General features: G+C 31.1%; 5 protein-coding genes, 1 long non-coding RNA gene and 1 other non-coding gene across 7 annotated transcripts; 6 read left to right on the top strand and 1 right to left on the bottom strand.

The window, feature by feature from the left end:
• The first annotated feature begins 12,324 nt into the window (after window positions 1–12,324).
• On the top strand, window positions 12,325–25,655 carry LOC108470382 (uncharacterized). Its single transcript, XM_017771664.2, has 10 exons — window positions 12,325–12,654; window positions 19,906–20,097; window positions 20,801–21,307; window positions 21,977–22,195; window positions 22,364–22,594; window positions 22,897–23,121; window positions 23,447–23,680; window positions 23,852–24,115; window positions 24,452–24,745; window positions 24,897–25,655. The coding sequence occupies exons 1-10, from the start codon at window positions 12,586–12,588 to the stop codon at window positions 25,449–25,451; spliced, it is 2,790 nt and encodes a 929-aa protein (XP_017627153.2). The 5' UTR covers window positions 12,325–12,585; the 3' UTR covers window positions 25,452–25,655.
• A 1,289-nt stretch (window positions 25,656–26,944) lies between these two features.
• On the top strand, window positions 26,945–30,867 carry LOC108470607 (ATP-dependent Clp protease proteolytic subunit-related protein 3, chloroplastic). The gene is made up of 10 exons (XM_017771966.2): window positions 26,945–27,346; window positions 27,942–28,043; window positions 28,513–28,635; window positions 29,009–29,068; window positions 29,221–29,317; window positions 29,424–29,497; window positions 29,666–29,719; window positions 29,821–29,904; window positions 30,118–30,239; window positions 30,470–30,867. Exons 1-9 carry the CDS (start codon window positions 27,056–27,058, stop codon window positions 30,211–30,213), a joined length of 981 nt encoding a protein of 326 aa, XP_017627455.1. The 5' UTR covers window positions 26,945–27,055; the 3' UTR covers window positions 30,214–30,239; window positions 30,470–30,867.
• Window positions 30,868–33,595: 2,728 nt separating this feature from the next.
• On the top strand, window positions 33,596–38,127 carry LOC108470828 (F-actin-capping protein subunit alpha-like). The gene is made up of 10 exons (XM_017772312.2): window positions 33,596–33,866; window positions 34,085–34,200; window positions 34,891–34,980; window positions 35,182–35,246; window positions 35,943–36,104; window positions 36,269–36,347; window positions 36,475–36,552; window positions 36,924–36,998; window positions 37,078–37,113; window positions 37,756–38,127. The coding sequence occupies exons 1-10, from the start codon at window positions 33,761–33,763 to the stop codon at window positions 37,861–37,863; spliced, it is 915 nt and encodes a 304-aa protein (XP_017627801.1). The 5' UTR covers window positions 33,596–33,760; the 3' UTR covers window positions 37,864–38,127.
• Window positions 38,128–38,980: 853 nt separating this feature from the next.
• On the bottom strand, window positions 38,981–39,052 carry TRNAE-UUC (transfer RNA glutamic acid (anticodon UUC)). Its single transcript has one exon. It is a non-coding gene; the product is annotated as a tRNA-Glu (tRNA).
• A 10,843-nt stretch (window positions 39,053–49,895) lies between these two features.
• On the top strand, window positions 49,896–53,463 carry LOC108474231 (26S proteasome regulatory subunit 6A homolog). Its single transcript, XM_017776166.2, has 10 exons — window positions 49,896–50,155; window positions 50,718–50,834; window positions 51,402–51,509; window positions 51,660–51,851; window positions 51,957–52,148; window positions 52,269–52,387; window positions 52,476–52,563; window positions 52,674–52,793; window positions 52,874–53,014; window positions 53,121–53,463. The coding sequence occupies exons 1-10, from the start codon at window positions 50,039–50,041 to the stop codon at window positions 53,196–53,198; spliced, it is 1,272 nt and encodes a 423-aa protein (XP_017631655.1). The 5' UTR covers window positions 49,896–50,038; the 3' UTR covers window positions 53,199–53,463.
• A 5,420-nt stretch (window positions 53,464–58,883) lies between these two features.
• On the top strand, window positions 58,884–60,110 carry LOC128283555 (uncharacterized). Its single transcript, XR_008273923.1, has 2 exons — window positions 58,884–59,139; window positions 59,932–60,110. It is a non-coding gene; the product is annotated as an uncharacterized LOC128283555 (long non-coding RNA).
• A 6,868-nt stretch (window positions 60,111–66,978) lies between these two features.
• On the top strand, window positions 66,979–69,135 carry LOC108472990 (dormancy-associated protein homolog 3-like). The gene is made up of 3 exons (XM_017774561.2): window positions 66,979–67,178; window positions 67,433–67,594; window positions 68,794–69,135. Exons 1-3 carry the CDS (start codon window positions 67,064–67,066, stop codon window positions 68,886–68,888), a joined length of 372 nt encoding a protein of 123 aa, XP_017630050.1. The 5' UTR covers window positions 66,979–67,063; the 3' UTR covers window positions 68,889–69,135.
• The last annotated feature ends 2,954 nt before the right edge of the window (window positions 69,136–72,089 follow it).

Genomic DNA, 72,089 nt, shown 5'->3' with positions numbered 1-72,089 from the left:
GTTGGTTGAACAGGATAGGGTCGATAGTCCTCTTAGAAATATGTACTTGGCATGTTGCAAGCTTTGATTGCTATCTTTTATACCAAAATTATTCGAATGTTCAAATTTAAGTCTAATTTTAAATAAATTTATTTTTTTGTTAAATTTTTTTTTTGGACTTAATGATTTTATCTAAATCCAATCAAATTTCAGACAGATTATTGAGTTTAGACAAATAACTCAATCCATAATTTGTCTAATATTAACCTTATATCAAGTATATCCACTAAAAGCTTATCTAATACCAACTCAAGTCGAACTAGGCAAGCTATTTAGCCCATTAACAACTTTAGTGGTATGATATTTGAGATGGTTTGAAAAAATATCAAAATATAAATTTAAGCTGAAATTTATATATATTTTTGTTTTTTATTATATGTTATGTATATTTATCATCAATCTAAACTTGTTTATAGAATTTTAAATTTCATTGACACTGTATCAAATATTTTCCTTAAAATATTAGTCGAAATTTGATTTCAATATTTAAGACTTGAGCTGAGATCATTTTTAATTTTATAAAATTTTATATAATTAACTCTCTATATAAAATCTTATATAATCAACGCCATTGATATTCAAATGATATTTAAATTTTTTAAATTTCAAATTAAAATATTAAAATATATTAATAGTTTTAATTAATAATATTTATATTATTTATTTAATCAAATGTAATTTGATTTATTAAGGAATATCTTCATTTAATAAAATATTATTAACATTTTTCCATGAAATTTAAATATTTTATTAAAACAATATATTATCTAAAAATATTATTTTATTTAATTTAAAATAAAACTCATTTTATTAAAATTGAGACAATAAATTATTATAAAGAATTAATTCAATAAAATGTGTACTTAAAAATGAGAAAACGATTAAAAACTAATAAAATTATATTTTCTATTTTAGACTTTTTTTTACTATGTTTTGTTGATTTTCAATTTTTTTATAAATATAAATTTTCCTACTTTATTTTGTACAAAATTTATTTGATTTAATGCTTTTATGTGTTATTAATTTAGTTTTTTAACACAATCGAGCCCTTTGATTTAGTTATTAAATAAAAATTAAATTTTCAATCAGATCAGCCTAAAATTTGATAAAAATTTTACATACAGAAGATAAATAAAAAGCTCCTGGGCTGATGGGTAGATTGGGCATTTAGGGTCCATGAAAGTGTTAAATAAAGTAGCTGCTTTTTGTCTCTCTGGTATGTTTATTTCCAGCAAGTTTCCTTTGTTTGAAAGTAAAAGTTTTTATGAAAAATATTTTTTATTTTTATTTTTTTATGTAAAATAAGATAGTTAACTTACAAAATTTTTCAGTTAACATAAAATTATTTTCTTATTCTCATAAAATGTTTTATTAATTTTTTTCGTATGACATTTTCTAAATTGATAAGGCTCTATTCATCTGTATCATCCTCATATCTAACTCGAACATCGAGTCAAAGCATCAAGATATTACATTCTCTAATACATTCTTTACTTATCAAATATTTTCTTATAAGATTTTATAACTTTTCAGTTTAATTAATCTCTTTTGTCATAAAAGTTCAATATTCACTAATTAATCATATTAAATCAATTTTATATCTTGTTACACTCAAATCACATAATTTTTCTCAATATCTTGTTTCACGTATCAAATTTCTATAAATTTCACTTATATTATTTCACCCACATATTTTTTAAGCTTAACAATTCAATCCTTATGATCATAAAAATTTCATATTTTTCCACAATTTCATTTTACAATACTTTTTACATATTTCGTCATCTCATAATATATTCATTAGTCCTTCATCATAATTTCCTTATTCACATATTACATTGTTTCACACTTAAACTTTTGTATATTTTTCAATTTAGTCCCTATTGCCATGTAATTTATTTTTTACCATATAAGCACTTTAATCAAAACAATTCATTATAATATATTTTTCACATAACAAATTTTTATGCTTATCACTTCTCTTGTTTCAATTATAAATTTTACAAAGTTTACAATTTAATCCTTAACATCATGAAGATTCATTTTTACTATAATTTCATATTAACATCACTTTGTAATCAATTCACTATTTCACCTAAACTCTTTATCATAAATCTCAAATATATATTTGTTTCATTAAAATATATAAAAAATTCCAAAAAATATATAAAAATGATAAATAGATAGAGGCCTACTTATCACTTAATAGAGAATAAGTTCAATTATTTTTTTATTTTGTTTTATTTAAAATTACATTATTATTTATCAAAATTAATCTAATTATAATCAATATTTAATTTTAAGTAATACACAAATAAATTTTATAACTTAAATTCAATATTTATTTTTCGATACTCTTGTTTTTTAACGAAAAGCTCGTATAAGTATTGAATTTAAGTTATAAAGTATGTTTAATATTTTATTTAAATTTAAGTATTGGATATAATTAGATTGTTTGATAAAATATATAATCTTAAATGAAATAAAATAAAATTATTGAATTTATTCTATACTAAGAGATAAGTAGGTCCTTATCTAATTATTATTTTTATATTTGGTTGTAGAAAAATTCTATCTGGATGATTATTTATATAAATAAATAATTTTTCAAAATTAAATATAGTGTATTTTATGGAAGCATTATAGTTCTAACATGTCATGTGATCATGCGTATCACAAACTGACGTGGTTTGTGAATAATAAGGGTCATGGCAATAAAAAATTAATATTAAAAACTCAATGATTAACGTTTTACAATTTTCCAATATTTTATTAAATCCATTTTAATTAAGGAGTGTTCTTTTTTTGTTTGTTCATTAATTAATGAGGATTCTTTGGGATTTTGATCTTATTTTATAATCTTTGGAAATCTAAAGATGGGGTCCAGCAGTTTGTGCATGTCTTTGACCAGATTTCTGGGTTCACTTATTCATGCTATATATAAATTCACTTTGAACGATGTAGTTTATTGATTTTTATTTAGTATTTTTAAATTTATAATTAATTTTATTTGATATTTTTAAATGTTAAATACATATAATATACATTATTTATTCGATGAAACAATTAAAAATTATATATTTATATTAATTAATAAAATTAATCCGTACTTACAATGATGGAGCGAAAAATTCTTTTTGAGGAGAATCGAATTAAATCGTATGTTTTTACGATAGTAAAAATATAATTTCATTATTTTAATAGCCTATATCATTATAATTTTTAAATAGTTAAATCAAATTTTTACCATTTTTGAGGAGGGTCCAAAATATAATTTTACTATTACTAATTTAAAATTTTATAAATTATAAATAACCTAAATTAAATTTTTACTATTTTAGGAGGCTATAATAAATATACAACGGAGGAAATTGTAAAAATCTTAAACCTTGGGGGGTCATGATCCCCCTAGGTCTCTACTAGGCTCCGTTGTTGCATACTTAGTAAGTGTATTAAACTATTTAATAAAATATTATTTTAATAAATTATGAGATATGGTATGTTGGTTGTTCACCTCATCTTTTAATCACGTGATTGAGAATTCGATCTCTCTTTATGGTAATGGATCACATTTCATTGCTAATTGTTTACCTCTTCAAAGAGCATTCATGACGAGGGAATTTGTAATTTCTTGTAATGATCAAAATGTAATTTTAATAATAATTTAGTGGTATTGGATGTGATGGAATTTCTAATTTTTAAAATACAAGGGTTAAACATCAAAATTTGTCAAAGTATGAGGAGTAACAACAATTTTTAACATTTTTTAATCACAACTTGTTCTGTTCCCACGTGCGAATTTATTAGATATTTTTTAAAGTAGTTGCTTTTAATAATTGTCTAACGAATCGGGATTATAACACTTGTAAAATTGTCTATTGAAATATGTATCTTTTCACGAACTTTTGTAATTTTATAGTTTGATACTTTTTATGCATATTTTAGTAATTTAACTATTGAAACTTAAAAATAAAAAATTAGTAGCATAGTAGTACTCGTCATCTAAATAAAATTTCAAATAAATTTAACATATTTATCATACAGACCAAAAATAAAGTCGTAATGGTTGAAATCTTTTACATGGGAGGTGTTATTTTTTGGAAAAGTTTTTCAAATATCGTCTATAGAGTAGTAGATTGAATATTCAAATAGTAGAGGTATTGTGCTCGGGGTGCTTATGCTTAGTTTTAGCCTTAGATTTTGTTTCTTGACTTCGAGGAGAGCCCAACGGCAGGGGCGAAGCCAGAAAATTTTTTTAGGAGGGCCGGATGAAATTTTAATTTTCTATAGTTTATATTTTTATAATTTATAAAGGATTAAATCGAATTTGTATAATTTTAGGGGGCCAAAGTGTAAATTTACCTTTACTAATTTAAAATTTTAAAAGAATTTAAAGGCCTAAAAAATAATTTTACATTTTAAGGGGGCCAAGGCTCATGCAAGCCCCTTTGGCTTCACCCTTGCCCAACGGTTTACAGAGTTTAGGGAGCACATTGTCACCAATGAAATGTTTAGCATTTGAGCTTGGTGAGGTTCGAACCATGCCCTTAAATGACATTAGTGGGTAAGAATACAACCACTCGGCTTCAAAGACTTATCCCAAAATAAAACCAACCCCCTCTTAACAAAAAGGCATCTTTCTGTTTAGGGGAGGGAGCACCTCGATTAGTAAAAATACGATTTACAAGCTTATGAGGGAGGTGTCAATATTGTGTCATAATCTAATATATTTTAAAGTTCTTTTATACGTTTAAACTACTTTTATACACACACATATATATTTATATATATATATATATATATATATATATATATGTCTTTGAAGTATTGTCTACCGAGTAGTCGATCGAATCCTCAAACAGTGGAGGTCTTGTGTTTAAGGTGTTTATGCTCGATTTTAGCCTCAGATTTTGTCTCTCGACTTTGAGGAAAGCCCAATGAGTTTACGAAATTTAGGGAGCGTCATGCCACCAAAGAAATGTTTAGCATTTGGCATTGTGGGATTCGAACCCATTCCCTTAAATGGCACTAGTGGGTAAGAATAGAATAGAACCACTCAGCTTTAAAGACTTATCTTGAAATAGAGACAACCCCCTCTTAACAAAAAGACATCTTTTTGTTTAGGGAAGGTTAGTTTCGGACCCTCAACGGAAGGTATAGTCTTTGTGTCAAGATTTTATCTCCCATAATTCAAAGAGGTTATAAAGAAGTTCAAGAAATTTAAAAAATCCTCGATTAGTGAAAATACGATCCACAAACTCACGAGAGAGGCATCAATATTATATCATAATCTAATATATTTTAGAGTTCTTTTATGCATTTTAAACTACTTATATTTATGAATATGTAAGAACAACGAAAACAAGGGCAAAATCCTAGCCGCAAGGAATGGCCATGACCTGAAAATGGTAAAATTGTTTCTAAAAATTTATAATAAAAAATTAGTATAATAGTAAAATTATTTTTAGCCTGAATATTTTGAAAAAAATTAAAGGAATAAAAGCAATATTTATTCTTTAAATTTAACAACTTTTTCAAATGATATCCTAGTACCTGATATTATTTCATGTTATTGCTTGAAAATTTTAAAATATACAAAAAATCTAAAAGAAAACAAAATTTATTAAAACTATAAAGAAATTATAATATTCATTTATTTATTTCAAATAATAATGTGACATAAATTCAAAGTGTCATGCCATTATACACTAATAAAATTTAAGTTCAAAGGCCAAATTGAGAAAATTGTCTAAGTCTAAAATTAACATTGACAAAAGTTAAGGACCAATATAATAAAAATTATCAAATTTAGAGACTAAACGTTAATTCTCCCCCAATAAAAAGCAGTAAAAAGTGATGAACTGCTTTTGCGGTGAGTCGATTAGAGATGAAATTAAACCGACTTCACACAACCTTAGCATGTTGTCAATGATGAAACGTCTAAAACATAAAATCAAACTATCTTCTTTTTCATAATTTTAGCATTTTTTATGTGCACATAATATATATAGTTATCACAATTTCAGCATGTTTATCACAAATCTAGCTCAATAATTATTGTTTTCAGATTACATATTTTTAGTTATTTTACTATCATTTTAGTAGTTTTGATTTGAGTTAATTGCATGAAATATTTTTAGATTATGATTTTTATTTTAAATTAATTTTATATATTTAAAATTTTAAATACATTTTAAAATTATCGATATTATATTAATAAAGTTTTTTTGTTATTAAAATCGTTAATTAATTAATTAAATGAAATATGATATTTTATGTGAAATGATTTAAAACGAAAATTTTAAATTGAATATTGTAAGAATGAAAGTTATAAAAGTATTGGCTTTAAGGTTTTCAAGTTTTTATAAAGACTATCGTTTACTTTCTCTTTTTTGGTTTTACTTTATTTTTAATTTTTAATTTTAAAAGTTACGTGAAAACATTTTACTTTTCTTTAAAAATTTTGTTTTAAATTATGTCATATAAGATTTCACATATCATTTAACAGTTAAATTAACAACTTTGATAATGGAAGGGCCTGGTTGATTTAACATCGATAGTTTAAGGATGTCATTAGAACATTTTGAAGTTTATAGACTAATTTGAAATGAGGGTAATAATATGGGGATGTCTAATGCAATTAATTTTGATTTTTTTCTTAACTTTTCTTTTATAAATTTCTCATTACCCAACTTTATTTTAGCTAATTTATATTTAAAATATTAAATTGATAAATTGATTAATTTAATATCACAAGGACCACGGGGGAAGCGAGAATAATTTTTGGGGCGGAATTAAATTGTATATTTTTACGATAGTAAAAATGAAACCTTATCATTGTAATAACCTATACCTTTATAATTTTTAGAGAACTAAACTATTTTTTTATCATTTTGGGATCAAAGTACAGTTTTACTATTATTAATTTAAAATTTTATAAATTATAAAGAAAGCTAAACGAAAATTTTTCATTTTAAAGAGTTGAGCCCTGCAAGCAGCCCTTTGATTCGCCACCGACAAGGAGTGAAATTTTGAATTGATTTAATATATGCATTTGTGCTTTTAAATTCCTTCAAAGTCCAAAATTTGACGATCAATTTATCAAAATATAATGATTATTATTTTTTAATTTAAAAATCTATGTTATTGTTTTTTGTAAAAAACAACGAAATATGTTGAATTTGGAGAGCAAAATGAAAATACATCCAATAAGACACGTTTTTACTACAGCATCAGTGAATAGTTACTGTTAACTTAAAAACACGATGTGTTTTCACTTTCTTACTCCAAAAACAGTATATATCAATAAATTAAAAATATATGTATTCTTAAACTTTTTAAAAAAATCAGCTAAATCACCCAAAGTTTGCCCTTTATGATTGATTGATTGATTTTGCACATTTATAAACTAATTAAAAATTAAAACATATATTATTTATAATAATGATTAAAAATTTGATGGTATAATACTCAATTCACATGTATCACGTGGGTTAAAGATAATGCATCATGCATGATAGGATTGGGATGGAAGAAATGGAAATGGAAAGGTAGCAATTTTAATTAATAAAATTAATATCTCAAAGATAAGACATGTATAAGAGTTTTTGTCTCTTATATTTTCACAAGGATACACCTCAAAGTGTTGTGAATTAATTAATTAGATGGTGATGGGATTGGATTACCACTTTTTGACTTTATTTTTTTATTTAGAAAAATATAATTTTTATATTATTATTAATGTAAGAAAACGTAGATTAAGTATGCTAAAACATATTATTTTTTATTTATGAATTAGAGGCATAAAGATTTTCAAGTATGATATAAAAAATATTATAATAATTTATAATTAGATTATTTAAAATAAATAAAAAATAAAAGAGCGGTTAAATTTTTGGCGTTTTAAATGATTTGAATTTTAAAAGGCACTTTTATTTATATTTAATTAGTTTTATTGTTTAATTACATTTAATACTTTAATTAGTGATCTCTTTTAAAAAATTCACATCATTAAGTTTACACATCATTTATCACTCAAGAAAAGCGAATGATTTAGTTATTATTAACGTCACATAGTTAACATTTAATAAAATTAACACTTAACGATAAATTCCGTTTATCAAATAGCTTAATTGATGTAATTTTTAAATTCAAGTGCTTAATTAGAATTGTTTTTGCTGAAAGGTTTAATTGATTTTATGAAAAAGTTTTTGGCCTTTAAAATTACCAACTAAGTTCATTTTAATACTTGTGTTTTTTTTCCACTTTGATCATTGAACTAGGTAAATAAATCTATTTTAGTCTTTAAACTTAAATTCTGTTAATATTTGACTATGTGACCATTATTAGTAGAACAAGATCATATCGAATGGACCTATAATTGTTAATATAATAGTTTAAATAAAAAAATTAAATTAAATTAATTGAATCAAAATCTACTTGAAATTAATAAAAAAAATAAAAATAGACAAACAAGTTTATTAGATCCACCACTGAGCGTGGGCAGACTTTAAATTACCAATAATGATATATGCCAATCACAGTATCACACACCTATCTGGTCAAGGGACCCTTTTACAAATTTTGCTTTCATTTGGATTGATATAAGTTGTCATATCTCTAAGAATAAAATACTACTAAAGTTATTTATAGATAAGATTAAGTCATAATAGACAATTTTTTTTATTTTTTTTAGCATTGGAAATGATTCAACTAACAAGTATCACAAGTTGCAACTTTATGAATTAAACTGAATCAAAAGTTTTTTTTTTTGGTTACCAATGTGATAATCATGTATAATTTTGAGGTTTAAACCAACATTTAATCTTTTATTGAAATTATAAAATAATATTCTATATTAATATTTAAAAATACACAAAATAATAAATTTAACCTTTAATGTTTATATTATTTTAATAAAATGTCAACTAAAACATTAATTTTTAATGATAATCGTTGGTGTGATAATCCCATGACAATCAGTATGTATTTTATGTTGACATAGCATATTATTTATCATATGACACGTCAATAAGTAAATTAAAAATTATAAAATATTAAAAAATCAAAGAAAACAGAAAAAAGTAAATAAAAATTAAAAAAAAAACAATTCGACTCTTTTGAAAGGTTAATAAATTTAACATTTTAGTCAACATTTCTATTAAAAACAACAATTCGATTCTTTCTAAAAAAATTTGATCAATTTTAAATCTTTTAAAAATTTAAATTTAACTTAAAAACAATAATAACCAAATTTAAAAAAACCTTTAAAACTTAAATTTATTATTATGCTAAAATTTATTTATTTAGACCTATTTAAATTACAAAAGGCATTCTCCAAAGCTTTACATTACTTGGCATGTAGTTTCACTCTTAAACATATTTAATTGCAATTTTGATAATATTTTTATATACAATATCTAAACAATTAAAAATGATAATAAAAACTAAATAAAAAGCATGATGTAAGAAAATAATATAAATATAACACAAATATATAAATATGTCACATTTACATAATTATTGACGTATCAATAAATAAATTATCATAATTGATGAAGTTTTAGTTTGTTGGTTAAGGTAGAGGCTTTGAGTCTTAAAATTTAGGTTATAATTTAGGTTCTAGTCTTATCATGTGTAAATTTTGATGTGTGAGTCTCCACCTTAACTTGTGTCTATTTTTCCGATTATTCGTTTGCTCTTTGTATTGGGTTGATTTTATTTGTCATTGTAAATTTTAAAGGATTTTATTTTATTATAATATAACATATTTATTTGATGTTAATATAAATATAAACATAAAATTTAAATTTATTATTATATTTTTGAAAATATTTATATATTTTATTTATTTCTTTGATTTTTAAAGAATTAGGATAATTTTTAAAATTGACTAAATTAATATAATATATAAAAGATGATGGTTAAATTTGTTATTATATTGAATTTTTAATTGTCATGTTAGCTTAACATTTGTAATTTTAACGGAATGATCAAAATAACTGAACAATGTAACGTAGGTGCTTAAATTACAGATTTTTTATTTTAAGTGCCTAAAATGAAAAATATTTATAGTTGGATGACTATATGTGTAGTGTACATTTATATTTAAATTATTTATAGTTGGATGACTATGGGTGGTTATAAATATTAAAATCTCAAGTAAAAATTTAAAACTGACTGAATAAATGAATTTACAATTTTAAGTTATATCAAATTAAAAAATTGTACAAAAATAAAAATAAAAATAAAATGAACTCCGTCAATTGAACTGTTTTAATAGGGACAAAGTAAAAATAATGAATTGAAGACAAGCTGTAAAACATCTAATAATAATAATAATAATTGCCAGTGTGGGAAGTGGGCCGACAAACGCCAAAGTTTTTTCATTGCTTATTTATTTAAAAGAGAAAATATATTATCCTACATATTATTTAAATATGTAGGAAAATATAAATGATAAGCAACTATGTTTATCAATGGGTTAATATAACTGTTAGTCCTTCAACTTGGTAATAAGGTTCATTTTAATACTTAATTTTTTTTTCGATCACTTTGGTATTTGAAGCTGACAATTAAGTCTATTTTGGTTTCTGAATTTTAATACTTAATCTTTTTTTCGATCACTTTGATATAATATATTGTCAAATTTTGATGAAATATAAGTTCAAGTACCAAATTGAACCAAGAAAATATAAAAACTAAAGTGAACATAATTATCAAATTTAGGGATTAAAAATTATATTAACCCTTTCTGAATTGATCCGATTCTTACATGCTCACCGGATTCGGCCTGTTTTTATTGACTTATTTGATTATGATATTTAATTTTAGGGTAAATTATACGAGTAGTGATCCAACTATTAATATTTTCTAGTCACCTATATATAAGAAGTTACAAAATAATTAACTAACTATTTGATTTTTAATTTTTTGTTCACCCGTCGTTAATGGCTAATGGAAAGATGATATGTGTCAACTTATAAAATTATATAATAATAATTTTAACCCTCAAACATTTATATATGATGTCAATTTAATTTGTTTACTTATTATCTAATTTATCCTATTTTTACATGAAAATATAATTCAATAAATGTGTAAATTAAAATAAAAACAAATAAAATTTTATAATTTTTCTTATTATTAAATTAAATAATCTCCAAATACATTGTTTTTTTAATTATACGTCGAGAACTTAATATCTCTTAATGACACAATGTATAAATATTTGAGGGTTAAAGTTGTTATTATATCTTTTTTAATTTAAATTGTTAAATAACTATCATTGTAATTTACTCTTAATTTTATATGAATATTATATATATATTATAATAAGGTTTAAATAAAAATTTTATTTTTAAACTTTTGTAAAAGACTGGTGGTTTATTTTGTTCATACAAATTGTATTATATTCTTATTTTGTAAGGGTAGTGGTGTGCTTAATATTACTCAATCAAGAGGAAGTGAATTTGCATCACTAATGTAATTTTATGTTCATTTTATAATATTTTAGGTTTGTGTAAATATCAAGCTCAATTATTTTAGGTTTAATTAATTTTGAATTTGTGTGATTTTTGAGTTAGATTGTTTTGGATTTAGATTATTCAAATTTAAATTTTGAGATTTTTGCATTTAATTGTTTTATGTTCAAATCGTTTCTAAATTTGGATGGTTTTAAATTAATTTTTGATTCAAAATAATTAATTTTCGAGTCAAATCGAATTCAGTATGAAGAATTTGAGTTATTAACTCTTCTTTATTTACGATGGAATCAAATAGGGTTGAATTTGGTTTAAACAAGAATTTTTCTTTTTATTTGGGTTAGAATTATTTTTACATTTAATAATAATTAAAATTAATATATTATATTTAAAAGGATAAACTACACTAGTAGTCATCTAATTATTAGTAAATTTCGTTTCTAGTCACTTAATTATGAAAATTACAAAATAGTCGTTTAATTATTAATAAATTTCTTTTTAAGTCACCCAACTATGAAATTTTATCTTTTTTGGTCTAACGAAGGCAACTTTTAAAATTAGCATAATAACAACTTTAACTCTCAACATTTATATATTGCGTCAATTTAGTTTTGATTCTAAAAAAAATAACCCTCAATATTTACACATTGTGTAATTTGGGTGATCAAAAAAGATAAAATTAAAAAGTTGAGTGACTATTTTATAATTTTTCATAATTAATGATCAAAATAAATTTACTAATAGTTAGATGACTATAAGTGTAATTTAACTTATTTAATAATTATTGTTCTCATGCTGGACTGACAGGGAGATTCATATTAAAAATGCAGTGAGTCCAGTGTAGATTTTCCCCCCACTTTCTCTCATTTCTCTCATTCCAAACAAAGCTTATATCGCGGTCCCCACCGATCTCTTCTATAAAACGCACTATTTTTCCAGTTTCTTTTTCGCCTTTCTCTCTCGTAATTCAACGCCGGAAACGGAAAGCAAATAAATCTTCCTTTCGTTTTCATCATTATTTCTTCGATCTCCAATTCATTTCCGAAGCTCAGAGGTTGCTTTAATGTCTCGATTCTTTTCGAATCTTCCACATCCAGGGAACTCTGGAGACTCCAACTTCCTACATGATAAGGTATTTTCAATTTCCTTTTACTTGTTTTTTGATGGAAACTTCATTGTGATCTACGTTGCTTTCTGTTTTTCAAAAAAAAAAATACAGTTTTTTAAGTTCATATGTTTCATTAACAGAAATGTAGTTCAGCATTGATTTCGCTTAGAAAAGAATCTACGACGCAAAATATTTGTTTAAACAATGTGGTAAATATATAAATTGAAATAATTTTAAGATTAGATCGCAATAAAAGTTACAAAAAAAAAAAATCGACAGGAGAAATATTTATATCTATATCTTTGTCTAATCTACATTAAAATCATGTCACAAGTTAATTCATACTATACCAAAATTTATTAATGAATTACATCAAGTTATTAAATAAATAAAAAATAAGCTAAATTAAAATGACATTAAAATTAAAAATAATTCAATTTAAAAGAAAAATAAAAAAATTACTTTTCCATTTTTTTAATTATTTAACGTACTTTTAGTTCATTATTTACAATTTTACTTTATTAATTATTTATACATTTTATAAATTTCTTTTTTAAGGTGATTTATAAAATTCCTCATACATTCTTTTATTAAAATAATTTATATTTTATTAGTCTATACTATATACATAGTAAATTGTATTAGTTTTATAAATTAAACACTTAATTATTGGTGTCATAAGTCAAGGATAACACCTCAAATGGATATTGACAAAAAACATTTCCTATACATAATAAATTGTACTATTTTAAAGATAATTTTATTATTTTATATTTTTATATAAAATAAAAAATATATCCACCATAAAATTTGAATCCAAACTTTTATAATTTTTAACATTTGTATTTTGTCATTTATCCAAGACTTTATTTATTATTTATATTAATTTATTACATAATTCTTTGCATGTGTCGTAAGTAATCATTCATAATTAAATATTTTACATTATTTTTATTCATCACCATTTATGAGCATGAAATTAGTGTGAATAAAACGTTTGGTAAAAATATTATTAAAAATTTATAATGTAACAGACAAGCTCTTACCAAATATTTTTTTATTTTATTAAAAATTTAAACTTTCGAGATATAATATTTTAATTATGTTTGATAATTATATTAATTTTTATAATGTTTTAAAAAAATATTGAATATGATAAATAAGTAGATAGTTTTTGATAAAGTGTTAGAAAAATTCAATAAAATAAAAAATAATATTGTTAATAATTTAATTTTGTAGGCAGATTTGATAGCTGAAAATTACTAGATAAAATAAAACATACTTAACATTTAATAGGAAATAAATTTAATTGTTTTTTTATTTCATTTCATTTAAGATTATATTATATTCATCAAACAATATAATTTATAGTTAGCATTTAATTTTAATTAATATACTAAATAAATTTTATAACTTAAATATAATCCTTAATTCTTCAATATATATATTTTTAACACAGATTTTTCAACACTTAATTTTTTAGTTTATCAAACATAACCTTACTTATCACTAAATGTTGAAAACATTTAAAATTTGATAAAAATTTAAAATATTTAAACTATTGTCTTTTAACTTTTATATTGAATAAAATAAATAACACCGTACTAATAAAATTAAAATGATAAAATAATGAATTTTTAAAAATAAAATTATTATTATCAAACAAAATAATTAAATTCATTATTTAGTTTTACTAATATATCAAACGGGTTTAAAATATAAATCCAATGCTTATAATATTCATAACTAAAATTTAATACTTAATTTTTTTATCATATACACCTTTAATTGGTATTAACTTATTAAGAATTAATTGAATATAATAAAAAGATAAAAATTAAAGATAATAAAATTATTTTATGAATTAATTGCATTATATATTATCAAATTATGACTCTCATTTTAGTTTGGTCTCTAAATTTTATAATGTCCTAATTACATTTCAAAACTATAGATATTATATCGATTAAGTCTTTCCATTATTAAAACCATTAAATGACACGTAATATTTTGTACGACATAATTTAAAATGAAAATTGTAAGAAAAGTAAAATGTTACCATATAATTTTAAAATTAAAATTAAAAATAATGTAGAAACGTAAAAGAGAGAGTGAACAATAGTTTTATAAAAATTTGAAAATTTCAAAAACTAAAATTTTTATAAAATTTATTTTTACAAAATTCATTTTTTAAATTTTTTAAATTTTAATTATATTATATAAGATATGACTTTTCATTTAATAGTTAAATTGATAATTTTATAATGAAAGGAGTTTATTGATATAATATACATAATTTAAAATGTAATTAAAATTTTTAAAGTTTTAAGCATGAATATAGAACGAGTGTCATACTGTGAGTACTTTTGGTTGACTTAACTTCTTTATTTCTAAAACTAATTTTAAACTGCCATAAGTGTTTTCTTTTCTTTTATAAGATGTGAAAAATAAAATAGAATAAAATAAATAAAATAAATAACACATAAATTTTACGTGAAACCCTTTCGGAAAAAAACCACAGGAGAGGAGAAGAAAATTCACTATGTCGAAAAATTTTTACTCAAATACAAGAGGAATAGACTATGTCTATTTATAGGCTTGCAAAGCCATATTCTAGTAGGATTGAAACACCTTATCCTAATCAATATAAAATAGATGGAGTTTAATAAGGTTTAAAACCTTATTCTAAAATAAAATAAAAGAAGTCTAGTTCTATATGGATTTTACTTTTATTTTATTTTCCATCGTATTTTATTTAAATAAGAATTTGGGTCACTTAATTCTAACAATCTCCACCTTGACACAAATTCTCAATGAACAAGTTCTTCATCGCGAACTTTCAATAAACAAGTTCTTCACCTCTTCCAAAAACCCTTAAGGGTTTAACTTCAACAATGAACACCAACCAAGTCTAAGCAATGCTCAAACTTGGTTATAGGAAGTGACCTAGTCATCATATCTGCAGGATTTTCATGAGTGCTAATTTTGCTCACAACAATATCACCACGAGCAATAATATCACGAACAAAATGATACCGAATATCAATGTGTTTTGTTCTCTCATGAAACATTTGATCTTTTGTAAGAAAGATGGCACTGATTGTCACAAAATATCTGTCTGATTTGAAGGTCTTCATTGAGTTCACTAAATAGTCCCTTCAACCAAATAGCTTCTTTACAAGCCTCATGAATCGCCATGTACTCAACTTTGGTAGACAAAGCGATCGTAGTTTGCAAAGTGGCTTTCCAACTAATTGCACAACCTCCGATTGTAAAGACGTAACTCGTGAGAGATCTTCTTCTATCAAGGTCTCCAAGAAAATCAGCATCAACATACCCTATAACTCCATCTTTAGTTCTTCCAAACGTAAGCAAACATTAGTAGTGCCTCGTAAGTATCTTAAAATCATCGAATCGCTTTCCGGTGTTCTTTACCAGATTCGCCATGTATCGCTAATCTGACCGATCGCATATGATAAATCGGACGTGAACAAACCATAGCATACATGAGAGATCCCATCGCACTAGAGTATGGAACATGTGACATGTACTCAATCTCATTATCGATTGAGGAGATAAGGCCGATGAAAGTCCGAAATGGTCGCTAAAGGAGTACTAATGAGCTTAGCACTCTGCATATTGAACCCGCAAAGAACTTTCTCAATGTACCCTTCCGACTTAGGTACAATTTACTTGCTTTTCTATCTCTCGAGAATCTCCATACCAAGTATCTTCTTTCTTTGGTCCTAAATCTTTCATCTCAAATTCTTCACTTAGTTGGGCTTTAACCTTTCTTATCTCTCTTTTATCTTTTCTCGCTATCAACATGTCATCAACATAAAGAAGTAGATACACAAAAGAACCATCATCATTTTTCTTAAAGTAGACACAATGTCAAAACTACTTCTTTTGAAATCATGAGAAGTCATAAAGGAATCAAACCTCTTGTACCCTTGTCTTGGTGATCTGTTTCAAACCGTAAAGGGACTTTTTCAACAAGCAAACATAGTCCTCTTTTTCGAGACTATAAAACCCTCCGGTTGTTGCATGTAAATATCTTCCTCAAGTTCTCAATGCAAAATGCGTTTTTACATCTAACCGCTCAAGCTCCAAATCATGCATGGCCACAATACCAAGCAAAGCTCGAATCGAACTATGCTTAACAACCGGAGAGAACACATCATGAAGTCCACTCGGAATTTGATCAGTAACCCTTTGCAACAAGCCTTGCTTTATATCTGGGTTCTTCAACTCCTGAGTCCTTCTTTCTTTTAAACACCCATTTACAACGAATGACCTTTTTACCTTTAGGAAGTTTTACAAGATCCCATGTTCTGCTTTTTGTGGAGTGATTCCATCTCCTCTTGCATAGCAAACATCCACTTTTCGAGTCTTCACACTAATCGCCTCGAATAATTAAATGGCTCTTGATTCGCATCTATATCTTCACCACATTTAAAGCATAAGCAACTAGATCAACCTCGGCATACTTCTTTGGAGGTTTAATTTCTCTTCTTGTCCTGTTTTTGGCGATAGAGTATTGCGGTGAAGAAGCAACTCTATTCTCAATTTTTGTCTTGGCTTGAGGAGTTGATTCGTATTAATCGATGCTCCACCGCTTTTGGTTTTCTTTATTGGAAGAGTCTTTAAGAGATAAGTTAGGTAGCATAGCAGTTTCATCAAAAACAACATCTCGCTAATCACAACTTTTCTATTTTCAGGACACCATAACTTATAGCCTTTTACACCACTTTATAACCAAGAAAACGCATTTAATGGATCTCGGTTCCAATTTTCCATTATCAACATGAGCATACGCAGACACCCAAAAATCTTTAAATCGAATAATTAGCGGGATTACGGACCATACCTCTTGTGGAGTCTTTTTCTCAATGGCAACGGATGGAGATCGGTTGATCAAAAACATGCAAGAGAGGTCGTACGCCAAAATGACTTGTAAGTTGGCATTTGACAACATACATCGAACCTTCTCCATGATCGTTCGTTCATTCGCTCGCAACGCCGCGTTTTGTTGTGGAGTATGACGAATCGTCAAGTGTCTCATGATCCTTCGACTTGCACAATCTATTAAACTCATCGAGCGTAACTCTAAGCCATTGTCTGCATGCGAGGTATTTTATCTGCTTTTCCGTCTGCTTTTCAATCATAATTTTCCAAGACTTAAATGTGGAAAACACATCGCTTTTCGCTTGGGAAGAACGCCCAAACTTTTCGGAAAAATCATCAATAAAGGTTAGCATATAATTAGCTCCACCTCTCGAAGGCACTCTGACGGCCCCACAGATCGTAATGGATATACTCCAACGCTTCCTTCGTGTTATGGATTCCTCTAGTGAATCGAACTCTCTTTGCTTCCCAAAACACAAGTGCTCACGAAATTCGGTTTGCAAATTCCTTACCCATTAAGAAGTCCTCTTTGCTTAATTCGCCATGCCATTCTCACTCATATGCCCTAGGCGATATGCCAAAGTTTAGTAATATCATCATCCGACAAGGAAGAGGAAGCGGCAATGCATCACCGATATGAGAGAACCTCAGAAACATATAACTTGGCAATCTTTCTTTGCCCTTTCATCACAACAAGGACCCTTTGAAATCTTTAAAACCCCACTTTCATTTGTGTATCTGCCCTTTTGAATCAAGAGTACTCAACGAAATTAAATTTCTTTTCAATTCGAACATGCCGCACGTCACTAAGTGTTCGACAACTCCATCAAACATCTTAACTTTAATTGTTCCAACACCGCGATTTTACATGAAGCATTATTTCCCATCAAAACAACACCTTCAGACATCGTTTCATAAGTTGTAAACCAATCCCGATTGGGACTCATGTGGAAGGTGCAACTGAATCAAGTATCCACTCTCGCCACTTTAGAATCATTGATGAAGCAACTAGAAGTTCACCATCATTGTAGTCTTCTACAACATCGCCTTCACGGAATTTTTCTTTTGTTTTCCCTTTGATTCGCACCTCCTTTTAATCTTATTTTGTAGCTTATAGCACTCAGATTTAATGTGCCCTTTCTTCTTGCGAAGTTGCAAGTTTTACCTCTGTTTGAAGATTTCGATCTACCCTTAGATTTGCCACGAGGATTCCGTTCGTGTTCTACCACGATCATCATCAACATTCCGGTCTTGTCTCCCACGAACAATGAGACCCTTTCCCGAGAGTTGGGTTTAACCACAAGATGCTTCATCTTATCATACGAGGTTAAAGAATCATAAACCTCATCAACCGTGAGAGACTCGCGGCTATATAAAATCGTGTCTCTAAAGGTTGAATAAGACAGGCAACGAACAAAGTAGAATCAACCCTAGATCTTCCTTATCATCTTGAACCTCCATGGCCTCCAAGTTTGAGAGAATTTCTTTAAACATTGTTAAGTGTTCGTGTCTGACGCACCTTCCTCCAAACGATGAGCATAAAGACGCCGCTTCATATGCAACTTGCTTGTTAGAGTTTTCGACATACATATTTGTTCTAGCCTCTTCCATAATGCAATGGCGATTTTCTCTTTCATCACATCCCGCAAAATTTCGTTGGATAAATGCGAGATGTAATTGTGTTAATGCCTTTCGATCCTTACGCTTCTTCTCTTCATCGTTAATGTCGAAGGCATCTTATCTATCCTAGCAGGCATCCTCTAGATCCATCTGCAAGAAGCGCTTGCATCTTAATTTGTCACAACGCAAATCGGTGTTGCGATCCAACAATGAATTTCATACTTCAAAGACGCCATTACCGTGATCGAGATGAATAACCCTAAGCTCGATACCAATTTGTGAAAAAATAAAATAGAATAAAATAAATAAAATAAAGAACACATAAATTTTACGTGAAACCCTTTCGGAAAAAAACCACAGGCGGAGGAGAAGAAAATTCACTATGTCGAAAAATTTTTACTCAAATACAAGAGGAATAGACTATGTCTATTTATAGGCTTGCAAAGCCATATTCTAGTAGGATTGAAACACCTTATCCTAATCAATATAAAATAGATGGAGTTTAATAAGGTTTAAAAACCTTATTCCAAAATAAAATAAAAGAAGTCTAATTTTATATGAATTTTACTTTTATTTTATTTTCCATCGTATTTTATTTAAATAAAAATTTGGATCACTTAATTCTAACATAAGAAGTGTATCCTCTTTAACATTGCGGCGAAAAATGCTGTTTTGGATTTCTGACAACGATGATACCGATCAAATGCGAGGAATACAATAGTTAATACTTTTGTTTATTATTCGTAGGTGGGTGATCGTCTTGTTCCTCCGGTGTTAAAGGGTGCCACTGAAGCTATCTCGGCCGTTCACCAAACGGTTCATGGAGTGGTCGGTGATGTGGCTGCCGAGATCCATAGTCACGGAATTATCAAGCCTATATTATCGGACGCCATTTCCGCCGCCCATGGTCTGGCTACTGAGCTCCAGCATGCTGGAACGGTGAGCACTGTTACCTCCATAATTCTTTTTTCTTTTTATTCATTTGCGTTTTCCTTTTTTTTCCCTGTGATTAAACTATGAGTTCAAGACAAAATGAGAAACCAATTTCAGTGTTTTGAGCATCCCAAAGGCTTTATTAAGTGATTGGGTGATGTTTATATCGTGTGGTTAGCCGACCCTTTTTTGTTCTTAGCTTCTTAGTCGCCGCCGTGAATTCAATACTTTGAAGAGACGTCTTTTGTTATCTTTTCTCTTCTGCAATTCAATGCTGCAACGAAAGCAATGTATGCTTTCTTTGATATATTAACTTTTTCCGACTGTCTCAAACCCAATGGCTTGTTTTATGGTTTTAGGAGATTTCAACTTCTTAGAAGGGATGGTATTTCCATTATTTATATGCGCGTATATTTGTATTGTTGGTACTATGATATTAATATACCATTGAAAATTTGTGATTTCAAAGCCTTTTGGAACAGTTAAATCTTCGGGGAAGTTTGTGGTTGAGTTGGAAAACTGTGGATTTAAACTGAAATTACAAAACCTTTTAGTTCGAAGGTTTGATTAATAAAGAGTATCCAAAAATTTGATGATGTCTAGCAAATGAAAGGAGATACAACAATTCTTCTTCCTCATCTTCTTCTTATAATTGCCGGTTAGTGAATCTGTAACTGACATTGATCATTTTGTCCTTCCAATTGTCTAGGATGTCTCATCTGAAGCTATCTCGGCTGCACAAATGTCTCCAGGAGCAGCTGGGGGAGGGCCTCCTCAGGTTCAGCATTCTGGACTGTTGGGCACTGCCTCTGGACTCATCAAGCAAATCTCTTCCGATGCCATCTCGGCTGCCCAAACCCCAGGAGTGTTTGAGGGAGGGTCTCCTCAGGCTCAGCCTTCTGAACTGTTGGGTGCTGCCTCTGGATTCATCAAGGAGGTCTCATCTGATGCCATCTCGGTTGCCCAAATGTCTCCAGGAGGTTCTGGGGAAGGGTCTCCTCAGGCTCAGTATTCTGGACTGTTGGGCACTGCCTCTGGGTTCATCAAGCAGGTCTCATCCGATGCCATCTCAACTGCCCAAAGCTCTCCAGGAGTGGCTACTGAGGTCCAGCATTCTGGACTGTTCGGTGCTGCCTCTGGATTGATCAAGCAGGTCTCATCTGATGCCGTCTCAGCTGCCCATAATGTGGCTACTGATGTCCAGCATGCTGGACTGGTGAGCACTAACTCCAGAATTCTTTTCTTTGTATTTTCTCTCTTTTCATGTGGCTGAAAATCTATTATAAACTATGAATTCAAGACAAATGAGAAGCAAATTTTATTTTTTGAGCATTACAAAGGCTTTATAAAGTGATTGGGTGATTTTACATCAAATTACACTTTTCTTTGGTGTTTCTTAAAGGGCTGCTAATCTACTCCATCGTTCACTGTCTATATGAAACATCCTCTTTTTCCTCTTCTGTCTCACATTTCAACACCACAATGAAAGCAATATATCCTTGTTCACTTCATTTTCTTAAAGAAAAGCAAAATTTCCTCAAATTTCAAAAAGCATTTTCTGTCTGGGTCAAAGGAGACTCCCAAGTTTTTACATGGATTGGTATTTTCATTAACATTTCTCTTTTACTTATTTATTTATTTTTCTATTGTTGTGTAATCAAAATTTGAATTGTGATATTTAAAAAGCCATTTAAATGTTTGGATTTGAAGTCATTAATTGTTGGGAAAGTTTGTGCTTGAGTAGCAAAACTGTGGTTTTAACATAACATTTTAGCTCAAATGTATGATTCACACAGAGTACCATAAGATTGATGATGTTTATCAAATGAAAGGAGATTCAATAAATCTTCTTTGTTTCAATAAATCTTCTTTGTTCTTATTTCAGATTGGTGAATCGCTATCTAATATTGATCGACTTGCCCCTCCAGTCATCAAGAATGTCTCATCCAAAGCCATCTCGGCTGTCCAAAATGTTCCAGGAGTGGTGACTGAGGTTGGGAATGGTGGATTGCTGAACACTGCTACAGGATTCCTCAATCAGGTCTCGTCTGATGCTATCTCGGCTGCCCAAGGTGTGGCTACTGAGGTCCATCATGTTGGAGCGGTGAGTGCTACCTCAAGAGTTCATTTCATTTCATTTTATTTTATTTCTGTGGCTACAAATTGTATAAAACTATGAATCTAAGGCAATATGAGAAATGAATTTAATTTTTGAGCGTACCAAAAGTAAAAAATGACTAGGAGATTCAAGGATTCTTTCTGCATTTTGCAGATTGGTGAGTCTCTGGCTAAGATCGATAATCTTGTCCCCTCAGTCATCAAGCAGGTCTCATCTGATGCTATCTCAGCCAATCAAAAGGTTGAAGAAGTGGCTAGTGGATTAGGTTCTCTCGTTCAGCATGGTGGAATTTTGAGCACTGCCTCTGGACTCATCAAGGATGTCTCATCCCAAGCCATCTCGGCTGCCCAAGGTGTTGTTAGTGAGTTGAAGCATGGTGGAGCGGTGAGCACTGTCTCAGGATTTCTTTACTTTGCATTTTCTTTCATGTACCTTGGTTAAAAATAGTGTAAAACTATCATTCTTGACAGAGCGCAAATTTAATTTTCTGAGCATCTTCTGAGGCTTCAAACCCAGTGGTTTCCGTCATGGCTAAAGGAGACTACAACATCTTACACGACTTCGTTTTTTACTATATAATTAAACATTTTTCCTTTTTTATTTATTTTTCCTATAGCTGGGGCTTCTTCTTTGAACTGCTTAGTTGATATACGTTTAATTTCTTTTTTGTTGATTGGAATTTGAAGGTTAAAGAAGAAACTGAGAAGCTGAAATACTTGGCATTTCTGCAACTAGCCATCATCCATGTGATTTTGTGGTTCGGCAACCTCTATACGAAGCTGAAGCAAATGTCAGGACCATTGAAGCCTGTTATTGAGATAGTTGAGAGAATGGTTAAAACCATGTTTGGACCTATTTTCGAGACATTCTTTGATTCCCTTTACGACCTGTTCAAATTTGCTGATGACTGGGTAAAGTCTTTTTTCATTAAATTTGGCTTCTTATTTGGTATAAATTTGACAAGCAAGGGAAATAAGTAAGAGCAATAACAAGATTTGAGATTCTGGGTTGGCGGGGTGCTGTGGGATAGTTGTGATATTCGAAATGAAATAAAAAATTTATGATTTCAAAACCCTTTAGAAAAGTTACTTTCTTTAACAAATTATTGCTTCTTTTGAATGGTCGGGAACCTTTGTGCTCGAGTTGCAAAACTGTGGTTTAATGGAAACTAAAGTATTTTTAGCTCAAATGTCCAATTGGTGTATAACATCCTACGATTGATGATGTTTATTGTAGATTGGTGAATTTGTGACTAAGATTGATGGTATTCTCCCTCCAGTCATCAAGCAGGCAATATCCAAAGTCGCCTCGGCTGCCAATAATGCTTTAGGACTGAGTGTTGATGTGCCTACTATGGAGGTCCAGAGTACTGGAGTGAAAGGCACCTCCTCTAGATTCCTCCAGCAGATCTCATCCGGAGCCATCTTGGTTGTTGAAGGTGTGGCTAGTCAGGCCAAGAATTCCGGATTGGTGAGTATTGCCCCAAGAATTCTTCTCTTTGCATTTTCTTATGGCATTTTTCATTAAGTGTGTCTTTATTTATTTTTCTACTGTAGGGTAATCCATCGAAGTGTCAGTAAATTTTTTTTCTTTACTGATTATTTAACGTATGTTTTTCTTTTTGTTGATGGCGTTTTGAAGATTCCTGAAGAGCTACAAGTGCTGAAGTACTTAAAATACTTAAAATACTTTGTAACCGTGCAAGCTGCAGTTCTCCGTGCAGTCAAATTCTACTTTGAAGTTAAGAAAATGTTGAGACCATTGAGGCCTGTCATTGACTTTATTGAGCAAGTGGTTGTTAGCGTGTATCAGAAGTTTTTTGCGAAAATGGTTAAGAGCCTATTTAGATGGGTCCTTATAAACTTATTTGGTGTCCCTGCTGGAGTTTTCGATATAATTGACAAGGTAATGCTTGTTCCATTCTTTTATTTGGTATAATATTTGACAAGCAAAGGCAATAACTAAAGCAACAGTAATAACTTGAATTGTTATCTGTGTCGGTGGAGGCAGCGAGATAATTGTGATTTAAAAAATGTTAATTAAAATTTGGATTTCTAAGTTCTTAACCGTTTGGATTGCTAATTTCTTTAACTAAAATTGCGTTTTTAAATCATTTGTGGAAGTTCATGGTTGAGTTGCAAAACTGTGATTTTGACAGAAATTACGGATCCTTTTAGCTCGAATGATTATGTCTATCAAACAAACAGAGATTTGAGAAATCTTATTTTGTTCTTATCGCAGGTTGGAGGTGATTTGAGTAAGCTTGGCGATTTGAGTAAGCTCGGAGATTTGTGCATGCTTGGCGATTTCAGTACGCTTGGAGGTTTGAGTAAGCTCGGCGATTTGAGTAAGATTGATGATCTTGTTCCATCTGGAGCCCTCTCGGCTGTCCAAAGTCTTCCAGGAGTGGGAGGTTTGGCTACTGAGTTGCCAGGCACTGGATTGCTGAGCTCTGCCTCAGGACTCCTCAAGCAGGTCTCGTCCAACGCCATCCCAGGCGCTCAAATGGTGGCTGATGTCCAGCATGCTGGAGCGGTAAGCATTACCTCGAGAATCCTTCCCTTTGCATTTCGTCGGCTACCAACGTAGCTAAAAACTATGAATTCAAGACAAAATGCGAGTATACCAAGACTGATAATGTCTAGCAAATGGAATGAGGTTGAAGAGTTATTTATTTTTATTGTAGGTTGAAGCCACGACCAAGACCGATAGTCTTATCTCTCCTCTCTTCAAGCGTTCATCCGAAGTTACCTCAGTTGCCCAAAAGACTTTAGGAATGGCCAGTGGTTCCGCCACAGGATTCATCAAGCAGATCTCATCCAGAGCCATCTCAGCTGCCCAAAAGGCTCCCAGGGTAGCTCAAGGTCTGTCTAATGCTGGAGTACAGAACACCGGATCCCTCACACAACTTGCATCCAAACCGATTGCAGCCACCCAAAAGCCTGCTGAGGTCCAACATTCCGGAGTGGTGAAGGGCGCCTCGACATTGGCAAAATCAGTCTTCACTGCGGTCGAGCCAACAGTTGAAAAATGTGCTGTTTCGATTTGGCAGACACTGAACAAAATCCCTCTCTTTCCACAAGTAGCTTCAGTAGTTGTTCCGACAGCCGCCTTTTTCACCGACAAGTATAACCAGACGGTGGCAACCGGTGCCGAGAAGGGTTACAAGGTTGCCTCGATTTTGCCAGTGGTTCCTACCCAGAAGATCGCCAAGGTGTTCAGTGAAGGGAAATCTGATTAGTTTACATGATGATTATATTGTAATATATATATATCGTGTGGCAGATATATATACATCTATGGTATGAATTCGGATTTTCACGTATCAATAACTTATTTTCTCCATTTTGTTTGTGCTTTTTCATTGAAATTATTAGGTTTGTTTTTAAGGTAAGCTGATCCAGGCATCAGAATGGACTAAAGAAAAAACTATTCTATTCTTCTATTTCTTTCGTCGTACCCTCAAAATTAGTTTGGTATTAGTCACATAATTAATATGTAATGATTTTTTCCAGGGGTTTCCTAGAGGTTTGGGGTATGGGTAGTTTTAACAATATATATATATATATAAACATTTTGATAGTAACCAATGATTTTGATATTGCTATAGTGTTTGTGTATTTTCACCTGTTATAATCTTATTTTAATGTATTAATAATTAATATTATTTCTATTATAATAAAATTTTTATTTGAGTTTATATCACTTATCAATCGGTCTTAACTCGGTCAAGAAATTATAAAAAAATTATTATTTTTACAGAGTAAATTATATTATTATAAAGATGTTTTATTTTTATATTTTTATAAATCAATAAAATATACCCATTTGACCCAAAAAATACTATCAAACCTTTAATTTATCAATTTAACTAAGGAGTTATTTTATTTTTATATAAATTTTAATAAATATATTTATTAGATAAATCTTCTTCACCCACAATGCGGGTGTGCAATAATCTAATATAAATTATACAAATTTATATTTTTGCATTTATATTGTATTAATTAATCATATAATCATTTTGTTTCATTGTTTTTCTTGTCAAAAATTCATCATTTTATCCCCAAAAGTATACATCCTCAAATAAGAGCATATCAAATCAAAATTTATGTTTTCATTTATTGATATTTTAAAGCCTATTTAAAGGTAAGCTGATTGGATGTAAAGAAATTATTTTAGTGTGAATTTTTTAAATTAACTGTTTAAATAAAAAAGAAAAAAAGGAATAATAATCAAACGTTGACCATGCCACGTAGATTTGTACTAAGAAACATGATTTTACTTTTTTAACCAATTCAATTGGTTGCAACATTAAAAGAGAGAATGATTTTGAGAGAAAAGCAACATATTTGATAATTGATTTAATATGGTCCAAGTCACCAATACAATTTTTTACTCTCTTATCGATCAAATGACTATAATCTTCTCATTTTTGTCTTTTAGCCACGACTACTAATTTAAAAAGAATTCAACGAGATCCCACTATAATAAAATTTCATATTAGATGTTATGGATAAATTGATACAAAAGTGATATTTTAAGTACTAATAAATACTAAATTGAGAATTGAGATATAATTTAAAAGCCCAGCCCTAAATAAGCCTTTTACGTATTAGACAAATCCTCCAACCCAACCCAACCCAAATCCAAATCCAAATCCAAATCCAAGTAACGGATATTTTCGGGCTATTATAGACCCGAACCGACCCGACCCGCTCGACAACTAAACTACTTCAGTTTCCAGATATTGAACTCAAAAGACAGAAGCTCTTTCCTCTGCCTCTAAAACTCCACACAATAGTTCTAAGGAAAAAAAACCCAAAATTCAAATCTACAGAAACCATGTCGTGTTTTTTACAGGCGCCAGTGGCTCACACAATCCTATCTTCAGCTTCTTCATGTCGAACTGTTCGAAGAACAAAGGCTTTGAAGCTTAGGTGCGGAGCTTTGGGTGCCAAAAACGCCGCCAAAATCCCCATGCCTCCGATAAACCCTAAGGACCCTTTTCTTTCAAAGCTTGCCTCCGTTGCCTCTTCTTCCCCCGAAGCGCTACATAATGGCTCGGCTAATCCCGATACGCCGCCGTTTTTGGACTTGTTTGAGTCCCCCAAGCTTATGGCTACTCCTGCTCAAGTAAGTTCTATTTTTTATTTCAAAATTTCATTAATCGTCTGAACTTTGAATTGTTTTGAATGGAATTATAGAAAAATATAATGAATTAATTTAGGTTTTATTTGGGAACTTGGATTTCAAAATATGTAAATTGTATAATAGAACATGTATAATAAATGTAATATTAATGATTATTGATGGTTAATTTTCTATTTTATTTGAAATTCATGTTCTTATACCTTTCCTAGCATAATCATATTGAATGTAATTTATAGAACTTTGAAAAGTTCTGAATGGAATAATAGAAGATTTTAATTAATTAATTTTGGTTGTTTTTGGGGACTTGGATTTCAAAAGATGTAAATTGTATAATAGATCATGTATAAATATGATATTAATGATTATTCATTATTATTTTTCCAAATTATTTGAAATTCCTATAATTTTTTGTGATTTTGAAGTGATAATATTGAATCTTAACTAATTTATACATAAACAAATGAAATTCAAATTTCGAAGTATTGTTTCCAGACAGAATATTAGGCTTTTTGATTTTAGTGATTGAATTTGTATTGACTGCACTCATGTGATTAGTCATTCATCAAAACTGAATTAGGTGGAAAGATCAGTGTCATACAATGAGCACAGGCCGAGAAGCCCTCCACCGGACTTACCTTCATTGCTTCTTAATGGTAGAATAGTTTACATTGGCATGCCGGTAAGTGTTCCTCAATTCCGATTTGAGGGGGGGATGGGATTAATTTTATAATTTATAAATGTTTTCTTCTGCGTTTGCTTAATTAATTAGAAATTAATTGTATAAATTTGCAAAACAAGGTGGATAGCTTCAATGGTTGTTTTTGGGCAATTATTTAGCACTCATACAGTCCTAGTTTTTATGTTCTTGCAAATTTCTTCGTGTTTTGAGATGACCATTTCCCAGAAATTCTTGCTCCCATGGGACCTTTGTACGTATATGCATTAAGATCCTGATTCATGGATCTCTTGGTCCAAGAAATAAAAATGAAGGATCCAACATTTCTTCTGACTCTTTTTCAAATTCGAGAAGTGTTGATTGATCCTATATTTCATTATAGTTCCATGATTTGGAGTATCATTTCCTAATTCCTACTGTTGCTTTATTACTGTAACCTGTTCAGATGGTTTAACTGTTTTTTATCTTTCAGCTCGTGCCTGCAGTTACAGAGCTTGTAGTTGCAGAATTAATGTATCTTCAGTGGATGGACCCCAAGCAACCGATTTATCTTTACATAAATTCTACTGGAACAACTCGTGATGATGGTGAAACGGTGAGCGTTTGCATATGGTACCTTTGAATTTACTCATGAAGAGGTCAAGATGGAATTCATTCTGTATTTCATAACTTCCGGAGATGTTAGAATCATACGTCAGTTCTATCAAATAAGACAAAAAGCGTGTCACCTTGTGTTAAAATCCAGGTTTTCACAGTCTTTTGCGTAGATTATGTGTATGATAAACCTGCAAACACGAAACTGTATATGACCCTGAATGGCCTCTGAACCGTAAACAATAGCATCTTCATTCTCCATTGTGGTGTTTCTTCTGCTTCCTATTTGCAATCCTATTATGTTTGTGTATGTGTGCGGGTGTCGGTTTTCTTTATGGTCCACATTTACATGATTTAAAGCTGTTATACCACAGGTTGGAATGGAGACAGAGGGTTTTGCCATCTATGATGCACTTATGCAATTACAAAATGAGGTGAATTTTTGTTCCTTCCATTTTCTCTGTCTTGATAAGAAATGTTTTCTTTGGATGTCTCGAATTTTATTATCTTTGTTCAATAACGAGAGTTTACTTTTTCTTTGTTCGTGGTATTCCTTAATAACTTGGTAATATTGATGACCATACAGATACATACGGTCGCTGTTGGGGCTGCAATAGGTCAGGCTTGTCTTCTACTTTCAGCGGGAACCAAGGGTAAACGGTTCATGATGCCTCATGCCAAAGGTGCGAATAGTATCTTGTCTGTGATTCTAAACTTTTATCGACTCTCTCCTATGAGGCAATCTTTTCAAATACAACCTCTCGAGTGTTTCCTTGTATTCTATTTCAGCTATGATCCAACAGCCTCGTGTCCCATCATCAGGGTTGATGCCTGCTAGTGATGTTCTTATACGTGCCAAAGAGGTATCATGAAGCTGCTTATCCTTTACGTTGATTAACAATAATATTTGAATGTAGATTTAAGTTCTCCTTCAAATGTTCATCTTGGGCTTCGGAGGCTTTGATAGCCTCTTTTGAGGTTGCAATTTAAAAACCGAAGCTGCAATACCCAACTGAAACTTTTTTTTGCAGGTGATAATAAACAGGGACACACTTGTGGAACTTCTGGCCAAGCACACTGGAAATGTGAGTGTGCTGAATCTATGTTGGTCTTGTTTGTTAAAACAGAATTTAAAAAAAAAAAAAAAAAACATAAGAACTCACTGTATGACTTTGTATTTCATTAGTCGATAGAGGCGGTAGCCGAGGTGATGAGAAGACCGTTTTATATGGATGCTAACCGAGCTAAAGAGTTTGGGGTCATTGACAAGGTAAGTGCACTTATATATTTAGCAGTTCATCTTTTTTTTTTTTTGAAGTATTCATATCTGCAGTCCGTGTCTGATGCATACTCGAATATGTTATAGGGATATGATTCTCCAAGACTCCTCTAAATATAGGAAAAACTCTTATAAAAAATAAAGGTTTCCGATTTTCATACCCTTGTTTGAGTAACATAGCTGAGATGTGTGCTTTGGATACAGATCTTGTGGCGTGGTCAGGAAAAGGTAATGGCGGAAGTTGCTTCTCCCGAGGAATGGGACAAGAATGCCGGCATCAAAGTCATGGATGGCTTTTAGTGTCCAGGTGGTGGACACTAGTCATTGTAAGTGAATTCTCCATTTTCCTTTAGGAACGTTTCTTCTACTGCAAAGTGAGCTGGTTTCTCTCATAGCGGAGAGATACTAGCATAAACATTCCGGATGCTTTGTCATATAAGCTTTGGTGGTTTTAACCATATATTCCCTGGCTGCAGTCTACCGATTCGGGCTGCTTCGACTGTTGATGTTTGTCCATTCCAAAGTTTTAACACTGTTGTTTCCTATCGTGCTGCAGGAAGTTTCGTTAGCTAGATCAGGTGTGCCACCTACATAACGTCCATAACAGAGGTCAACTTGTGACTTTTTCGAGGAGTGTTGAATATGCAGGAACACCATTACTAAATCATTGAACTGAATTACAATTGATACATTTAAGCCTGGAATAGGTTGCAGGTTGATGGCATGCTTAATGAAAATAGGAAGATGGTTTCTTTTTTTTTTTTTTTTTTAGGTTTTGGGTCGAATTCTGTATAATCTTACAGATTGTTGATAATTTTAGCAGCGTCTTCCATTCCATTGGTGACTGTTGAGCATTGTAAAAACCAGGTTCGCGACTGAAAACACTGTCCACGATCATTAATGCTACATTTGAATGATTGCATCAAAGGTAAACCCTCTTGAGATGTGGAAAAATTTGCATTGCTTTGGATTATTTAGGTAAAAGTATTATGGAGGCCTTTGTATTAGGAGTAAAATTGTATTTTGTTTTTTTTATTAAAAAATGAGCAATTTAATCTCAGTATGTTAAATCATAGAGCAAAATAATCTTTTTAATTAAAATTTTCATCTATTTTTACGGTTAAGCAGCATGGTCAATGGAATTTCGAGATAGATATATATGATGTAATATATGTTGTTGTCCATGGATTAGTTTTAACAGAAAGATTAATTTGCTTTTTGAATTAATGGATAAGAATTAATTTGTTCATTTTTTTAATTTGCTCATTTGGTACAATGGCCTGAAAAGAGTTATGCATGAGGGCCTGAAAAGAAAAATTGAAACTTGGAATAACAAATGAACGGTTCGATTCAGTTCTGGAAAGGAAAAGTTGTGATTAATATATGTTGGGTTTTATAAGAAATCAAGTTGTTTATACATAATTAATGTGTTATGTTAATTATATGTGTACTTTCGAACATTTAATAAGCCAATTTAATCATTTATGTAAGTACCTCTGACTATCACAAAAAACCTATGCTTTGCTCCCACCACTGTTGCTACCTCTTGGGTCATCGCTTTTTTTCGCCCTCGGGCTTCGACGTAGTTGACGTCAGATATAGTGTTCTTCAGATCTGAGTCCTAACTCCCAAGGTTAGGACTCTCCCTTTCACTGCCTGTCGAGTGACTTTCGATTGTTGATCTTGCTTAATCAGAGGTGCTTGATGGCTGAGATCTCTGGTTGAAGATCTTGAGTGATTGTGTTTAGGTTTTCAATCTAATGGTTTTGATTGTTTTAATGGTGGTTGGATCAAAGGTGAAGCTAAATTTTTTTAAAAAATGTAATTTCATTAATTTAACAGTATATATACTTATAATTTTTAAATGATTAAATTAAAATTTTATCATTTTGAGAGGTTAGAGTGTAATTTTATTATTATTAATTTAAAATTTTATAAATTATAGAAAAACCTAAAGACGTAGAATGACCGTTCACTATCCTTGTCCATAGTTGTCCTAATGTTGGATTTTGATCAACTTTTTTTTATACAAAGAGGACAAGCAATCAGAATAATAGTTTTTTGTTGGCCCAAGGTTTGAGTTATGATTTGGTGTCATGTGGTGATTGTCATGATGGTCGAGTATTAAGGTGACTTACTTTCTCTTAAGTCTTTAGAGACTTATAGTTTATTGAGTATAAACTTTCAATGGAATTTGATTTTGTTTGAAGTTCTATTGTGTGTTTTGTTTTAAGTTAGAGATGTTCCCATTGTCACGACAGTGAAAAAAAACTATATATTAGCTCATTGCATCAAGATTTTTTTTTGATGAATAAGAGCGTCGTACGATTGAGAGGGCCATGATAAAGAGTTTATGATCTCTCTTTGTTCTGTTTTTTAGTAAGGGAGCCTGATTTAAACAACGAACATTTGTTTTCTTCATCATAAAGTTTAGGTTATCTTGCTTTTCGAAAATGTGTTTGGTTCAAAATTGAGATCCTCAATTGTTTTCTCCATTATTTGTAATAGAGTTTGTTATCTTATTGACCTTTGTTTATAAGAGATATTTATCCTTATTTACTTATAATATATATTTTATGAAATTGAAATGAATATTAGATGAATTTAAAAAAATTATAGATTTTGTCACACTCATTTATGTGAAACAAAAACATGATATTAAAGTTATATTCATTAAAAAAATCAAGAATTAGGTTAGAGATAAAATGAAAAATATTTATGGTTAAACATGTTTGGGTTATATAAAATAGTAAAAAATATTAAATTCTCTTTTAAGAGAGGGTTTTATGTGAATTTTTTTGTGTTTTTAAATAATGTTATTATAAGTTTTGATCATAATTTTTTTATATAATTATTAGAATTAGACATAATTCTTCCCAACTCATAAATAAGAGGATCATGCACTTCAGCGCACTTGAATCTACGTCCTTCTATATTGACAACAGTGCTCATGCCAATTGCGCTAAGACTCAATCAATTTATGTGACTTCTCAAATGAGTTGATGTTGAAGTGATTTGTGACATAAACTCAATAAAATAATTTATAATGAAATATAACGTTTTCGTCTATGGATTAATAATGAAAAAGGTTTAAGGTACAATAATGTTATGTTTGAATCTCATCTATTTAAACCATGCGAATATATTTGATCATCAGTCTAATGCTTGATTTTAGTTTTAAATATTTATTTGTGAATTATTACTTATACTTAAAAAGTTAAAATATGCTATAAGTCCTTATACTCTTTGTAAAATTTGAATTTAGTTACTCTACCTTTTAGTTTTTAAAATTTAGGTCTAACTGCTAACATTGTTAAAATTATTTTGTTAAATTCATGTTCATTAAACCTTCATTTTTTAACTACATTGTTACCAAGTGATTTTTTTTTTTAAATTTCAAAATGTCACCAACAAATTTAACAAAAAAAGTTAATAGGGTTACCAATTGGACTTGTACTTTGAAATCTGAAAAGTAGAGAGATTATTCCTTAAAAAGTAAAAGTAGAGGGACTAAATTCCTGAAAATAAAAGTAAATAGACTAAATTTCAAAAATTTTAGGGACTTGTGGCAGATTTTCACCTAAAAAAAATTTGTAACTCAGCAAAACGACATAGTTTTTGTCCTTGGCCGAAACGACGGCGTGTAATGTTGACAACAACTTAGTGGCGGAAACTAGAAAACCAGAAAACCAGAAAGAAAAAGCCTCCTACTCATTATCCTCTCTCTCTCTTGTGCGCTCTTTCATTTTTCCATAGCTTTCCTTCCAATCAAATACTAATCCCTTTGTTTTTTTGTTCTCCCTCTCTTTAAAATTTGATTTTTACATAGCACGAAAATTAAAAAGTTATGGCGGAAGAAGAAGAAACAGAGCTGAGCGATGATCAAAAGAAAGGAATCGCCAAATGGTTCCTCGTAAACGCTCCCGCTGGAGAAATCCAATATGTCTCCAGAGGTTCTTAATTCCATGTTGATTTAGCCTCGCCATTTCCATTCCTTTCTCTCTTTTTTTTATTTATTTATTCTCTTTTCTGATAGATGAGTTTGATGATTGATGAATTAGTTATACTCTTTATTTTGTTTTGTTTTTTAAATTCATGTTTGATTTTGGATCGAACAATTTGAATTTCGGTATATCTTCTTGATTATTTCATTTATTTTTATGTTTTGCAGATTTAAAATTGGTTTTGAATAATGATGATGTGTATAATGAGGCAGCATCGGAGGCGTTTCCCGTTTACAACAAATGTCACCTCATTTCCCTCAAAATGCCTGGTGGATTCGGTGATGTAAGTCTTGGAAATCCTTAATTTTTTCTTATTCTTTATAATAATTTGAAAATCAAGCTTTTTTTTTTTTAATGATTAGCTCAAATTTCTAGCAATATTTAGACATTTCCGCTGGTTAGATTTTCAGAAATGTGAGCGGATTGCCTGGAATTTAGTTCATGCATTATTGTTTTGAAGAGTGACATTTGTTGTCGAATTGTGCATGCTTTATCTATGTTACTTGGATCTGATACACTTATGTTCATATTTTATCAAGATTTTCATATGCTTTAAGGATATGAATACGATATGGATATTTCAAGAAAAAAGTGAAGAGTCGGAGTAATATAGTCCCTCGTAGTGTAGTTTTAGTTGGATTATTTGTGAGCTTGTCTTGGTAAGTGTCATAAGGCTAACTTTTAAGATTTATATGCCATTTAAAAGTGTATTTGCTGTCTGCTTTAGCGGCAATGTGTATCAATCATTGTATTTTAAGATGCTTCGTTTCTATCATTTTCCGGTTAGGATATTGGGCTCTTTTTTCACTCAGTTATGGTACAATACTCATCTGGTTTTCTCAATTTCTCATTTTGGCTTGTTACTCTTACCAAATTTCAGTATCTGGTCTGTTTGTTGATATGCTAGTTTCATTGAATTTGGTTATAAAACAATTTTAATTATTGTGATATTTTTTCTTTTATTGGACTTCAGGTGTTGGTTACATCATATGGGGAGCTTCAGGATAACGAGTACCTAGACCCCAAGACTGCCCAAGTTGCCATAGTCGATCATGTCAAACAGGTACCTTTTAGCCTTATGAATGCATCTTGTGATTTTAAATTTTTATTGCCATACAAAGCTGATATCCTTTCCTGAAATAGAAATTTTTAGCAGCAAGTAGATTATAGGTTAGTTTTCTTCCTGTTGATGTGTTGTTTCTTAGCGTATTAATTTGTATCAGTTGCTTTAAATGTTTATGTCGTGATGTCCTAAATGGTTCAGGCTTGTACAAAGGTGAGACCTGCTACTGATGAGGAGCTTCCTTCTGCATATGTTGAGGAATACCGGTATGTTTTATGACTCTGAGGTACTGATATTATTCTTAATTGGTTCCTTATACGCTATTACGATAATTTTTCTCTGTAAAATTTAATATAGTTGACATCATTAATTGGGGTCATTAGATTTCAAGTGCCCATTTCCTCCATTGGCTGGTTTCTCTTTAGAATCTCCTTTGATCTAATTTATTCCATGTTTGCTGTCACCAGCTAGTCCAAATTGGCAAAATCCTATGTCTCAAGTTCCTACTGACTTGTACCTCTTTGTTACTATTAATCCTTACCTACTTGATAGAGATGGAATAAATTTCTATATTCACTCTGTTCTAATGTTTATGGCTTAGCATGTGGTCTTTGTCTCTTGCGCAATTGTATTTAATTGTGGCTGTCCTACAATCCTCTCCTGGGTTCTGACTGGCTCCATACCTCAGGACTGTCCCGGGAACCATAAACTTGCTTGTTTTGTTGCCAACAAGTAAAACGTTCAATAAGTTTTCACATTAAGGATATAGTTTCCATTCTATCATGGTTTTCATTGTCATTGCTCAAACAGCTGAACAAGCATGCATCATGAAGAGAGAAGAATCTGTAATTTCTCTTTTGAAAAACTCAGCAAAAATCAGTGATTGTTTATAGCTAGGATTAGGGCACATTTCTTTGTGCAGTACTTCAATTACATGTAATTAAGTTCACTTTTTTTTCCAGCTGTGCTCTAGAAGCAGAAATACTGAAGTATGTTGCCGAAGCTTATCCAAAAGGTTCTTGTTCAGTCTACTGTACTAATGGAAAAGATGTGGAGGAACCTGGATCTGATTTTGACCTTGTTGTAGTGATTGCTGCCGCTCGACTTAGCCCCCAAAATTTTTGGTGTGTGAGATTTGTTAGACCACAATGTAGCAGTAACTTTTCTAGTGATTGCTTGATTGTATAATCAATTAGCTATCTGGTTACCACCTATTAGTAGGTCGATGTTGGTCACATTGACATGTGGCTATTTATCTTCTAATAATGATTCTTTTCGTATTGTTTAGCAATGGAAGTTGGCGGACAATATGGAATATAGAGTTCAAAGATGATATTCAAAAGCTGGAATTAAATGGCAAATTGAAGGTATTTCAATATTTCTTATGATGCCATGCATGGTGGCATATTGGTTACCCTTTTCATCTTGAGTTTTGGATCTGAATACATATTAAGTTACATAAAGCTACAATAGGTCGGTTCTTTCTCTTCTCAGGTTGGTGCGCACTATTTTGAGGAGGGGAATGTGCAATTAGATACAAAACATGAATGTAGAGATTCAACAATGTTTCAGGTTATTACAATGACCACAATCTCTTTTAATATTGTAGGATCATAGAAGTTTTAGACTTATTAGCATCAAAGTTTTCAATTTTGTTGGCTTATTATATGCTGCTTATGGCTCCTGGTCAGTGTGTTAACAACAAATGTTCTGATCTCATGCTACCCATGTTACTTGAACTCATGTGTGAGTATCGGATAAGGGTATGTTCAATGTTTTCCAAGATTTCCATATATTTGGAGGATCCTTGGATCATGTTGCCACTCATTTCTGCATATGCATCAGACACATGTACTTCATAAAGTGTGAAGAGCCGAACAACATGCTGCCATGTCATGTTATAATTGTTTTCATATGGTTATTACTTACTGTGTTTGTTTCAGTCTCCCGATGATACTGCAATTTCTGTAGCCAATCTTATTCGCCGCCATGAGACAGCATACATGGCATCTCTTGAGGTTGTTTTTGATATATCTGGTTAATTTTAAATGTCTGAGTTTTCTGGAATTCTCTACTGATCTTTAAGGCATAATGCAGGAATCTTATTTTAAGTTGTCAGATAACACTTTCAAGGTATGTTTTATTTTCTAAAGTCTTTGGGCTGAAAAGTGTGAGAAAACCTTTTGAATTCAGCTATGTTATCTTTTTATTTTCATGTTGCTATTAGATCCAACTTTCGTTTAATTTAAGGTAGTACTGTATACGGCATGTATCTCAATCATGCTAGTTTATATCATGTTTCATGTAACTATGCATCTAATCATGTCAAGTTGAGTTTAAGTTGTTAGAACCTGGGGCTTGAACCTGTCTCAATGTTAGACTTGAGCAAGTTTCGCTTTTAAAGCTTGAGCTCCATTCAAGATAAAGATCGAACTGCTCAAGCTCACTTGATTAGGCTTGCTTTGTAGTAAAATAATGAGCTAGGTTCTTATGTTTACTTCAAGCTCGATTTTTTGTGTTGGAGCTCGAGTTTGAGATGCAAAAAAGGTTAAGCTCACAAGCTACTTGAGTCAAGCATTATGATCTCAAATTCGGCTTGCTAGATAGCTTGATGTGCTCGACTCAACAATGACTGAGCCAAATTCAATTTTTCGAACCCAATCCGAGTAGCTTACGAGCTATTGATGTTTATCCCTTGATGTTCATTTAGAATTTATGTCTAAAGCAATCCCTAGAAAAGCAACTAATGATCTTAAAAACTTGTGTGTAATGCAGGATCTTCGGAGGAAACTTCCGATTACTCGGACCTTATTTCCGTGGCGTAGCACTAGGCAATTCAGCCTGAAAAGAGAGATATCAGAAGAACTCGGAATTGGGAAGTGACTATACAATATCAAGACGCATCGAAAGCCAATTCCCTTAATGCATCAAATCAAGTTCAACAGGATCCTGGTCACCTGTCTGTACTTTTTAGAGCAGTTCTAAGAGTTTACAATTGTTTGTTAGGCTCCCAACAACCATGAATTTTAGAGTTTATCAGTTATTTAATGTGCAGGTTGAGTTCTCATGTGAGAATCTCAATTGCATCATTGTTTACAAGCCATCATCATGTATTATTATGTATAGCAAGCTTTACTTTGAACACAATTCCTCCTTTATTAAATCTATGTAAGACACAACAATTATATGTATATATATACATATAGGTATAGCAAGTCTAGCAAGCTTTAATTAAAAATAAAAAAATATAGGTATAGCAATTTTAATTAAAAGATAGGTAAACAATCAAAATATTCAATTTTGTTTACCTCAGATTACATTTTAATCACTTATATTTAAAATGTTACTCATGTTATCGTGTTGTAATATATGTCACTGAGCCGTTAATTGTCGTTATCTGTTTTGAACAATTTAAAATATTCTTTTATGTTCTTTTAAATTTTTCTTTATTTTCCATTCTCTTTTGCTTCTCTCTTTATTTTTTCTATTTTCATTTTTTAATATAATTTTCTATGTTTTCTATTTGTTAAAAGTGGGCACTATACTTTTAATTGTTGAACAATTTAAATTTTTCGAATGAGATGAGCTTGTGAATTAGTTTTAACAAATGAAAAACATAGAAAATAAAGTTAAAAGAAATGAAGAAGGGAGGAAAATAGAGAAAAATTAGATGAGAATGAAAATAAAGAAAATAAAAGAAAGTTAAAAGAAAATAAAAAAATTAATTGCTCAAAATGAAAAAATATAGGGACTAATTATAGAATAAACCTAAAATTTACATTTAAAATGATGATTTAATGTGTCACGTCAACTTACCTTTACACCGTTACTGAAAATTAACTGCTCAATGACTAAAATATTACAACACGATAATGTAAGTAACTAAAATGTAACATATCGAATATAAATGACTAAAATGTAATGATTATTTTGATAATTTATCCTAAAAAATATACAAAAAACAATATAGACAAGCTTTTATTAAAAAAATAAAAAGGAGTTCCATTGCCGGGAATTGAACCCGGGTCTCTTGGGTGAAAGCCAAGTATCCTAACCACTGGACGACAATGGATGTGATGGTAATGTCAAAACATAATTTTAAAACAACATTTGTATATTTATGAAGGAACACAGTGAATCTGCTGTAGTTTAGTGGATGGGTTGTCAACTTTTTTCTATACATAATAATTAAATAAGGCCATTTACTTTTATTATATTTAAATATTTGGCTTGAATGTTTTTAATTTATTAGATTTATATTGTGCTTTATGTTAAAAGCATGTATAAGTATATTTATACAAGTATTTGTATATGTTAGTTTTTTCTAAGTTACTTTTTTTAGTTTTGTTTTTATTGTACAATAACATTGCTTTCAAATTTTGAAATTTTAATTTTTATTATTTTAATAAATTACAAGCATTAAAATAAAATTTATTCAAGATTGAGACATCATCAGTAAAATGAAGTATCATTAATATATACTTGACTACAATTTAAAGAGTTTATTTGGTTATAATACTGAATATAAAGATTTATATAAATATATTAACAAAGTTCAAGAAATTAGCTAAAATAATAATTTTATTTTCTTTGTGCGAAACTCACAACGAAATAAGACTCAATTGATAATTGTAATTAAAAAATTATCTGTTATAATTACGAGATTATACACTCCAAAATATTAACACAATGTATACATTTTAAAAGGTAAAATTCTATGAAGGGTCCTTCTATTATACATTTATTGTCGATTTAATTTTTACTATAATCTGATATTTTTAATTGTTCTACTTTAGTCTTAACATCAAAATTTTTCATGAAGTTCATGATTTTTTTAAATATGGCATATATATATTTTAATATTTTCAAATAAATATTATATATTTTCTCTTTCTTTCTTTCTTTTTAAATGTGCAAAATATTGTTCAATTATACAAAAAATGGTAAGCATATATGTCATGTAATTACATTTGTATCAAATGAATGGAAAAGAGTTGGTTTCAAGGCTGAAAATATACATTTTAAAAAGTAAATCAACAAGAAATTATCATTTTATTGTAAAATAAATAATTTCGACAAAACACACATAAAATAAGGACTTTGTACAGAAATGGACCTTTTAAAATTTTGAGAGATTTAATAATAAATAAAAATTAAATAAAATACATAAAATAAACAAAAAACAATTATATAAGCAGTCACATAGCCTGAAATTTTTTTAGAGGGTCGAAATTAAATTGTATATTTTATGATGATAAAATTGTAATTTCATCATTTTAATAACCTATATATCTTTATAATTTTTAAAATATTAAATCAAATTTTTATACTTTTTGGAGTAAAATGCAAGTTTATCATTACTAACTTAAAATTTTATAAATTATAAAAGTTTAAATTAAAATTTTACCATTTTAAGGAGATGGCAAGTTCACACCTTCTAAACTCTCATTATATTTTAATTAAATTATATATTGGGATGACTCAAACCCTAAATAAATATTGTTATTTTATTGGATTGTTGTTTGATATGTTGATAATAGGAAAATTTCAATTTCATAAGTAAAGTTAAATAATTAAATACGAAAATTGTATTTAAATATTAAAAAGTGAGTATTTGATATATTAATAATGTCCTTTTTTTAATTCTTTAAGCAACTTTAAAAATTAACATGTGTCTTCATTTTTAAATATCTATTTTAATATTTTAATTTTTAATATTTTTATACTTTAAACAATACTTGTCAACCTGCTAACTCTGTAACACCCCATACCCGAGACCGTTTCCGGAGTCGAACACGAGGTGTTAACGGACTTAATTCATTAATTAAACAGCTCATACAATACATTTTAAAATTTCCAGACAAGCTGGCTAACTGCATCATAGTCGCTTTAAAAATCATATCTCGAGTTACGAAACTCGAAATCAAATTCCGTAAATTTTTCCTGAAACTAGACTCATATATATATCTACTAATTTTTTCTAGAATTTTGGTTGGGCCAATTAGTACAGTTTATTAGTTAAAGTCTCCCTGTTTCAGGGTTCAACTACTCTGACCTCTGTGTATTACGAATCAGATATCTCCTATACAGACCTTCAATGACTATGCCGTTTATCTCTAATAAAACTAGACTCAATAAGGAATCTGTACATATAAAGCATGACTTCTAATTATCTTTGTAAAATTTATGGTGAATTTCAAATTCAGAACAGGGATCCAGAAATCGCTCTGGCCCTGTTTCACAAAAATTTAAACATCTCATAAAATATAGCTCATATACCTGTTTCGCTTATTCCATATGAAAATAGACTCATCAAAATTCGATTCCATAACTTATTCATTATTTAATTCCATTTCTACTATTTTTAGTGATTTTTAAACTCATGTCACTGCTGCTGTCTGAATCTATTTTATGGTAAATTTTACCTATTTCATGGTTTCCATGGATTAGCTAGCAATTTGACATACATAATACCAAATATGATCATGATTAGCCATTCCAATGGCTAATCATTACCAAGCATTTCTATTTCCATACCACTCAATAACCATATCATAAGACCATATATACAAAATGATTATAATGCTATACATGCCATACTCAAAATATACAAGCCATTATGCCAAGATGGTATACGGATAGTGTGAGCGTGCCTCCGACCGCTTCCGATTTCGAGCTGGCTTGTCAACACTACAAGGAATGAAAAGGAGGAGTAAGCATAAATGCTTAGTAAGCTCACATGCAAATAGCAAGTAACATAACCATATAAGCAAACATAAAACATCATTTGCATAATCATCACCAAGACATTCATATCACCTTTTCATTTATCATCTTACCATATTGTTGTTATATCGAGTTTTCAACCCGAGGGTTAAGTACATACCTGTTCAAAGTATCCATTTCACAACACTTACCAATACGTCCCTTTCATCTTGAGTATTCCTCCATTTGAGTAGAACTTTACCCGTTGAACACATCGGAATATAATTCGGATACATGGAAAGTTTGCACATAAGTGCCACATATGTAGCCAAGCTACCATGTAACCCGCCCATAAGTGAACTCGGACTCAACTCAACGAGCTCGGGCGTTCGCATCCATAAGTGAACTCGGACTCAACTCAACGAGTTCGGACGCTCGCATCCATAAGTGAACTCGGACTCAACTCAACGAGTTCGGATGCTCAACCATCCTAGTGACATGTCACTTGTATCCTAATCCATTCCTGAGGTTCAACGGGACCTTTTTCCCAATCATGTGTCTCAACCATCTTCTACGGAATGCCGATACCGATACTCGGTAGTATTTCACATTTTCCAAGTATATCACATAATTTGACATATTATCAAACAATTATCACAAGTATAATATTTCATAATAATTATCATATCATTTAAAAAAATTAAAACATTTAAAATAATAACTATGTTACCAACATTTACATATGAACTTACCTCGTATGCTAAAATGGCTATTTTACCATTTCGTCCACCACTTGGTATTTTCCCCATTTTAGCCCAATTTCAGTTTTCCTTGCTCTATCATTTAAAATATAGTCTAATTAGGACTCACATTATTCAAATTGACCCAAAATCATATTTTGGAAAAATTACAATTTTGCCCCTAAACTTTTGCATATTTACACTTTTGCCCCAAAGCTCGTAAATTAAAATTCAGCCTATTTTCTTATGTTTTATGACATGCTGATCATTTTTCCTTCTATGGCAACATCAAATTCTCACTCTAACATGTACTTATGACTATTAGGTATTTTTACCGATTAAGCCCTTTTGCTCGTTTTCACTTAAAACCGAGTAGCACAAGTTGTCTAACATAATTTAAAACCTCATATTCTATCATAAAACACCAAAATACACAAATTTCACCTATGGGTATTTTTCCAAATATAAACCCTAGGTTAAATTATTGCTAGCATAAGCTAAATCGAGCTAGGGACTCCAAAAACGTAAAATCATTAAAAACGAGGCTAGAACGGACTTACAATCGAGCTTGGAAGCTTGAAAACCCTAGCCATGGTTTCTCCTTGCTATATTCGGCCATGGGGTTGAAGATGAGCAAAATTGGCTTTTAATTTTGTATTTTAATTCATTTTACCCCTAAATGACCAAAATGCCCTTACTACTAAACTTTCCAAAATTCCATCCATGTCCAATTTTGTCCATAGACTTAGAAATTGGTAAAATTACTCTTTAAGGACCTCTAATTAATAATCTAATTCAATTTTATGCAAAATACTTCTAGAACACAAGTTTTGCAATTTATTCAATTTAGTCCCAAATTTCAAATTAAGCACTTTATGCATAAAATTTCTTCACGAAATTTTCACACAATCATGCAATCATATCATAGACCTTAAAATAATCATAAAATAATTATTTCTATCTCGGATTTTGTGGTCACGAAACCACTATTTCGACTAGGCCCAAAATCAGGATATTACAACTCTCCCCCCCTTCAGGGATTTTCGTCCCCGAAAATCTTACCAGAAAAGTGGTCTTCACTTTTAATCTCATATTTGGTGTCAAGAACTTGCACTTAGACTATACCTCCAATACATCTCTTCAATTTCTCATATGATCTAAAAGCTTACGGTCTCAACTCTCAACTGTTCTTAAATTTTCAACCCTTCTTAATTTCCCATGATATCATGACATAAAACCCGGATCTCAACTTGATTTAATGGAGACCGGAATTCCAAGAAATCCGACAATCAAAGAGACCTGAAATTCCATGAATCTGATGAGTAGGAATTCATTCAATATAGATGTGATTTATAGATCTCGCCAAACATTTAACAATAAGATACATCACATTTTCCTCTTTCCGCCATAGAAATAATTCTGATATGGCCTCAAGAATAATCCTTCTCATTTCCATCCCAATATCAACATTGACAAGGATAATTTTGATAGATCCCAATGCTCGGCTTTAACCCTTTAACAACTCCGATTTTATGTAACATCGGATGCTCTAAACTATCACATTACCTCACCGTCTTGAAACACATCACAATTCATACAACAATACATTCTTGAAAGTCGAAGTCTTTGCTCAATGTAGACTAGTCTAGTTCAGATGCTTCGGCTACCAATATTCTCATCTATCCGAACTCTGTCAACATGTAATAAACTTTTAAGCTTTCACAAGATGGAAACCTTATCATTCGTAGTGACTTAAACTAATATTCAACTCTTTCTATTAAATATACACTTCTCGTTCAAACTATTTACTCTTTGATCCGTACAAAATGAAATTCTATTATCAAACTTGGGAAAAATAATCCTGACATAATTGTCACATGAAATCTTTCAAATAAATAATTTACCATACCGATGAAACTCGTGCTTTTATCACCTATGCCTTTCTCGATGTCAAATCCTTACGAAATTAGAAAAATCCCAATACTAAAATCACCACATTACCAAGATCAAATTAGAAGTATAGTCATATTTGACATGATTATCACGAAATGAAGAACGTGCTTGAACATGAGTCATAATTGACAAATTATGGAACAAAGATAACAAGAAAACCGAATAAAGAAATCCAAGATAGAGAAACCCGAATAAAGAAATCCGAATAAAGAGATCCGGGATAAAGAAACCCAAGATACGATACTATGCGGAGAATCGAAAACCAAATTCATAGAGAAAATACTGAGAATACCTCGATAATTCTTCAAAGAAAGAAAGTCCAAAAGAAAACATCATTTAATCCCATGAAATCAAATATAACAAGATCAATATATCTTCCCATACATATATATCGGATGAAGCATCAAGTAGAAGAAAGCAGAATCATAATATCATATGAATTCTCTCATCAATTCTTATCGACGAAATGAAATATAATACCGATAAAATAGAGCAATATAAATTATAAACTAGTCGACTACCAATGCTTTCATCCAACACCGAATTAGAAGACATTCCCATATAACAAGAATTTCTTCGAAGATCAATAGCCATAGAAATATTTACGAACGGGTGAACACATAGAACATCTCAAAAGAGACTGCTAAATCTGTCCGGTCATAACTGTCACACTCAGATAATTCACATTTGAAATATCATTTCCCCAACTAGTTCTGCCGTCACAAATTTTATATTAAACCATTCACTAAAAAAGGCCAATTCTGAATAAATTTGATTTACACTTTTCTCGACCTTGCACTTGAGTAATTCGATTTACCAAGGAGAATTCCTTTTCTAACTAGGACAGTGCATAACTCCAATAATTTTTACGTCAATCCGATACTTTCTGGCTCTGACTTTACTTATCAGCTCATTTTCAATCTTGGATCATACTTATAATTATTCTATCACTGAACTCTTTGGGTTTTCAACAGGAAACTTATTCAATACAAATCTCATGAAATTCCATTATAAGTACCACTTTGGTAAGGGGAGGGTTGTAGGACCTCGACTCGACTTTCTTATACATACACATATGACACAACTTCCATCATCATAGTAACATCATCAAAATCATGTCATTCATTCATGTTGGCTTACACCAATTTTCCTATTGTCCCATTTAGACAATATACTTATGCATACATTCTATGTTTTCTAGACAGCTTTACTTATCCATTCAATTAATTAAATTAATTCATGCTCATGACATTATATAAGGCCAAACAAACATAGATATTTGCATCACAATCACAAATTTCATTTCGTGCATCATCATGTACATATCATTACAATCATATAATTCAGTCCAACAATTTAACATAGATAAGTTCATTTCATTATAATCCTTTACCTCATAAAAATTATATACCATTAACATTCATCAACATTCGACATCCAATCAAGACAAGGACATTTTCATTCGTATTATGATATTATGACCTTTATTCATACCTCTACTACTTTTTATTTATTCCGTTCATCTTATCAAGTAAGCTACATACACTACATTGTATGAGCATTAAGCAAATATGAATATTTATCACAACATGAACTTTCATCTCACATATTATCACATATGTATCATAAACCTTTATTCATACTTTTATGAACCGAGACTTATCATAATCATAATTTTACTCAAATACCTTTACTTAACATTGAACATGGTTGGCGCAGCTCGGTTGGAGAGTACCCTGTCTAAATAAGACGGTACTTATACGCGTCGGAAGACATCACACTATCACAGATCAGTGGCATGTATAGCTAAACTTTTACACATGCTAGGTTAGTCCGAGAACCGACTAAACCTGCTCTGATACCACTAAATGTAACACCCCATACCCGAGACCGTTTCCGGAGTCGAACACGAGGTGTTAACGGACTTAATTCATTAATTAAACAGCTCATACAATACATTTTAAAATTTCCAGACAAGCTGGCTAACTGCATCATAGTCGCTTTAAAAATCATATCTCGAGTTACGAAACTCGAAATCAAATTCCGTAAATTTTTCCTGAAACTAGACTCATATATATATCTACTAATTTTTTCTAGAATTTTGGTTGGGCCAATTAGTACAGTTTATTAGTTAAAGTCTCCCCTGTTTCAGGGTTCAACTACTCTGACCTCTGTGTATTACGAATCAGATATCTCCCTATACAGACCTTCAATGACTATGCCGTTTATCTCTAATAAAACTAGACTCAATAAGGAATCTGTACATATAAAGCATGACTTCTAATTATCTTTGTAAAATTTATGGTGAATTTCCAAATTCAGAACAGGGGATCCAGAAATCGCTCTGGCCCTGTTTCACAAAAATTTAAACATCTCATAAAATATAGCTCATATACCTGTTTCGCTTATTCCATATGAAAATAGACTCATCAAAATTCGATTCCATAACTTATTCATTATTTAATTCCATTTCTACTATTTTTAGTGATTTTTTAAACTCATGTCACTGCTGCTGTCTGAATCTATTTTATGGTAAATTTTACCTATTTCATGGTTTCCATGGATTAGCTAGCAATTTGACATACATAATACCAAATATGATCATGATTAGCCATTCCAATGGCTAATCATTACCAAGCATTTCTATTTCCATACCACTCAATAACCATATCATAAGACCATATATACAAAATGATTATAATGCTATACATGCCATACTCAAAATATACAAGCCATTATGCCAAGATGGTATACGGATAGTGTGAGCGTGCCTCCGACCGCTTCCGATTTCCGAGCTGGCTTGTCAACACTACAAGGAATGAAAAGGAGGAGTAAGCATAAATGCTTAGTAAGCTCACATGCAAATAGCAAGTAACATAACCATATAAGCAAACATAAAACATCATTTGCATAATCATCACCAAGACATTCATATCACCTTTTCATTTATCATCTTACCATATTGTTGTTATATCGAGTTTTCAACCCGAGGGTTAAGTACATACCTGTTCAAAGTATCCATTTCACAACACTTACCAATACGTCCCTTTCATCTTGAGTATTCCTCCATTTGAGTAGAACTTTACCCGTTGAACACATCGAATATAATTCGGATACATGGAAAGTTTGCACATAAGTGCCACATATGTAGCCAAGCTACCATGTAACCCGCCCATAAGTGAACTCGGACTCAACTCAACGAGCTCGGGCGTTCAGCATCCATAAGTGAACTCGGACTCAACTCAACGAGTTCGGACGCTCGCATCCATAAGTGAACTCGGACTCAACTCAACGAGTTCGGATGCTCAACCATCCTAGTGACATGTCACTTGTATCCTAATCCATTCCTGAGGTTCAACGGGACCTTTTTCCCAATCATGTGTCTCAACCATCTTCTACGGAATGCCGATACCGATACTCGGTAGTATTTCACATTTTCCAAGTATATCACATAATTTGACATATTATCAAACAATTATCACAAGTATAATATTTCATAATAATTATCATATCATTTAAAAAACATTAAAACATTTAAAATAATAACTATGTTACCAACATTTACATATGAACTTACCTCGTATGCGAAAATGGCTATTTTTACCATTTCGTCCACCACTTGGTATTTCCCCATTTTAGCCCAATTTCAGTTTTCCTTGCTCTATCATTTAAAATATAGTCTAATTAGGACTCACATTATTCAAATTGACCCAAAATCATATTTTGGAAAAATTACAATTTTGCCCCTAAACTTTTGCATATTTACACTTTTGCCCCAAAGCTCGTAAATTAAAATTCAGCCTATTTTCTTATGTTTTATGACATGCTGATCATTTTTCCTTCTATGGCAACATCAAATTCTCACTCTAACATGTACTTATGACTATTAGGTATTTTTACCGATTAAGCCCTTTTGCTCGTTTTCACTTAAAACCGAGTAGCACAAGTTGTCTAACATAATTTAAAACCTCATATTCTATCATAAAACACCAAAATACACAAATTTCACCTATGGGTATTTTTCCAAATATAAACCCTAGGTTAAATTATTACTAGCATAAGCTAAATCGAGCTAGGGACTCCAAAACGTAAAAATCATTAAAACGAGGCTAGAACGGACTTACAATCGAGCTTGGAAGCTTGAAAACCCTAGCCATGGTTTCTCCTTGCTATATTCGGCCATGGGGTTGAAGATGAGCAAAATTGGCTTTTAATTTTGTATTTTAATTCATTTTAACCCTAAATGACCAAAATGCCCTTACTACTAAACTTTCCAAAATTCCATCCATGTCCAATTTTGTCCATAGACTTAGAAATTGGTAAAATTACTCTTTAAGGACCTCTAATTAATAATCTAATTCAATTTTATGCAAAATACTTCTAGAACACAAGTTTTGCAATTTATTCAATTTAGTCCCAAATTTCAAATTAAGCACTTTATGCATAAAATTTCTTCACGAAATTTTCACACAATCATGCAATCATATCATAGACCTTAAAATAATCATAAAATAATTATTTCTATCTCGGATTTTGTGGTCACGAAACCACTATTTCGACTAGGTCCAAAATCAGGATATTACAAACTCTACTTATGGAGTCTAAAAATTCAACGTTACAAATATTTTTCCCCTAAAAAAATAGTATATGTGGCAAATTCTTAACTGTAGTTGTGAAATTAAAAATTTTCACTTCTAATTTATTATATGATAATATTTCTTTATTTATAAAACTCGAAATTAAAAGTTGGTTGAGTTTTAACTCAATTAGTATCATTGCTACTGTAACAACTAAGAGAGCAGGAGTTCGAATGCACTTAAGTGCATTTTTCTTTCTATTTAAGGACTTGATAGGGATTATGATGTCTTTATTATTAGAGGATTATTATTTTATACACAATTTTACGAAGTTTTTTACCTTCACAAGTGGGATTAATATCCTAACAAGTATCTTTAATTGATATTATAAAAATAAAAATAGATACACGAAATACTTATTACTCATTTAAGCTCGCTTATGAAATAAAAAAATGCATAATGGTAAGCTTCGCTCTCAATATTTATAAATAAATATATTTTTGTCAATTTGATCTGTTCTTTAAGTTAAATTTGACTAAAACATTAAAATTTTAACCCATATAATAGTTTACATGTACTTTATGCTAACATGATAATATTTATCTTATATATTAAGTCAACAAATAATTTAAAATTATAAAAAATTTAAAATTTAAAATTAAAAAGAAGAAGTACACATACATTATCACATGAGGTTGTCATATTTAAAATTTAACTCTTTTAAAAAATTAATGGTCAAAAATAATTTTTTAAGTAGATACTAAAATTTGATTTTTAAAAAAATTTAAAACTAACTTTAATTAAAAATAAAACCTAAATTAGCAAAAAAAAAATCAAATGAATTTTAAATTTAATTATCCTTAAAAAAATCTAACTCTTTTAACTTATAATTATTTTAAGATAAATATTTTTATTTTAAGATTTCTTTTGTCCAAGATTAGATGAATATATATATATATAAACACATACATTTGTACCCTTTTATTTTCTCTACCTTTACTTTCCTCTCTGTTCTACTGGTTTCTGACTCTCTGATTAATCTTTCGATTAAGTTCTCTATTTCTTTTTTGAAATTCATCACGGATGGCGACCGCCATGGTCGAAGATTCGAGCTTCGAAGAGGACCAGTTGGCTTCGATGACCACCGAGGACATCGTCCGAGCTTCTCGTCTTCTAGATAACGAGATTCGAATTCTCAAGGTCCTTCCTTCTCGATTTCTCCCCCCTCTCTTATTTGATGTTATTTTACGGAATTTAGATCTGGGTATTGGTTAAACCTAAGTAATTTTTATATAGAAAGGGGATTTCTTTAGTTTGGGTTTTAATTTTCTTGTTTTAGTTTAATTATTGTTGAATTTTTAGGGTGTTTTTAATCCAACGCTATTATGAAGACCTCTCCATTCAATTATTCGATGTTATTTTACGGGTTTTCGATAATTTGTATATATAAAGGAAAATTCTTTAGTTTGGGTTTTAACTTTCTGGTTTAATCCAATGCCACTGTGAAAACCTTTTCATTCAATTATTTGTTGTTGTTTTATGGATTTTGGTTTTGGATATTGATTAAACCTAAGTAATTTTACATGTAAAGGGGATTCTGTAGTTTGGGCTTTTAATTTTCTGGTTTTAGATTAATTGGGAAATCTTAATGCTTGATAATGCTGAGTAATTCTCTGTTGTGCAATAATAGTTTTTCTTTTGAAAGAATGTAGCTATAATTTGTGTGAATTTTCTTTTTTTCTCTGGTTTTTGGGGGTTAAAGGAGGAGATGCAAAGGACAAATCTCGAGTTAGATTCGTACAAAGAGAAGGTTAAAGAGAATCAAGAAAAGATCAAGCTTAACAAGCAATTGCCTTACTTGGTTGGCAACATCGTCGAGGTAAATTTTTATGTGGACTTTCGTTTTTTATTTTTTATTTGTAATCCATATCTGTTATGAATTTCTTTGGTATGTAATAAATAAACTCGAAACATTGGAAGAGAGACCAACTTAGGGGGGGCAACAAGTCGTTTATCTGCATTTTATCTATAATTTCTGAATTTGGATCCATATAACTACTTTAAAGTCCGAATCTGTTTATTATCTTTATTAAGTTTTCGGAATTACTATCTCAGTTTGAATCTGAATAAAATAAAATTATTCTATGGATATTTGAATTTGCTAAATATTGAAATCTAGTAAATCAAGTTTATTTTACAAATAAGTTGCATCCATTATCTGCAAATGAAGTAGATTAAGATTGTGAATTGGGATCTTCGCTCCGCTATTCGTTCAAATGATGTGGATTTAGGTAATGGATATCTGAAGATGAATATTCTCATTGGTTGTGGATTGTAGTTATAATATTCAAATCCAAATATTATCCGAAGTTGCAGAAAAATAGATTGGATAGTTGTGGATATCATTGTTTTGGATGGTTTAAAACTTGGTTACCGTTTCTTTCAGATATTAGAGATGAATCCCGAAGACGAGGCAGAGGAAGATGGTGCCAACATTGATCTTGATTCACAGAGGAAGGGTAAATGTGTTGTACTGAAAACCTCAACTCGTCAGGTAAGTGCAGTGGGAATTTTTAGTCTGCTACTAATCGTTTTATGGTTTACCAGTAATGAAATTAGTTGTCAAAATCAACATTTTATTTTTCCAAGAAGATGTGAAAAGTAAACTTGGTTTTGATCTTGATTTGTTTTCTAATTATTACAGACCATCTTTCTACCTGTGGTCGGACTTGTTGACCCTGATAAATTGAAGCCTGGTGATTTGGTTGGCGTCAATAAAGACAGCTACTTGATATTGGATACTCTGCCATCTGAATACGACTCTCGAGTAAAGGCTATGGAGGTTGATGAGAAACCAACCGAGGATTACAATGACATTGGTGGGTTGGAAAAGCAGGTAAATTTTTTATTCTACTGCCCTTTCCGATTTAGATCAATACTTTAACCAAACCGTGCCTTTTTTTTTTTTTTTTCCCTCTCTGATGGTTTTTTCCTGTAACAGATCCAAGAACTAGTTGAGGCTATTGTGTTGCCTATGACTCATAAAGAACGGTTTCAAAAGCTAGGAGTTCGACCACCCAAGGGTGTGCTCTTATACGGACCTCCTGGTACTGGAAAAACCCTGATGGCCCGTGCTTGTGCGGCACAAACAAATGCAACATTTCTGAAGCTAGCAGGTCCGCAACTGGTTCAGGTAATATGAAAGGAAGATTGTGAAATTCTTATTGTTTAATATTACTTTTGCACATATATATGTATATCTATGCTAGCTTAGGTTCTTTAATTTGTGGTTAAATTATTGTAATGCATATAGATGTTCATCGGAGATGGAGCGAAACTTGTCCGTGATGCCTTTCAGCTTGCAAAAGAAAAATCTCCATGCATCATTTTTATTGATGAAATCGATGCAATCGGTACGAAGCGTTTTGATAGGTAATGCGATAACTCAATTCCTTGTCAAGCAAAGCTGTTTCGTAGCTGGTAAAATCATTTGTTTTGATCCGTCTGTAACTATGTGCAGTGAAGTGAGTGGAGATAGGGAGGTTCAACGAACAATGTTGGAACTGCTCAACCAGCTTGATGGCTTTAGCAGTGACGAACGTATTAAGGTTTAATTAATAAAATTTTTTGTAGCCTAGAATAAAATCAATTGGTTAAATTCATAACCTACTATGTTTTAGAGATTTTACCGTATTATAATGTGATGCATGTATTGTAGGTAATAGCAGCTACTAACCGAGCTGATATCCTTGACCCTGCTCTCATGCGTTCCGGTCGATTGGATCGTAAAATTGAATTCCCACATCCCACTGAAGAAGCAAGAGCCCGAATCCTTCAGGTATGGCACTTTCAATACATCTGCTTCTATGGCTTATATATTCTGTCGAATCTTATTGAATTCTTTCCTTGATTTTGTAGATCCACTCAAGGAAGATGAACGTTCATCCGGATGTCAATTTCGAAGAACTTGCTCGTTCGACCGATGATTTTAATGGAGCACAGCTGAAAGCTGTTTGCGTAGAGGCAGGCATGCTAGCACTTCGCCGAGATGCAACTGAGGTACACTTTCTAATCTTGTATATTTACTTAGATTTGTATCATCATGAGCATATGAGCCATCCATGGGAGCAATTTGAAAATAATCGGGTTTTGGTCTGATTTGTAGGTGAATCATGAGGATTTCAATGAAGGTATAATTCAGGTTCAAGCTAAGAAGAAGGCAAGCTTAAATTACTACGCTTGATCTGGAGAGCATTTAGCCATTAGAGAAGGCAAGATAAAGACGATAGGGGTAGCAAAATGACATTTTTCGAATAGATTGATTGAATTCGGTTTCTTCGGTTTCGGTTTTAATGTGTTTTCTTCGGTTAACTTTGGTTTTTTTATTTTTATTTTTGAACCCAATTGATAAAAAAAAACAAAACAAATCTATACTTAAAAAAGTGTGAGGGAAAAAAAAATCTCAAGACTCAAAGTGATTGATTAAAATGAAAATTAATTTCGGTTAATTTTATTTCCATTCATATATAATTAGTTTAATTAATTTTTTATATATGGTGAGATAGTAAGGGTTTTTCTTATTTTAATCAGTGGTAAAGGTTTGATTTTCATTTTGTGTAATATTCTCAACTCGATCTGAATCGTTGGATTTCAACCTTGGGTGTTACCAGACTATTGCTACAGAATTTTTAGTAATACATCCTGTTTACTCGATTTTAAACCAAATTACAAATGAGCATTTGGCAGACAATTATGATCATTGTACAAGCGATTTCAGTTTTAAGGACTTCTAACGAATCTCTTAACCTGATTATATTAATTTTATCAATTACATCAGACTCATCAAGCCATGCCAGCCTAAGTCCACTCTGTATGCATAATAGTCTATCTCGCCTCTCTCGCCTCTTTTTTGGTATAGCCCGAGTGTTATCCCTCTAGGGGAAACCTTTAAAGACTCACTTGGAACATAACATTCAGAGGTAAGTTTGAAAGAATTTAGTGATTTTGGAGTTAGTGAGTCAACTCTTATTTACCTAAATAATACTTGCGCATTGCTTTTAATGTTTCAATGAACATCTCGTCATTTTTTATTTTGCCTCTCCTCAATTGCCCTTTTCTAACTCGTACTCATTTCCGTACCTTACCTTAAGGTCTTTTTCCTTCTTTTTAGTACATTGAGACCTTACCTACATTCCTTAATCATTAAGACATAACTTTATCGAGTTTCGGGAAGAGACCCGTACATGGGTCACTGATACTTCCTTTCTAGAGCACAATACTTGCATTCAACTTCTGAATACATTTCCATTTCATTGTTGTGTCTCCTTGATTTCCTATCTTGGTATAGTCTCATTCATATCCAATACTTCACTAGTGTATTAGCAGGTACGACACATACTTACTGATTTTATTGTTTGTATTTAAGGATATAATAGAACACGCTGGTTACATAGCATAGAGTCCGCCATAAGAGTGTCCTTCATGATTCGTCATTGGGAACCTTTCCAGATTACGCCACAGGAATAGCCCATCTTGTATACGCCATAACGCTTTCCTTGTAGGATTCGCCATAGAGGCTGTTACTTCGCAATCCACCGCAAGGGCATCTCTTCCCCACGTTATTATTAGGGTTTTAATTCCAGAGATTTCCTTTCACACAATTTCTTCATAGTTTGCCATACTTAACGTTCTCTTGAGTTAGCCATGCATATCATTCTTTCAAGGTTTGTCTTATTTACCATTTCTCTCTTTCAAGATCCGCCACAAAGGGCCTTCCTTTAGGGCCTTCCTTTAGAATACGTCATGAAGGCATTCCTTTCTATAAATTGCCACAAAGACTTTCATTTCATAGATTATCACAAAGGCTTCCTTTTTTTGACGTGTTCACGATAGGAATTTGCTTAGACTTACATTACGTGAGGTTTGCCCCTTATCATCTTGGTTTACACAAAAAATCCATTAGGTAATAATCTTCCTTTAGTTTTTTCTATATGATGCCATAATCCATCAACTATGGTCTTACACGATATGATGCCATTGACTTTTCTTTTCAGAGAATCATGTTTAAAGTCCTAATGGACCCCTTTAGATGAATTTGCGGAGAAAGACTCAGACTTATCATACATTGACTCACTCTTACTAGACATAGTCCATTACATGTTTTCAAGGTACACACATACATTTCAATCATTCATATACAAGCATCCTTCAACTTCTAGATTCACATCATATATTTAGATCATCAAATCTCATGCAATTTACACATAAACAGTCCATTAAACATTCATTCTACAGCAGAATCGTCACACTATATTTCTCTAGCTTTGGTTCCCTAGTTTAATCACTTTCTCATAGGATTTTCTAGAATACACCACACATACAAGAGTTGGCTTAGGGACTCACTTGACTTTCACTTTCTATAGCTCCAAACTCCAGATACAGACCTCCATCGAACAATCACCAGCAATTTCTGCTTCAAGTCATGGAAACTCATCAAGATCTATTCCTATACCCATTTTTCCTTTATCTCTAACACTAGAAATCCCCAAAAGGCCTTATCTCACTCATTTTACCCAATTAAACAAATTTGCTCTTTCACAACGTAATCTGTAGGGTCATAAATCTTACCTTGTCATGGTGTATTCATAGGTAGAGATCCAAATTTGCAGTTTAGCTTTAGTGAAAGGAGGAAATACTCTATGTTTCTTTAAAACTAAACTAGAAAATACTTCCTGAAGAAAGAAGAATAACTCCCCTTTCTTAACCTAACTATCTAGGTATATATCTTTTGTCCCTGTGAACATTTGACACGCATCATAATCACTTTTATTTGCCAGATAAATGGTTTACAACTGTAAGGAAATGTGTACGAATGTCCAACATTATATATGTGTATATATATGTAAGAAATTCCATCGCTTGTTCCTAACCATTATGTTAGAATGTAACCGGTACTGTAACTAATAGGGCTCGACGTACAATACTTTTGGCGATAACTCAATTACCCGAAATTCTTTAATACATTACAAAGCTCCTCTTCTTAATGTTTCATCCTTCTCTAAGACAATACCTCATAATATTCCAATGCCTGCTATGCGCCCACTTTTGCTCGCCAATCGCACTCAGTTGGGCGGATAGCACTACACCTTTCAGTGTACTCGTCAGTTTACTTGCCAAAATCAGAATCCGCCAAATCCGGGTGTTACATCTTGGGTATAGAACAACTTTAAAACTTGTGGTTAACTATCCTTTTAATGAGTCTACATAATGCGGAGGATTAATTAGTGGATTCGTTCTGGTAGATACCTTGAGAAATAAAAAAAAATATAACGATCTGAATGACCAAATATTCACCAGTAGAGAAACTATACCTTATGAACTCATGTTAAAGTATTGAATTTAGAATAAATATATATTTTTAATTTTACGACTACAAATACAATTCAATGTAAAATTTAATCAATATAAAAGGATGAAAAACCGAACATGCATAGCATGAGTATGGTGTAAATAGAAAATACTTACTATTTTAATGCATGGATTGAGATATTTACATCACAACAATTGAAGGACTTTATTTCCAACAGGAGATAAATCTCAATTTTTTGTTAAAGTACAGTGTTCAACATCATATTTTAACCAATATTTTACCATGCTAGGCTTGATTTTGACATTTTTCTTGGTTTCCAAATTTACAGCCTCACAAGTTGAAGCGGAGGCAAAGGACATAGTTACTTCATGCAATAATGTAAAAGATAATCCTGATCCATCAGATTGCGATTACATTATGAATTTTTGCTGTTGCCATCCTCCTAAACCAACCATTGTTGCATTCACCTTCGGCAAGGGTCTTAAAGCATATAAAAGAATTTGAAGAATAAAGATTGAAGTTATATGATAATTAAAATATAGTAGATGGAAAAGAAAGTGATGGATAAGTCTTGTAGTAATATACATTTTTATCAAATCTTGATATGAATGTAATAAATTGGTTTATGAGAAATAACTCAATTGAGTGTCTTTAATTTTCATTTCTTTTGTTTCAACATCCAAAGTTGTTGCTGGTGAGGTGGGTTTTTATTTCTATTTTACGATTTATCTTTGGAGTTTATAGTTACATCTTTTAACAATAATGTCACTAGGGTTTGAGCTCCGTTTACTCCTTGAGAGTGCAAGGTGCCTTGTCATTGTTGTTGGATTTACACATTATAACTATCTAAGTTATTCCCAAATCAAATGGGATGGCTTGATTTTGAATTGAAGTCATGGCTTATTTTGATGACAAAGTAATATTTATATTTTGTGATGAATATTAAAACTATACATTAATTTTGGTTGAAATTTGAGTTGATGTAATTATATAGATGAAACTTTACTTGAAATTCAAACGAGTATTCATAGTTTCTCCGCATTATGGGGCTGACACTTCTGTCCATATCCCTTAAAAAGTGATCTTTTCAATGTGTGCAAGGAACGACCGCTTTGTATATTTTAGGAAGGTTGCACAGTCGGTTCGTTAGCTTACTGCGTCAGAGGTTGCCTAGCCCAAGAGATAAAAGTGATCCCACAAAAGCAATTGTTGGCTAGAGTCAGGTTCCGCTAAAACATAAGTCTAAAATCTTGGAGCTGGTGGTTGTAGGCATCGTCTTCCACTATAACTGGCTTATTCTGTTTGAGAATGATCACCTAAAAGCTGAGAATTGAACCCAAGGTGGATCGAGACAACCGGAGGCTGGAATCTCTCCATAAGAACACCTTTTCCTCAACTCTATTTATTTCTATTATTTTAATTTTAATTTTTAGAATTTTAATCAACACTTTTAATTCTATTTTTATTTTATTTTTGTTCCAGATCAAAACTTTTAATTTTGTTTTTTTTTTATTTTTTCAGGTATGCAGGTTTTCTTAGGCTCATGATTTTTTGGGAAAAGGAAATAAGTGTAGTGAAAATAGAATTTTTTTTAGAAAAAATATGAAAAGAACAAAAAGTTAAACTTTTTGAGAGAGGGAGTGTTTACAAGAAAAGATGAGTGAAATTTGTATCACTCCACCCCTATTTATAATACTAGAAAACCTAGTCTATTATTAATTAATTCTAAAAGATAAATACAAATAATTAAAGATAATTAAAGATAAAAGCTAAAATTAAATCTAAATAATAATCCTTAATAATTATCTTAATATAATTAAAAATTAAATAGAGTCTTGTGCTATAAAATTTTTTCTTTTGCATTTTTGTTCCCAAAATCTTCCACGCTTTGCATTTTCAGCACCACTTCTCTCCTACTTCACATGCTGGCCCAATTTAACTTTAAATTCACGCTTTTTGCCCCCAAATTTCCTTTTGCCTTCAATTTAGATCCTATAAGATAAAAAACCATAAATAGCTCAAATTAGTAGGATCATACTCAAAATAAACATATAATTAATACATTAAAATATGTCATTCTAGAGTATTTGTAACGCTCCAATTTTCGGAAATTCTGTGAATGTTGGCAAAATTTCATGCTTTAATTTTGTCATTTGTGAGTGAAATTATGAAATAGGACCTATGTGAAAATGTTTAAAAATGCTATAGGCTAAATTGAAGTGGCCAAATAAATAGGAGTGCAAAATAGGAGGATTTGCATGACAAACCTCCCATTTTACATGAAGTGGCCAGCCATCATATTGTTGTAGACAATATGAGCACTTGATATCCATAATTCATGGTACAAATTGATAATGGGTTAGGTAAGTGTTCCATGATAATGGATTAGGTAAATATTCCATGATAATGGGTTAGGTAAATGTTCCATGATAATGGTTTAGGAAAATGTTCCATGATGGACATTAGCATTTTAATAGTCAATGAATGATGGGCATTAACATTTTAATAGTTAATGGATGATGGACATTAGCATTTTAATAGTTAATGAATGATGGGCATTAACATTTTAATAGTTAATGGATGATGGGCATGATAAGCATTATGGGCATATTTTTATTGGAATTATGGCATGAGTATGGCACAAATATTAGTATATCATTTATGTGTCATAAAATGTTGAGTGATAAGAATAACAAAAGGAAGTAAAGGAAGGTTGTTGTTCATTCTTTGTTCTTCATAGCTGAATTTGAGAGAGAGAGCAAATAGGGGAGGAAACCCTTGAATATTCGGTCACTAGGAGGGGGAAAAATTGAAGGTAAGTTCTTGGTACCTTGCTTCTATCTTGATGTTCATGAGTTCTTCTTGATTCTACCCTAACTCATGAAGCATATTTTAGTTTTTGGTTGTTGTTTCATGTTCTTTTGATGAAAAATGGAAGATAGGTGAAGTTGAGCCAAACAAATGATCATGCATGTGCCTTAGATGCTAAAGGGAAAAATCGGCTAACATGTTGTGCTTTAAAATGATGAAATGGAGATTATGCTTAAGTAAAAATCATAGATATGTGATGATTGATTGGTGATATACATGTTTAAATAACATGCATGCAAGATAGGTGTATGAAAGAGTGATTTGGTAATAAATCTGCTTAGGGCAGCAGCAGTAACGTAACTTTGGAAAATCACCATAAATTGTGGGAGATGAATTAGAAGCTGAATAAATTATGTAATTAAAGCTTAATGAGTATAGTTTCAAATGGAATAAACGAGAACATATTTTGAATTCTGTACAATGAGAAATTTGATTCGTAATGAAGAGTGGTCAGATTAGTCAAACAGTGAAACATGGGAAACTTTAAGAAAAATCTGGTATTGATTGGCCATACCAAAAATTCTGAAAATTTTATGGATAGAATATATATGAGCCTATTTTCATGGAAAATTAACGGCACTTGATTTGGAGTTTCGTAGCTCCAGTTATAAATAATTTAGTGACTGTTGCTTAGGAAGACAGCTTGTAGTGAAATTATGATTATGTGGTAAACATTGACCAAAAATTTGTTAATGAGTTGCTTATTGATTTCTTATAAGCTTACTATGATCTGTAGGTGTGGTTGGCCGAATATTGTAAGGGGTTTGTCATAACCATTTGTTGGAAAACGGGAATCGACTTGGATTTTGAGAATGAAAACTAAAAAAAGCTGGAGTCGCCACCGATTTTTTTTGATGAGGTGTGATCGGGTCACCTTTGATTAATCATTTTAATAAAGTTTAAGATTTACTAAAACGATGATTTTTGGTCTGCGAAAATCAAAAAAATGAGTTCGGGAGTCGGTTACGCACGAGGAAGGATTAGCACCCTCGATACGCCCAAAATTGGTACCTAGTTGATTAATTAGTGTCTTAGTGTCGAAAATTTAAAAACTTGAAACAATTTTGAAATACGATCCTTCTTTTTAAAAAAAAAAAAAAAAAAAAGCTCAAGTGTTAAAGACCTTCTCGTCTCAAGATATGAAATGTCACATCTAGTAAGTTAGGACACGACATCTTGAATTTTTGAAAGCGAGCTTGCCTTTTATATAAAATTTGCGTATTTTACTTTATTAAAATAGTATTCGATTATTTAGAATAAACGAGAGAAATCGAAACCCAGTAAGTTAGGGTACGTTTTCTCGAATTCTCAAATGCCGAATATCACCTTTATTTAAAACAAATTCTTATTTCGAGGTGACAGAATGTCATACCCAGTAAGTTAGGGCACAACATTTCGCATCTTCGAGAATAAGCATTTTTCAGACTCGCATCGTAATTTAAAAGAATATTCCGTTATTTAGGTTAAATGAGAAAAATCGAAACCCAGTAAGTTAGAGCACGATTATCTCGAATTACCTAATATCGGAAATCGCTTTTATGAAAGAATTATTTTAATATATTGAGTAAAAAATGTGATTTATAATAAAACATAAATGCTATGGTATTAATATGTATAACGACATAATGCTAGGTGTAATAGCGTCAAAAAAACAATTATAAAAGATGAAACCATAGTGAAGCTTAGAAATATGTAAATGTAAACACATACGTGAGGAAAAATGAAATAATCGAACACGCAAGCGAATAAATAAATAAACAAATGTAAAAAATGGTAAAATGAAATGACAATGGTAATGATAATAATGATAAAAAAGTATATACATATATGTATTTAGGTACATACATAATAATAGAAGTAATAAGAAATATATAAAAGAAATACATACATAATAATAATGATATAATATTAAAGGATACGTATCGTAGTATATAAAAATATATACATAATAATATTATATAGTATATATATATATATATGCGTTAGTGATAATAATGATAATACAAATAATGGATGATTCAAAGTTTGAAGTAATTTATAAAAGATGCAAATAAATAGGTGATGAAATGATAATAATAATAATAAGAGTAATGGTATATATAAGCAAAATAGGTGCGTCAAAATATTCATATATGTGTATATACTAAATTAAAATAGTAGCATATAAGTGATTGCAAAAGAAAAAATGTAATAATAATAATGTTAAAATAGAAAAGTAAATATAATATGATAGTAAATAAGTAATTAAAATAATACTATACACATAAAGAAATGTATATACGTACACATGCAATAAAGTATATATATTAATAGAATAATAATAACCATGTAAGTGATAATAATAATAATGGTAATAATATTTAAAATATATGTATATGAATAATAATAAAAGGCATGTATATATATAATAATAATAATAATAATAATAATAACAATTAATATAATAATAAATAATGCTACGAAAGAGAAAATAAGGTAAAAATAATATAAAAAATTAGATTAAATCTAAAAAAAGGATCAAATCCGAAACTAAAACAGAGTTTTGGGCTTAATTCGAAAGGAAATATAAAAGAGGGGGACCTATTTGAATACGCGTGCGACTACAGAGGGCCAAAAGGAAATTTTCCCAAGTCCTTAAAAGCAGGCGTCCTTGAAGGAGGACCAAATCGCAAAGCGATAAACTTGTGGTTAATTTAAAAGAAATGAAAACTTGATTGCAAAACGTGTGAAAAGCGGAAGGACCGCGCGCGTAATTAGACCATCAGAACAAAAACACGCGGATCCCAGGGTAGGACGGGTCGGGTCTTCGGGTCGCGCCTAAACGGCGCCGCTTGAGGTTTAAAATGGCAGCAAAACGCACTGCTTTGCCGGCCTATATAAGACATTTATTTTTTTATTTTTCATTTCTCCTCTCTTCTCCTAAAAAAACAAATCCTCTCCCCTCTCTCGGTCTGCTAGGCCCGAAGCCGGTGAGGTGCGTGCCGGCGCGCCGGTGTGGTTCGTCGCTTGACCATCAGTACAAGGTGGCCGGAAATCGCCCGTAGGTAGATTTTTCCTCTCTTTTTTTTTTGTATTTTTTATTTATTGAATATATGTATTGTTTTGTTAAAAATGGGGATAATATATGTAAATAAATTCGAAAAGAAAAAAAGAAAATAGACCTTAGGCTTGTTGTTTTTGGTTCTCCGATCTTTGATATGAGGGTATTCCCTGCTTTTGATGTTGCTAAAGTCTCTATTCTGTTTTTTTTGTATATTTGAAAACTAATATTCTTTTTATTTCAGAAGTGCCGATCCCCTTACAAAGGTTTTGATTTTGCTCTTTTATAGCCATTTACATGTTTATTTACCATTTTTTCTTCTTTGTATGGCAGACAAACGGCGGTGGTAGTGCCACTAGCATGAAGCAGTGGTTGGAGCCAGGAGACCCTAGGTGCGGCGCACCTAGGGTTTGAAACTTTTATTATTGCTTTGGGCCACATTATTTTGGGTTGTAATGGGTTTTGGGCCCAAAAATTGGGCTTGTACAGGGTTAATACGTAGTTTGTATTTGAATAGTTAGATTAACGTGTTAGTAATCCAATTGTAGGCGGTTCGTGTGTGGATCTCGTCAGCATATCGTCGCAAACAGGTGTGTAACTAACACCCTCTTTCTTAGTCTAGATCGGCAAAAGCCGAAAAGCCAAAATGCCGAAAATCGGTATTTTGTAGATTCTTGAAATGTGCGAATGCTTGTGAGGTAAATTGATTAATGCTTTTGGTAAGCTGCAATGTTTGGACTGCAAAGTGCATGATTTCTGTGCCCTCGATATTTTTGGGCTTAATGAGCCAAAATTGGAATGATGGGCCAACGGACCCAATTCGGTAAGAACCCTCGGTAGTGATTCTGTTAGTACGTGAAAGGTAGGAATATGCATGAAAAACCCTAAAATAGATAAATTACTGAAATACCTTTAAAAGTGAAAAATTTACAGTTTTACCCCTAGTAGATAAATTACCGAAATACCCCTAGAGCTAAATTGACCTAAATGCATGTTTGACTATTGCTATTTACTGCATGCCATGTTGTTATTATCGATGCATGGACTGGGATATTGACGGAGGAAGTATTGAAAGTGGCTTGTCCACGTCTTGGAGGCTTTGCCTCAATTTATCGTTAATCGAGCAAGAAAGGTGCAAGAATCGTGGAGTGTTGGGCTAGGTGGGTTGAGCTATTCCCACATGGAGTGTATGGCTGGTACGGGTGGAGTGTAGTGGTTGGTGGGTTGAGTAGTCTCCCAAATGGGCTTGCATATGTTTCTCGATGTTGTATGTATTTTGAAATGGGCCTATGGGCCATCTTCATTATCTGAATATGGGGCTAAGGCCCGCTTTATTGTAATCTGAAAAGGGCTCGCCCAAGACCATCTATTACTTGAATGGGCTTAGGCCTAATGGGCTTGAGTGACTTGGGCTTTGAATGGGTTTTTCTTACACACCGAGTTTCCCCAAACTCACCCTTTTATTTTCATCCACCCAGGAAAATCCCCAACCATAGTGGGCTTGGAGCTGTGAGGGAATTCGGAGTGGCCACCCGTTCTGAAAGTTTGATTTTCTTCTGGTGAACTGGACATCCTTTTATTTATTGAAGTTTTGGGTTTTTAAATGTAATAAGGCCGCTTAATTATTTTTGATAGTTTTTATATGTTTTATTAAGATAAGTAATATTTATATTTTAAATGTTGAAATTAGATAGCTTTAGGGCGCGTTTTCAAAAACAGTAATTGATTTCAAAATAACACGAAAACAAGCAAAGCTTCCGCAATGAAGATATTTTCCAAAATTAATCACTTTTCCTAAAAAGGACTTAATCAAATCGGTTTCCTAGAAATATACATGACGTTAAGGTATGGCAATGGCGGTTTGCATGTCTAGGATTGGATCTGAAGGGAGTTTGGTACTTAAGCAGTCCGATGGACTCACCTCCTCTTTTCCGGTTTCCTACCTGGTGCACAGCTTCCATTCACTTTAACCTATAATGAAATTATCTTTTAAAACACTCAGTAAGTTTTCTTTCTGGATCGAAAATGTTTTGAATGCTTCGATGTGGCATGTCGGATCTGGCCATAACGTCTGGGCCGGGTTTGGGGTGCTACAGTATTATCATATATAGACATCTGATTTTGATTTAATCATACACATTTAAAGAAACAAATATATTGGTTTATTTTTATGTTGAATAAATACAATTATTTGTATATGTAATAAGTTAACATAAAATGATGCTATATCGATAATTATGTTAGTGACTTGTGAAAATTGAATCAAATTAAGATTTAATGTATAAAATTGTACAAAATTAAAGTTCATGTATAACATTGCACATCGAACCAAAATTCATATATAGTTTTGAACTTTATCCCTATTTTTAAGGGTAAACTACACTATTAGTTACTAAACTATGGGTAAGTTTTCATTTTGGTCATTAAACTAAAAAAAGTTAAAATTTTGTCCCTAAACTATTCAAAAGTTTTCATTCATTTAAGTCATTGAATTATTCAAAAGTTTTTATTTAAGTCACTAGACTATTAAGTTTTTTCAAAAATAATTCTGCCAATGAGTTTCAAGCGATGATTCAACGATCTACACGGTGGATCAGTAACCATCAACGGTATCTTCAATCCAAGCTGATCTAATGATTAGTGTCAGAGATTGGAGAAGAAATTTATTTGAATTTTGGTTTGCAGACTCATGATATCCAAAGTTGTTTCATGAAAAAAAACTGAATTGTAGAAGGGAAGGGGAAAGCAAGCTTTTGATTGATGCAAACAGTGTGAATAGAGAAAGCCATATAATATCATTTTTAATAGCTCAGTGACTTAAATGAAAACTTTTGAGTAGTTTAGTTGCCAAATTATAACTTTTTTAGTTAAATGACCAAAACAAAAACTTATCTATAGTTTTGTAATTAATGGTATAGTTTTCCTTTTAAAAAATTTAAGGGTTAATTAAGTCATTACAAATAAATGAAAGAAGAAAAGAAAGTAAAGGAATGAAAAGGAGAGAAGGAAAATTGATATAAATAAGAAAAATATATTCCACTTTATTTTATTACAATTCTATTTCATTACAAATGAACCAAACATAGTGTATGTGTTGTGACCTTTTTTTTTTCAAATAATTGAAGTATTATAAATTTATATAATTTTTTATATGCTAAGAATTCTTTGTATATAAATTTTGATAAATCTGTGTATTCGTATTGTGTTTATATTGTTTTCTATGTTGGACATGTTTTGATTATTTCTCATATATTTGTGTTGTGTTTTAATTGATCTTATATTTTGTCAAAAATTCAATTTTAATTTTAAATAATTTAAAAAAATTTAAATTGATTCACCTAAAAATTAGACCATTATATCTATCGAGAAGGAATTGTATGAAACTGTGATTCCACGTCATCCTTATCCCTTTCTAATAGCAGAATGACAAACTAGACTTTTTCTCTTGATTTTCAGCTTTTTCCTCATTTTAAAAAATCAAATTCAACTAAAAATGCTAAATATTAGGAATAGAAGTCTAATTTGTCATTTTCTTATTAGAAAATAATAAGGATGATGTGAAATTACAATTCATACAATCTTTTCTCATATCTATCATAGGTCAACATAATTAATATGAATATAATTTTGAAAACTTTATTTTAATTATATGAAATGTATAGTACACAAAAAGAAAGTCATGAAAACAACAAAAAGGAGTCACAGAAATGCAATTTTTGGAAATTTCAAATATTTTGATTTGATCATTTTATCCACAATAGGTCCAACATAATTCATATGAATATCATTTTCAAAACTTTATTCTAATTGTATGAAATGTGCAGTACACAAAAAAGTCATGGAAACAACAGAAAAGTCACAGAAATATTATTTTAATTTTTTGAATATTTTGATTTGATCATTTTATCTACCACATGTCAACATATTTAATTTAATATGAATATTATTTTCCAATATTTTGATTTGATATTTGTCTCACATGTTTATGTTAATAATAATAAAATTGTACTTTAATTCTCTTAAAAATAATAAAAAATTTAATTTTTAAAATTTTAAAGATATAAATTATTAAAATAGTAAAATTATATTTTTACTATCGTAAAATATATAATTTAATTCGACTCATCGATATGATTTCCAATGAGGTGGAGAAGTGTACTTTGTGAATGTTTTTTTAGTGAAAAGATTAGCCAATACAATATTTAGATTAAACTATCAATACTTTATGGAATCTTTGCAAATAACTACATATTCTTATCCCTATTGAAAGTCAATTTAGTGATACGATCCACGTTTGTATTATCTTTTAAAGGAATATGTATTATTTTTTATTGATCTATTTTGATAATATTTATTAAATACTTCTGATAAGTGTTAAATTTGAAAACTTCGGAAAAGCTACTTGAATAATCTAAATCACCTCTATACTATCCGTCGGAATCTCGTGAAGCGTAATATGCACTTTGTCGAGCGGATACTTTTAGTTAGGAGGAATTGTTTGCATTGAGCTATCCTTTTATGCTTGATCTTTCAACCTTCATAAGAGAAAATGATGATCTAGTCACGTGACCTCCAAAATTATGCAAGTTTTTTGGTCCCAGCCGTCACACTTGATCTTATTCTTATCCCAAACTGCGTTCTTATCGATCCATACGCCACGTCATCCCTTTCCCCTCCTCCGATCCAAAATCAACGATCCATGTTTATCCCAACTTGTTCGACCTTTAACACCCTCTCATTTTGTCGTTAAATATCTTCTTCTGAGTTACTTTCATTAAAACAAGAAAGATCTTAGGACACGCTGTTCTCCTGCTACGATTCCGATCATATGGGACTACTTGACCAGTTATGGGACGATTCCGTCGCCGGTCCCCGACCGGATACCGGCCTCAGCAAGCTCCGAAAGCAATCCAAATTTACTTTCTGGCCTAACTCCGCTAAGGGTACGCTTAACGCTCGCTATTTTCACGTCAGTGATAGCGGCTCACTTTAGTCGTATTGAAAAGCAAAAATTATATGTCACTGATAAGTAATTTAAATTTGTTAAAAAATCCAACTGGCGAAGAGCTTTTAAAATAAAGCGAAAATTTGTTCCGAGATGAAATATTTTAATTATTTTATGAGAAGATTTAAGAATTCTAGTCGTTTTTTTCGTATTGATATATTTTCAATTGGTTTTTGACGATTTAATGATCAGAATCTGATGGTGGGAGTGTGAGATCAAACGGTGATGAAACGTCGTTGGAGGAAGCGACGAGAGTGACACGTACTATTATGATCGTAAAACCACCGGGTTATCAGACCGGTTCACCTCCTGTTTCGCCGGCCGGAACGACTCCTCCAGTATCTCCTTTTGCCGGTAAATTTTTTTAAAAATATTTTTAACTCATTGCCGAATTTCTTTACTTATTTATTTCTTAAATCTCAAGTTCTACGTCTAAGAAGGGTTAGAAGTTGTGTTCTGTCAAATTAACTTTTTGTCTGATTGGTGGACTTTAGGAGGGTAAATATGTCATTTAACGGATTTGTATCATTTTCCTCAATGGATAATGGATGCCAAATTAAAATCATTATTATAATTTCTGTTTTAGTTAAACAAATTTGTCCTCGTTGACAGATTAACATGTATTTATTTGTATATCTAATGTAACTTTGATTTTGTATAATTTTATATATGAATTTTTTATTTGATTTAATTCTCATAAATAATTAATACAATTATTAATACATAAATAATTATATTTATCTAATATAAAAATAATTTGATGTATTTATTTCTTTAAATGTATATAATTGAATTAAAATGAAAGTTTCGTGTATATATTTTAATCACAATAAAAATTTCTTGTATATAATTGTACTAAATGAAAGTTCATATATTAAATTACATATTAAATTAAAGTTGACGATAATTTTGAGATTTATCCCGTATTTATATATTTAAGATATAAATCATTATTATTAGTTTTTTGTGTGAGTTTGACCATTTCAAATATAGTAAAAGTATAAGTGCTTAGATAGCATATTTTTACCCTTTAAAGTTGACACTATTAAGCTCAAGCTTTAATCTCGTCACTATTGTTTTAATTTCATTAATTAGAGTTTATTTTACTGTTTATTAAGATCGTTGAAGACGAGTATTTGATTTGGAATATTTCATTCCCTCAACGATGGAAGTATTGTTCTCAAGGTATTTATGCTCGATTTCAGTCTTGTGTTTTTGTCTCTTTACTCCGAGTAGTGCCCAAAAAAATTCATGGAGTTTGGGTAGTAGTGTCTAGATCCACCAAGAAAATGTTTCATCATTTTGGCCTTAGTGTGGTTAGTCTTCATGCCCCTAAAAGGTCTCGGTGAGCAAGAACACTACCACTTGGTTAGCTTTGGAGTAGAGATACAAAAATCCAAAATTAAAACCGAGCATAAACATTGCAAAAGCAATATATTTACTATTGATGGAGTGAGACTCCAAAGTAGATACTCCCCTTTAATAATGGATACTTAAATCAGTTGATAATTAGATATATGAAGTTGTTAACGTGGATGAAATGTTTTGTTTAGGTAGCAAAGAATCGTATCAGTTTCGGAGAAGATCGATATCGGATGCGTACGAGAAGGCCGGCGAGGTTGGAGCAAGGAGCCCTCATCCTCCTTAGGACGTCTGAGTTGTGAGCTCTCTCGCCTGCAAATGAACCTCGAAGCTGGGCTTGCCTTTTTCTCTTTTTGCATATATTTGTAATGTGTCAATGGTGTTCAGAATCTGTAAATTATAATATATATGTGTATGTGCATACGTAGAGGATTTTGCTATATGTGGAGAGCTTGTAATTCATTTTTTTTCTTCTTCAAACTTGTTCGAACTAATGTTTCAATGTCGGTTTTTCCTACTCATGATCTGAAAAATGTTTTTATTCTGTTTTTTATTTACAGTTTTCGAGTCACTAATTGACAGAAATCAAGAAACAAACGAGAAATTTTACAAGAAGAGACTGAGAATCTTTTCAGATAGTAGTTACAGGTAGAATTGCTTATAACGAGAATCGTTGATGATTAACCACTTTCTGGAAAAATTGTTGAATCTCTATTACTCTTCCCGCTCTTCCTCGTCTCCAAGATGTGTTGAAAAACCTGCAACCTTCAACGGAGAGCTGACGCCTAACTTTTGACGTAGCCTAATGAAAAATGTCGCAGAGAGTGGCTTAGAGCATCGGCCACTTGAATTGAACCATCCACCACCTTTTCCTAAACAAAGCACGGGTAAAGTTCTACGGGTTTCATCCTTGCATGATGCACTGGATTGGTGTAGTGTGCAATAGCATTGGTGTTGACACACTAAATAACAGGTGGTCGAGTTAAAGTAACTCTTAACTCAATCAAAAATGATTTAATCCAAACCACTTCACTGATAGCATTCGCCAAGCTTTGAAACTCTGCTTTTGCCGAAGAATGAGCGACAACTCCTTGCTTCTTGGAACTCCAAGCAAGGGCTTGCCTCCAAGAAACCAACAAAAACCAACTATTGACCTTAAATCAGCAGAACTACCCAAATTAGAATCACAATGATGTATTGTTCCCTTTTAAGTATCATAGTATATGCTTGACAGCGCTCCAATGTTTGCCAAGTGACGAATGCATGAATTGACTCATTTTATTTACACTATAGTGTAAATCGGGTCGGGTGTTGCATATACGTTGTAAGGCTCCAGCAACTTGATACTTTGGATCTGGATGTGGATCACCATATGTGCATCCACTATATTAGTCTTTTGAAGCAACTCAAGCTCATGTTTTTTCAGCCATCTTGGACACGTTGAACATCTATTCCAAGAAAGAAATTTAAGTACCTCGAATGAACAAAGAGGAGTTTGCACATGATGCTACAAAACCCATATTTGTAACTAGGACTTCAAACCAAGCCCAAGGAGCTTGCTTCAGATCATATAACGACTTACGCCAGCTGACATACAAAAGGTTGCCTATTAGCACTATTTTCTGGAACATTTTTAAATATTTACACAGTTTAGAACTCTAAATGAATGGGGAAATTAATCAAAAGTTAAATCTTTTGGTTATAAATTAAGAGTTATATCGCCTAATTTTTGAAAAAAAAAATGTAACTATTCAAACAATATTATTTGAGAGATGAGATTGTATGAAAATGTGATTCTACGTCATCCTTATCCCTTACCAATAAGAGAATGACAAATCAGATTTTTCCTACTAATTTTCAGTTTCTTCCTCTTAAAAAAATTTAAATCTAACTAACAATACTAAAAGTCAAACGGAAAAATCTGATTTGCCATTTTACTATTAGAAAGGGATAAGGATGATATGGAATTATAATTTCATACATTCCTTTCTCATTATTTGAATAATTATAATATTAGATGAAAAATTATACATTTTTTTGAAGATGTTATAATTCATAAAAGACACCTGTTAAAATATATCTTTATAAAGAGACATGAAGAGGGATCAAATAATGGGTGCTTTAGAATTATTGTCGGTTCACATCCCCTGGCTACAATAGTGTTGCAAAGAGCATAGTTCCGAGTAGTAAAGCTGGTTTTCCTGCTTTCGGTCTATCGCATCCATCCACCTCTAACAGTGAGTGGTTGCTTAGCCTAATTTGTTATTTGGTCCTTCTTTTACTTTGATACACTTAGTCGACTCCTTCAATTTCCCTATTAGGAACACTGATTAGGCATTGTTGAGATGAGAAATTAGGTCATGCTATTTACCTTTTTCTTTTGACCAATCAATTGAAACAGATATTCTTTAATTTGCATTTGTGTGATGGAAAAAAGTAGTGTAAGTCGAACCATGAAGGGGATAAAGCACAATTTTAAAATGTTTGACAACTAGCCCATCTGGTACGCCAAGCCTAGCTTACATTCCTCTTATGCACGAGGCGTGAAGATGTAACGTCTCAATTTGGCAGATAAAGATAATTAAAAATTTCTCGAAAATAAAATCGTTAAGACGTATATATATATATTTATCGAGTAAAATAAAAACAACCAAGAACAATTAAAAAGTTGTAAAAAAAAAAGAAAAAGAAAAATCAATTAGGCATTTAAGATGCCTACGTACGACTTCAAAACAGACCCTATGTATAATTTCCCCCCGTATTCCTCGACTTCACTTATCGAATTAAAAGTGGGTGCGCCCTTTCCGTCCAAGATTTCCAAAACCTTGGCTTCTTCGTTAAACCTCATTCCAATTGGATCTGGAACACCGTTTCCAAGCGTTCCTAATCTTCCGCTGTTTAGGGCCACCCAGAATTCGCCCTTTTCGTTCCTCTTTATATTATCCGGAACCCTGGGTAATTCAAGGAATACTTTGGGAGCTGCTTTGGGATCGTGCACATTGAACTTCAGTATTCGTCTTTTTATCGATTCGTTCACTAGAAGAAACGAATTGTTTGCACTGAAAGCAACCCCGTTAGGGAAAGCTAAACCGTCGTACAAGACGGACACGTCTCCGTTATAAGGATTGTACTTCAACAGCCGTCCGGTTCTATCACCGGAACTTATCAGAAAGTCAGCATCCCTGCACAATTAAATGTTAGAATTAAGTGACCCAAATTCTTATTTAAATAAAATACGATGGAAAATAAAATAAAAGTAAAATCCATATAGAACTAGACTTCTTTTATTTTATTTTAGAATAAGGTTTTAAACCTTATTAAACTCCATCTATTTTATATTGATTAGATAAGGTGTTTCAATCCTACTAGAATATGGCTTTGCAAGCCTATAAATAGACATAGTCTATTCCTCTTGTATTTGAGTAAAAATTTTTCGACATAGTGAATTTTCTTCTCCTCCTGCCCGTGGTTTTTTCCGAAAGGGTTT

This window comes from Gossypium arboreum, chromosome 11 (genome assembly GCF_025698485.1).
Source record: "Gossypium arboreum isolate Shixiya-1 chromosome 11, ASM2569848v2, whole genome shotgun sequence".
Classification (NCBI taxonomy): domain Eukaryota; kingdom Viridiplantae; phylum Streptophyta; class Magnoliopsida; order Malvales; family Malvaceae; genus Gossypium; species Gossypium arboreum.
The sequence above is the reverse complement of the archived record's forward strand: the minus strand, read 5'-3'. Positions and strand labels throughout refer to the sequence as shown.

Coding starts and splice junctions, on each gene's coding strand:
- LOC108470607 (XM_017771966.2), top strand. CDS start 27,056: ATGTCGTGTTTTTTACAGGCGCCAGTGGCTCACACAATCCTATCTTCA. Junction 28,636..29,008: donor CTCGTGATGATGGTGAAACG/GTGAGCGTTTGC, acceptor GTTATACCACAG/GTTGGAATGGAGACAGAGGG. Junction 29,318..29,423: donor CATGATGCCTCATGCCAAAG/GTGCGAATAGTA, acceptor ATTCTATTTCAG/CTATGATCCAACAGCCTCGT.
- LOC108472990 (XM_017774561.2), top strand. CDS start 67,064: ATGGGACTACTTGACCAGTTATGGGACGATTCCGTCGCCGGTCCCCGA. Junction 67,179..67,432: donor CTGGCCTAACTCCGCTAAGG/GTACGCTTAACG, acceptor TTTAATGATCAG/AATCTGATGGTGGGAGTGTG. Junction 67,595..68,793: donor TCCAGTATCTCCTTTTGCCG/GTAAATTTTTTT, acceptor TGTTTTGTTTAG/GTAGCAAAGAATCGTATCAG.
- LOC108470828 (XM_017772312.2), top strand. CDS start 33,761: ATGGCGGAAGAAGAAGAAACAGAGCTGAGCGATGATCAAAAGAAAGGA. Junction 34,981..35,181: donor TAGTCGATCATGTCAAACAG/GTACCTTTTAGC, acceptor TAAATGGTTCAG/GCTTGTACAAAGGTGAGACC. Junction 36,348..36,474: donor AATTAAATGGCAAATTGAAG/GTATTTCAATAT, acceptor TTCTCTTCTCAG/GTTGGTGCGCACTATTTTGA.
- LOC108470382 (XM_017771664.2), top strand. CDS start 12,586: ATGTCTCGATTCTTTTCGAATCTTCCACATCCAGGGAACTCTGGAGAC. Junction 21,308..21,976: donor ATGTCCAGCATGCTGGACTG/GTGAGCACTAAC, acceptor TTCTTATTTCAG/ATTGGTGAATCGCTATCTAA. Junction 22,595..22,896: donor AGTTGAAGCATGGTGGAGCG/GTGAGCACTGTC, acceptor TGGAATTTGAAG/GTTAAAGAAGAAACTGAGAA.
- LOC108474231 (XM_017776166.2), top strand. CDS start 50,039: ATGGCGACCGCCATGGTCGAAGATTCGAGCTTCGAAGAGGACCAGTTG. Junction 51,852..51,956: donor TTGGTGGGTTGGAAAAGCAG/GTAAATTTTTTA, acceptor TTCCTGTAACAG/ATCCAAGAACTAGTTGAGGC. Junction 52,388..52,475: donor GGTACGAAGCGTTTTGATAG/GTAATGCGATAA, acceptor AACTATGTGCAG/TGAAGTGAGTGGAGATAGGG.